Here is a 69,800-nt window from a genome sequence, read left to right as displayed (position 1 = left end):
ACACCCATGGCAGGGCTGGCAGGACCTGCCCAGCCTGCTTGTCCTCATGCTGCCTGGCCCTGTGGGATTAGGTCCCTGAACAGGGTCAGAGAAAGAGAAGGGTGGAGGGAGGGAGCAGAAGCGGGAGGAAAGAAAAAGTGCCTCAGGAGAGTGATGAGGGAGGGCATGGGAAAGGGAATTGAGGAATGGGATGGAGGATGGCTAACAAATTGAACAGCTGGAAGGGGAAAGAGCAGAGGGGAGGGGAGATGGGAGGAGGATGGGAGAGAGGGATGAGGGAGGGATGGAGTTAACAAAGTGAACAGCTGGAAGGGGGAGGGCAGAGGCGGATGGGGAAGAGGGAAGGGGAGATGGGAGGGGGCATGGGAGAGAGAGATGGGGGAGGGATGGAGGGTGGCTAACAAAGTGAACAGCTATAGGGGGGGCAGGAGCCTGGCACAGCACAGGGCTGGATCAGAGTTGAGGTGAGGATTTCGTGCTGCTCCGTGTGGCATCCATGAGATTCTCTGTCCCAGGGCAGGAGCCGTCTCTGGGGCATGGCCCAGGCACTTGTGCACATGCCAGGAAGGGTCCCTTAGACAGCGTCTGTGGGAGGGTCTGGCTGGGCCGTGCACAGCGTAGGTGGTAGGAGGGAAAGCGGGGGGGCCTGCAGGCAGCGCCAGGCTGCCATTGGCAGCTCGATCCCCACCCTGTCCTAGCACCTCTGGAGGCTCCGACCCAGAATGGATCTCTGCCCATTGAGCCTGGGCAGGGCTTGGCCAGAGCCCCCATAGTGCTCACTGTCTGAAGGGGGAGATGTAAAACCAGGCCCATCGCCTGCATCTCCCCTTCCCGGGGCAGTACCAGCCACACGCGCTGGCAGCTCACGGCCCCTTCTCCTCAGGCCCGTTCCCCACTGCAGGCAGGGGCTGCTCTGGCCAGGCTGGAGCTCCCCTGCTCCAGCCCCCACTGGTTAACCAGAACCACTAAGGGTGAGGCCTACCAGTTAACTAATTAACCATTCACATCCCTAACTGTAATATCATTAACAGCACACGTCCTGACCATAGGGAACACGTTGTGCATAGATGCTACTGAAAATAACAGGAACTTTGGCCAGCCTGTGGAAAACAAGGCACCCCAATGTTTCTACAGACAAGGAAAAAGAGGCCTGACACTTTCATGCACATGGAAAAAATCGGGGGACCCCAGGGAACCATCCCTCTCCTGATGTTCAGTGGGGGAGGAATCCATCACTCTAGGGATCTCTATAAGGCTGTGAGGGCAACTACTCTGATCACTTGGGCATGGGAATTCGCAGGGTTTCTATACACTTGGGTAATTGTAACCGTGCTTGACTCTAATAAAACGTATCATACAGACTAGACGTGGTACTTGTGAATGTCTGTGTCACTGTCCATGGTCTTCATGGGCTCCTAGGAGCTCTGCATCTAACACCACAGGAGAAGGTGACTGTTGCTTTTGTTCGGATTAAATATATCAGTTGTAAATCACCGTTAATCATTTCATAATGTTAATTGTTGTGGGTTTTATTTAGTATGATCCTGCCTTTGTGAAACCAAAATGGAGTCCAGACACAGACCGTGAGCTCCATATTGTTGTTACCTCAGCCACAAAGGGCCTTTGGGTCTGGCCTGGGCCTGCTGGAACCAGATCGATCCGGTTCTTCCCGCCAGAGACCGGCCTGAGGGTTCCATCTCCTCAGAGTTTTCCCGCCAAAAACTCTCTAAGGCTCTGCGCTGCAGCAGCAGCAACTGCCCAACTCAGGGCCAGCGTGTGGCAGGTCTGCACTCATGTACTGCCATTAGCCGCCCTCAGGCTGGGTCTGCAGGTGGCTCGGCTTATTGCTCAGGAGAACATCTCCTGTTCCATAGCGAAGGAGAAGAGAACACCCCTCACCATCAGTCCTGCCTCCTCGTGTAGAACATCATCCCAGAGGGCTTCGGTCCATGAGGACTGATGTCACTTGGCTCTCCCTGGTGTGCTCCACCCCCAAGGGCTTCCCATTAGCCCAAAGGTTGTAGTCAGGCATCACCCCACATACTCCCACTCTGTGCATACCAATGGAATGGGGCTTTTCCCTTAGGGGTCTTTTCGATCTCCTTGCTTTCCTTCTGGCCAAATGGGATAGTTTCATGCTCCATTGTGGTCTCACTGGTCCTGTTTTCACAAGGGATGTTTATAGTTTTGCTATATTGTGTTTATCTCCCTTTTACCAAACTGTGTAATCGAATCCCTTCAATACACTTATCTTGAATGCATCTGATTTCTTTGCGTGTCATCCTTCTTATCTGCACTGCACTGGGAGGGGTACACAGTGTGAGGTGGTTATTCCATGGACCACAAGATATGGGTAGAAGTGTCCTGCCATCTCTGAGACAGGAGTCACCTTTCCCTCAGTCCTAGGTCTATTTCCCTTCCTGACTTTTCCCCTGAGGTAACACTCTGTTCAGCTTGACATTGTAGCACCCACAGACAAACTCACAGTGATGTAGGATCCCACTATTACATTTATTTGGCATATAATAAAAGGCGACAAAGGGCAGAACCTGGCCGCAGGATCAGCTCTGCCGCTGCACTAAAATATTTGCTCTTATCGTCTCTCCAGGTTGCTCAAAGGTGTTTCTATCCTACTGTAACATAGCTTTGTCTTGCCCTAAGGAGTGCTAAATAAATAAAATCCTACTTTATACCTTCTGACAATTGTCACATTGGGGGCTAAATATATTGTGCTATAAAACATGCCGCTTTGTGCCAGAGCTAATCATGTTTGAAATAGTTTGATACTTCAAAGAGCAAACAAATTCCTCCACCATTCAACACAGCTACCTGGAACACAGTGAATGCAGCTAGAGCGCTGGCATATCATAACCAGTAGGTATTGCCAGCTCCAGGAAGCAGAGTTAAGGTTATGTGGGGACTTACCTGTACTCTGTATTTCCTGGTTTTCAGAGGTTTGAATTTTGCTGAAGATATCATTGTGGAAGGGAAGGAGAGACCACTGGGCAACTTGAACCCAATGTTAATTAATTTTGTTGCCATTTAATGTAATTCAACACTGAATATTCGTTAAACTGTCCCTGTTTTCTTTTTCCAGTTGCTAGCATAGCCAGGTGACTTTGATTTATTCTTTTACTCTATCATGATTGGTTTCAAGCGTCCTCCCAGGTAACTGATACCAGACTTCATTACTGTGGATTCGATGCAGATCTCATGGTTCTGAGTGCAAATTGTTGTGTGATTTATTGTAGCATTATTCAAATTGCAGTGAAGTTATCTCCCGATCTCACTGCTCCCATGCCATTGTGGCGGATCATCAGTATACAGGGATAGACGAGCTGTTGGAGCTATCCACATTCCAAATCAGGTGTAGTTTATCACTGGATGCCAAGAAGCCATTTGATTAAACTGAGAGAAATTATCTTTGATACATTTGCCTTTATGGGTGTCTCAGATGGTTTTCAAAGTTGGATATATTCCTGACTTGTTTTCCTTGGGCATCTATTTTATTTAAGAGCAATATCTCCACCTATTTTAAATTACAAAAAGGAATTCCCTCCCACACCCTTTTTTTCCACATTTAGTTTATTTTTTTCTCAGCACAAATCTGCTGAGCCTCACAACTCTAACCACTGCTCACCACTGCTTGCCAGGCCATAGGGGTGAGTTCAGTCCATGCTAGGTCTCTACTTGCTACTAGTTCCTAGTTTTAGATGTCAGTGCCCTGGGTTTAGTCCTTACTGATGGTCCACTGCGAGACACTGCACAGAAGACGAGGGGGAGACCAGTTCTGCTCTCCTGGGTGCATGGCTGCTTTCAGAGTCAACTGGTCACTTGTTCCTGCAGAATCAGACCCTAAAGTTACCAAGCTTCTTGTTTTATCTTTGTCTCCTGTCTGTATTAGTGCTGTTATGTGAAACAGCCCCAGATCCACCTGGATCTGGTGAAACTCAAAAACAACCTGGGGTTCCTGCTGCAGCAGAAACTTTCTGAAACGTGCATACAGATTTAGGAGGAAATTCAAATGGAAGCTAGTTATATAGGTAGGGAGATTTTATATGGAGATATACCCATCTCATAGAGCTGGAAGGGACCTTGAGAGGTCATCAAGTCCAGTCCCCTGCCCTCACAGCAGGCCCAAGTACCATCCTTGACAGATTTGCCCCAAACGGCCCCCTCAACGATTGAGCTCACAACGCTGGATTTAGTAGACCAATGCTCAACCTACTGAGCTAAACCTCCCCACAATGAAAGCTGAATTCTGAGCACCCACCCATCTGTGCCAGAAAAGAACTGGGAAAATTTTTGATGCATTCTCCCATAATATTCTTGACAAGAAGTTAAGGAAGTATGGATTGGATAAATGGACTGCAAGGTAGATTGTTGGGCCCAACGGTAGTGATCAACGGCTCGATGTCTGGTTGGCAGCCAGTTTTGCACACCATCTTCATTAATGATCTGGATGCAAGGATGTCTTGTACCCTCAACAAGTTTGTGGATGACACTAAGCTAGGGGGAGAGGTAGATACACTAGACGGCAAGGTCTAGAGTGACCTAGACAAATTGAGGATTGGGCCAAAAGAAATCTGATGAGGTTTAACAAGGACAAGTGCAGAGTCCTGCCCCTGGGACAGAAGAATCCCAAGCATTGTTACTGGCTGGGGACCGACTAGCTAAGTAGTAGTTCCGCAGAAAAGGACCTGGGGATTCCAGTGGATGAGAAGCTGGATATGAGTCAACAGTGCGCCCTTGTAGCCAAGAAGGCTAATGGCATATTAGGTTGCATTAGGAGGCGCATTGCCAGCAGATCTAGGGGGAAGTGATTATTCTCCTTTATTCAGCACTGGAAAGGGCACATCTGGAGTATTGTGTCCAATTCTGGGGCTCCCATTACAGAAAGGATGTTGATGCATTGGAGAGGGTCCAGCAGAGGGCAATGAAAAACCTGAGGGGGCTGGAACACATGACCTAAGAGGATAAGTTGGGGGATTTGGGCTTATTTAGTCTGCAGAAGAGAAGAGAGGGGGGATTTGATAGCAGCCTTCAGCTTCCTGAAGGGGAGGGGTTCCAAAGAGGCTGGAGAGAGGCTGTTCTCAGTGGTGACAGATGGCAGAACGAGGAGCAATGGTCTCAGGTTGCAGGGGGGTGGACTAGGTTGGATATTAGGGAAAAACTATTTCCCTAGGAGCGTGGTGAAGCGCTGGGAGGGGTTCCCTGGGGAAGTGGTGGAATCTCCATCCCTAGAGGTTTTGAAGTCCCAGCTTCACAAAGCCCTGGCTGGGATGATTGAGTTAGGGTTGGTCCTGCTTTGGGCAGGGGACTGAACTTGATGACTCCAGAGGTCTCTGTGACAGAACCCTTCCTTAACGTGTCTTCCCAGGACTGAATAAGCAACAAATTGTCTAGTAGAACCTTAAAGACTAACAAAACATGTAGATGGACTCATGAGCTTTCATGGGCACAACCCACTTCTTCAGATGACTAAAGTATTAGAAGTCCAGATCCAAGAATAAATAATGAAGGGGGGGGAGAAAAAAGAGAGAGAAAAGGAGGGGGAAAGGAGAGCAAGTAAAAAGAGACAGTGAGTAGATGGTTCCAATAGTTAGGACAGGCTGATAAGAACAACTAGCACCTCCATTGTTTGCTTGGCTGGTTAAGTCATTAGGATGTGGAAAGTAGGGTGAGAGCCAGACCATGTCCTTGTTCATACCATTTGCATAAGAATTAAACTTGTGACTGAAGTTAAGTTCCAACCCTTCTCTGTGTATTTGGCTTGTTGAATTGGCCCAAAACAAAATGGTGACTTGGAGATCCATTAATGTGTGTCCAGGCAGATTTAAGTGCTCTCCCTCAGGTTTTTATGTATTGCCTTTTTGTATATCTTTCCTATAGGGGACGTCTATACTACATTCCTATGTCAAAAGAGGAATGTAAACCAAGCAACCCAAAAGTGCAAATGAAGCGCAGATTTAAATATCTCATGCTTCATTTGCATATTCATGTCTGAGCACTTTTTCCTAATTTTTTCAGGAATATGGGTTCTTTCAAAAAAGGGTGGGGTTTTTTTTGAAAGATCCCTGTCTAGACTGCGGTTTGACTTCTGAAAACCCCTTTTTTTGAAAAAGCACTCGGACGCAAATATGCAAATGAAAGGTAAGCTATTTAAATCTGTGCTTCATTTGCACTTTCAATTTGCTTCATTTACATTCCACTTTCAACAGAGGAATGTAGTCTAGACGTGCCCACAGAGACTGTCCAGTATGACCAATATACCCGGCAGAGGGGCATTGCTGGCATTTGATGGCATAGATCATGTTAGTGTATGTGCAGTTAAATGAGCCTCTGATTTGGTGGCCAGTGCTGAAATCACTAGTGTAGATGTGTAGGCAGAGTTGACACCGGGGCTGAGTGCAGGGGTGGGTTCCTGGATGATTATGATGGAGGTGTGCTGCGTGGTTACTGGAAAGAATTGGTTTGAGGTCGGGGGTTGTCTGTAAGCGAGAACTGGCCTTTCCCCCAAGGCCTCTGAGGGAGAGAAGTCACTTTCCAGGATAGGTTGTAGATTGTTGTTAATGCATTGGAGGGGTTTAAGTTGTGGACTGTAGTTGATGACAAGTGGAATTTTGTTGTTTTCTCATTTTGTTCTGTCTTGTAGTAGTTCATGTTTGGGTATTTTTTTGGCTCTGTCAATCTGTTTTTTCACTTCTCCAGGTGGGCATTTCAGTTTTAGGAATATTCTATATAGATCCTGACGGTGATTGTCTCTGTCTGTGGGACTGGAGCAAATTCGGTTGTATCTTAGGGCTTGGCTGTATACAATAGATTGAGAAAAGTATCTGGGGTGGAAGCTAGAGACATGAAGGTAAGTGTAGAGGTCGATAGGTTTCTGGTATAGGGTGGTGGAAATTTGTCCATCATTTAATTGTATTGTAGTGTCAAGGAAGCAGATCTCTCGTATAGACAGATACAGGCTGAAATTGATGGCAGGGTGGAAGTTGTTGAAATCCCTATGAAATTCTTCCAGGGTCTCTTTTCCATGGGTCCATAGCATAAGTAGAGTAAAGGTGCTGGAGGCAAGAGCTGAGGAAACATTGTTCACGGTCAGCCATGAAGTCAGCCATGGCTGTGCTGCTGACTTGAAGATACAAATTGTCTCTGAATTGGAGGACAAAGTGGATGAGGACAAAGTTGCAGAGCACTGTAACCGGTTGTGAAGTGGTGTCATCGGGGATGGTGTTCCTGATGGCCTGTAATCCATCTTCATGTGGAATGTTGGTGTAAAGAGCTTCTACATCCATGGTGGCCAGAATGATGTTTTCAGGAAGATTACTAATGTTTTATACTTTCCTTAGGAAGTTGGTGATGTCTTGAAGACAGCTAGGAGTGCTAGTGGCATAGGGTCTGAGAAGAGAGAGTCAATATAGTCAGATGATCATGTAAGTGATCATGATGGGTCGTCTGGGATTTCCAAGTATGTGTATCTTGAGTAGCAGATAGAAAACTCCTCATTGGGAATTGGGGAAGGAGAGTGTTGTATAAATTTGGTCCTGAGCAGCATCAGGAGTTTCATGAGGAGTTGCTTTAGGGTTTTTGTTTTTTTGGTATTCTTTAGTGGGATCACAGGAGAGAGGGTTGTAGAATCTGGTAGGTCCCTTCTTCTGAAAGGACTGAATAGTTACAGGAGGCCCCCCACTTGCGACCACCCGAGTTCAACCGCCTGCACTTACAACCATTTTTGTAAATGCAGGAGGGGCTGAAAAGCCCCGACTTACGTCCTCAGCCCACATTTACGATGGCGCACTGTGTCGGTCATAAATGAGGGTTCGTGTTACGATGCCACGAACTTGCGACACTTCCCTTGGAATGGATCGCATCACAAGTTGAGGGCCTCCTATACTTGGCCGTGTCCAGACTCAGGGTTTTTTTTGGGAAAAGTAGCCTTTTCCCGAAAAAACTTCCCCTGCGTCCAGACTCAAGCCGCGTTCTTTCGAAATTATTTCGAAAGAACGCGGCTTTTCTTTCAATGGTGGTAAACCTCATTTCACGAGGAAGAACGCCTTCTTTCGAAAGTTCCTCTTTCGAAAGAAGGCATTCTTCAATGTAAAGAGGCCGTCTTCGAAAGAGAGCATCCAGACTCGCTGGGTGCTCTCTTTCGAAAAAGCGGATTTCTCTTTCGAAAGATCCGCCTGCAGTCTAGACGTGATCTTTCGAAAGAGGCTCTTTCGAAAGATGCTTTCGAAAGAGCATCTTTCGAAAGAAGCCTGCAGTCTAGACATAGCCCTTGTGAATGAAGGAAAAGAACTGGGAAGACTGTGTAACAGTGCCACCTGGTGACAGTTTCTATAACATTATTAACTCCAACTAATATTTTGAAAATGGAACTAGGTATGTAAAAAGAAAGGATACTCCGTGTTACCGTATGTCCAGTGGGAAACAGCGATGGTACGTGCACAGAGCCTGGTTTGGAATGTGAAAGCACAGGATACTCGTGTTGCTAGAAAGTTTAATAAAACGATAAGAAACCATGGAGGCTTAGGCATCTACTTCCCAATTTAGGCACCTACATTCCACATTTAGGTGGCGTTGGCATTCACTGAACCCCTGCTGCGTGATCATCCAACTCTGGAGGCACCCAGACTCCTCGGACACATATGTTTTCACCAGTATGTTTCCTTCTGGCTCTATATTTCTCCCCACTGCCCCCAGGAAGTACACAATTATTTCACACTGGGAAAAGGAATGCAATTGTCCATACAAGAGGCATACAACAGCTTCTATTAGTACAAACTTTTAATTCATTCATCATATTTTCTTTATAACACTATAATATAATCTATATTCTAATTACTCCTAAGAGCAACAGTGTGATCATACTGACTCACAAGGATCCTGCTGATCTCGTTCTCTCTTGACGTCAGATACAGACACAAGCAGTTGGCATGATGGATCTTTATTAAGGGCCTAGAAGATTGTTCTTCCCCACTCCCCAGAGAGGGGCAGCTGGCAGAGTTAAGAGCTGTTTAACATTCATTCTCAGACTACCCATTAAGCACATCACATAAAGCATTATAAAACTCTGTGGTCTACAGCAGTGGGCCCACCTTCTCCTGCTGTCTCCTGCAGCCTGAGTTAGTAAGTGACTTCAGAAAACAGACTTCTCTGTGTTCTCTCCCCCCATTCCTTAGACTCACCAACGCTGCCATTTCAGAGCTGTTTTCACCCAAATGTGTGAAATGCTCAACCACTTCTTCCCTATGTGTGAAAATCAAAGCTAGAATGGTCTCCCCTTCCTCATTTTCTCCAGGACGTTCCAATACCTTGTTGGATACTCTGTGCCCTGCTGGGTTATTTTCCCAACAGAAGCCTAAGTTGCTGAAATCCCCCATAGCCATCCAGTCCTGTGTTTGGATGATTTTGAAGGCTGTTGAAAATCCACCTCTTCTGCCTGGTTGGGTGGTCTATAGTAGACCCCTGCCCTCACATCCAGCTTGGATGTTTTACCCTTACTCCGAGACTTTCAACAAGTCTGTCCCTTCTTTCCAACTCAATCACAGTCCAAGCGCATACACCTTTGATATACAGGACAACGCTGCCTCCCTTTTCCTCTTGCCTGTCCTTTCTGAGCAAGCTGTACCCTTCTGTACCAATATTCCAGGCATGTGCATTATCCCAGCAAGTCTCTGTGATGCCAGCCATGTCACAGTTGTGTTTGTTAACTAGCAGTTCTAGTTCTTCTTGCTTATTTCCCATACTCCTCGCCATCCCACTGCCATCAGTGTAGCAGAGATGGAGATATATAATCAATGTCCTGAGGACCCCAGCTGAAGGCACCTCCTGCTTTTTGGATTTCACTAACATCTGACAAGAAACCACAATTCAATGGGAGCGGGGAAAGGGTAATGGACGTGGCATGCCGAAGGGACATTTGTTCGTTGAAATCAATGAGACTCCTCATAGTAGTGGCCCGTGGCTAATGTTTTTCTGGCATCATCTCAATATACGCGAGCTATCAAACATTAATAACTTGTGGAACACAGATCTAGGGTGGTCAATGGAATGACTGTCACATTACATTCAGTGTCACTCACACTGTATTTTTAGCACAAACACGCTCACAGAAAAATATGAAATAATATCACAGCTGATTTGTTGTCTCTATAGGTAAATCCATGTAAACTGTGTGGATTTCAGATAAGCTGGGGGCATTTATGGTTAAGTATGGCATTCCCTTACATTAGAGTCCATAGCCCATTGTAGAAGTGATGTAACTATTCAAGATAAATATTTCGTAATATATAATATTAATGAAGAAAAGTACTAGGGTTTGATTTTGTATACATGTGTGAGAGTGAAGTTGAGAACAGGATGCAAATTGCTAAATTTTATTATGAAGTGAAACTTCATTTTTTATGCTTAAAAACCAGTGTAACCCAGCCACCCACAATACCCCTTACCCTTCCCCCCCCCCCCCTCCCCACACACAGGAAAAACAGCAAATACTCACATCACCCTGTTATCCATATTGGCCTTACCAGTCTGAGACTCGGGCAAAGATGGGAGCAAATGCCTTTAGTATCTGATATATGAAAGTGTCTTCTTTCTGTCTGTCTCTCCTGACTCCCTGTTTTTGTTTTTCACACATGCTGGCTTCTGTCCTCAGACTTTTCAAAAACTCCTCTTCCAAATCTTTCTTCGCCTGTTCCGCCATTTCTCTCAGCTGCTTTAAAGCTTCATCTTTAGCCTTTGGATCTTTACCTTCTTCCTGTAACTTTTTTTCTTCTACCTGTAATTCTGCCTCAATTTGATCAAATTTCTCCCCAAAAGAATGTGTTAGATTTTCTCTCTTTTTCTTCAGCTCGCTTTCATATTTTTTCTTTAATTCTTTCATTTTTCGTTGTAGCAATGCCTCAGCAAAGACGTACATTTTATTAATGTAGCATCTCCCTTGATTACTTTTCACCATACAGTCTACCATTCCAATTAGCTCAGATACCTGAGCATCCTTTTCTTCATCCCCTGCTTTATTGTTGAAAGTGCAACATCGGTTTCCGCAATGTTCAATCAACTTCTTAAGATCAGGATCCAGTTCTTCTACATAATCACCTAGTGGTCTGCCCTCTAAATCTTCTTTCCTGGTGAACAAGAAGATCATGTAGTTCTTTGCTTTGCTGCCAAAAATATCTTGTATCCGGGCAACTGTTGCTTTCTCCTCCTTTGTGTAACGGGCCAGCTGTAGCACAATCACTATAGCATGAGGCCCTGGAGAGGTGACCACAACACAGCGACTAATCTCTTTGCATGTTTCTTCTTCACAAATATGGGTGTCAAAAAGGCCGGGTGTGTCGACCACGACAACCTCTCTCCCATGCCAGTTCCGCTTCCCTCGTTCACACTCTTTGGTTTGTGACTTTGATGAAATTTGGGAGGCAAATCTTGGAAAGCCAAGGATGGTGTTTCCTGTTGCGCTTTTCCCAACACCAGTTTTGCCAACAAGGACAATTCTTAGTTCTGATTTCCCAGTGTACAGTCCCTCATCGTTTTTGTCTGTTGAGAACAAAGGTCAATGTCATTACACAGCCAATAACTGAGACAGGGGATTTTGAAGAATGTTGGTTACTACCCTTATAAAGGCTGATAGTGGAGGAGCTGACAGAGGAGGTATCTGAGCCTTTAGCTATCATCTATGGAAAATCATGGAAGACGGGAGATTCCAGAAGACTGGAAAAGGGCAAACATAGTGCCTATCTATATAAAGGGAAATAAGAACAATTCAGGAAACTACAGACCAGTCAATTTAATTTCTGTGCGAGGAAAAATAATGGAGCAAGTAATTAAGGAATTCATCTGCAAACACCTGGAAGATAATAGGGTGAAAGATAACAGCCAGCATGGATTTATAAAGAAGAAATCATGTCAAACCAATCTGATAGCTTTCTTTGATAGGATAACAAATCTTGTGGCTAAGGGAGAAGCGGTAGATGTGGTATACCTAGACTTTAGTAAGGTGTTTGATATGGTCTCACATGATCTCCTTATCAATAAACTAGGCAAATACAACCTAGATGGGGCTACTATAAGATGGGTGCATAACTGTCTGGATAACCATTCTCTGAGGGTATGTCTACACTACCCCGCTAGTTCGAACTAGCGGGGTAATGTAGGCATACCGCACTTGCAAATGAAGCCCGGGATTTGAATTTCCCGGGCTTCATTTGCATAAGCGGGGAGCCGCCATTTTTAAAACCCCGCTGGTTCGAACCCCGTGCAGCGCGGCTACACGGGGCTCGAACTAGGTAGTTCGAACTAGGAAGCCTAGTTCGAACCAGCAGGGTTTTAAAAATAGCGGCTCCCCGCTTATGCAAATGAAGCCCGGGAAATTCAAATCCCGGGCTTCATTTGCAAGTGCGGTATGCCTACATTACCCCGCTATTTCAAAATAGCGGGGTAGTGTAGACATACCCAGAGAGTAGTTGTTAGTGGTTCACAGTCATGCTGGAAGGGCATAACAAGTGGGGTTTTGCAGGGGTCTGTTTTGGGACCTGTTCTGTTCAATATCTTCATCAACAATTTAGATATCGGCATACAGAGTACACTTCTTAAGTTTGCAGATGATACCAAGCTGAAAGGAATTGCAACTGCTTCGGAGGACAGGGTCATAATTCAAAATGATCTGGACAAACTGGAGAAATGGTCTGAGGTAAATAGGATGAAGATTAATAAAGACAAATGCAAAGTGCTCCACTTAGGAAGGAACAATCAGTTTCACACATACAGAATGGGAAGCAACTGCTTAGGAAGGAGTCCTGCAGAAAGGGATCTAGGGGTCAGAGTGGACCACAAGCTAAATATGAGTCAGTAGCGTGATGCTGTTGCTAAAAAAGCAAACATGATTCTGGGCTGCATTCACAGGAGTGTTGTGAGCAAGACACGTCCTTTGCAGCCAAAGGGAGCCATGGAGAGCGCTGGCCTGGCCCACACCACAGAACACTTTCAGAAACACTGCTCTAGATGGCGCTTGATCCAGCCGCTAGGGCAGAAGACTGGACTTGATGATCTCTTGAGGTCCCTTCCAGTTCTAGTGTTCTACGATTCTATGAAATCACATCTCATTTTTTTAAACTGTTATTATTTTTATTCCAATTATTTGCATGTATTGTGGAATAGCCAAGGAGGTCAAATCCGGGTGGGGGGGTCACATGGAGCTCTATGCATATGTGACAAGCTAGAGCCAGACATCCCATGGGGAGAACAGGGGACCTGAACCTCCAAAGAATAAGCAACTGAATCTATGCATTGTACACAATGTTATTGTATTATAAACAGGCCCATCAATGCAGGGGATTAGGGGGGAACCAGTTCCTGCAGGACCCCATGAGAAATACACCCACTCAGAATTGATTCCCTGTTTACAATTACACTCTGTGGTCTATCACATACCAGTTTTGAAATCCACTGAATGTGTGCCAAGTGAACCTGGCATTCTACTTTTTCACAAAGCACTGGGCGATACCAAGTGAAAAGCCCTCTGAAAATCGAAAGTCAATTACATCAGCTTTATTACCCTTATTCATCAAACCTGTGGTCTCATTAAAAAAGGGATCCCGTTAGTTTGACAGGATCTACTTTCCTTAAATCTGTGTTGATTGCCATTCATTATAGTACGCTCCTTTAATTCCTTATTAATGGAGTCCTATATCAGATATTCCATTATGTTGCTCAGGACTGATGTCAGACTGATCAGCCTATAGTTCTGTAGGTCAGCCCATTTCAAACATTGGCTTTACATTAGCACTCTTCTGGGATTTCCCATGTGTTCCAAGACTTCACATCACCAGTCCGGAAAGTTCATCAACTAGCTCTTTTAAAACTCTCTGCTTCAAATTATCTGGACCTGCTGGTTTTAAAATGCCTAACCTTAGTTACTCACTGCTTAATATCCTCCCATGTTACTATTGGACATAGAATGGATTTCATCATTATGATATGACTATGCCTTCTAAATACAGGACAGAATCTTCACTGACTATTTCTGCCTTTTCCACTTAATTATCGATAGTTTTACCAGTTTCACCTAGTAATGAATCAATATAATTGTTTGGAATCTTTTTGTTCTTAATGCATTTAGTACAGTCCCTCTTAGGGTACGTCTAGATTACAGAGTTTTTCCGGAATATCAGAGGTATCCCAGAAAAACTCTGTCACGTCCAACGAACGTGTTTGCTCTTCTGCTTTTTTTTTTTTTTAAAGAGTAAACACGCTCTTTCAAGGAGTCCTGTATACCTTGTTCTACAAGGAATAAGAGCTCCGCTGAAAGAGGAGGCTTTTCCTCCATTTGGCCCCATCTAGACTGGACCGAATAGTGAAAAAGCCTCTTCCGGAAAAGCTATCAGAAAAAGCTATGAAAATTGCGGAGCACAATTTGTGTAGCTTTTTCTGACAAAAGACTCATTGTTTTTAACTCTGCTGATCATAGATTTCTCTTTGTATCCTTTGACTTCCTTTATCAATTTTCTACATTCCTAGCTTCTGATTTATAATTATCAGCTTCCCCCTTGAGAGGTCATCAAGTCCAGTTCCCTGCCCTCATGAAAGGACCAAGCACTAACTGGATCATACCTGATAAATGTCTATCTAACCTGCTCTTAAATATCTCCAGTGATGGAGATTCCACAACCCTCCTAGGCAATTTATTCCAGTATTTAACCACCCTGACAGGTAGGAGGTTTTTCCTAATGACCAACCTAAACCTCCCTTGCTGCAATTTAAGCCCATTGCTTCTTGTCCTATCACAAGAGGCCAAGAACAATTTATCTCCCTCGTCCTTGTAATACCCTTTTAGGTACATGAAAACCGTTATCATGTCCACTCTTTTCCAAACTAGACAAGCCCAGTTATTTCAGTCTGTCCTCAAAAAAAATGGAGAGTCCACCACCTAGCTAGGTAACCCTAGAGCAGTGTTTCTCAAAGTTGTTCATGAAACCACTTTGAGAAACCTGTTTGAGAAACCACTTTGAGAAACCTGTTAACTGGCCACAACACTTTGTTTACTTACTGGTGCTGCATTCACGGGGTCTCGTGGCTCTTTTTGGATCTGTTTGGCTGTTTGCAGCCAAGGGAAGCCACAGGAAGCGGCGTGGATGTGGGCTGCTGCTTCCTGCGGTTCCTTGGCTGCAAACGGTAAAACAGAGCCAACAAGGGCTGCGAGGCTCCATGGCCATGGCTCTGGTAAGTAAACAAACCAGCACAGCCAGTCAACAGGTTTCTCAAAGTGGCTCAGCAGACCACTGTGAGAAACGTTGTCCTAGAGTTGCAAGAGGTGGGGAAGTAGCGATGGAGGGAAAGAAAACAGCAGGACACCAGTGGAATAGGAGTATTCCAGGCTTGCTTCATGCCTTAAGGGTCTCATTGGGGGCCTCCATGAGGGTTAGGAGGACCCTCTAAATGGAACCCAAGCCCACAATGACCCTGAAAACCGTAGGATGCTTTTGTGAGGACTTCTAACCCTTGGTAAGCCTCAGTAGGTTTGTTTCCTCTTCCACAGCCCTTAGCACCTCAGACAGCTCCATCTACCTTGACAGTCTCAGTAGCTCACGGAAGCCTTAAGCAGGATGACAAGAAGCACAACAATCTGGGCAGGGAGGCTCTGTGGCCAATGACCCAGTTTCAGGGCAATGGAGACCGACAAGCTGCCTTCAAGTCTGATGGAGAGAGAAGCTGATTGGTCACTGAAGAGCATCCTAAGGCTCTTGGGGAGGGAAGAGACACCAGCCTGGGAGGGAGGCATCTTACCTGAGCACTTCCCAGGTTTCTCACAGCTGTGTCTTGTTAACTATTTCCTGGGTCTCAGAGATCTGTGAATGTCCTGGGTCTGGCTAGGGGCAAGTTCTTAGAGGAACACGGCAGTACTGAGTGTCAGAAATGAGAGCAGCCATTGTCTTACCGTAGGTGTAGCATTCATCTTCCATATCGTCTCTGGGTATGTACCTTCCCTCTGGCTGAAACAAATGCAAAAACACCCCACTGTTTATGAAGCTACTCGCACCTAGAAATGTGGATTTCAGTGGAGAGATTCCACCAATTAGGAGGCTTCCAGTCTCAAGGGCACCAGACTAATCGAGACATTTGGAACCAGAGAAGAACCACTTGAGACTAGTTAAAAGGGCTCCCCTGCTGTTAGCTCAGCGTGTGAGCAAGGAGCTGGGGAGAAAAGGAGCTGTGGGGTGTCTGGGAGGAGAAAGCACAAGCGGGTACACGGAGGAAGAGCCTGCAGGGAGGGAGGTGCTGGGGAAGGCTGTGAGGAAGTGGCCCAGGGAATCGTAGCTGTCACGTGGCCGTGACAAGAGACATTACCGGCAGCTCCTATCTGAGGGCTCTTGGGCTGGAACCCAGTGTAGAAGGTGGGGCGGGTTCCCCTCACCACCAGCCCCCCATTTCAGCACCAGAAAAGAACTAACTTGGGTAAAGGCACAAACTGTGTGGCAGGTGTGCGCCAACGTGAGCCAGTAAGTGGAGTTCTGGTTTCACACCTTCAGGGTGATGACTCAGAAGGGAACGGTCTGCGTGAGCCTGGTCGTGTGGGGAGAATCTGCTCTCCTTTTCACAGCCTGCCCTGACCGTGGCATGTTAAGTGAGGGCTGCCCGAGGCACCCCAGGTCACACACACACCCCGTCTGCCTTACAATAGGATTCCCCCTTCACCTGCCCCGCACCAGAACCACAGCTGCCAACTTTCAGCTTTCCCCTAAGGCCCCTCCCCACCCTACTGCACCCCTTCCCTCAAGGTCTCAACTGTGATCATGTTGGTAGCAATGACTGCGCAGTCCAGTTCTCTCAGGGGCAATGTATTCAGAACAAAACTGTTACAGAGAAAACCTCATAAAAACCACCAACAGCTTACCAGGGACGGCCGTCCTCGACAAGGAGACCCCGGCAGGTTGCAAAGTTCAAGCTCTTTACACGGGCTCTGTTTGCCTTGGACACACTCTCATGTCAGTCAGCTCTGAGAGTGTGAATGACCCCTCCCCTATAACAGGGTGATCACTTAACACTATTTTCAGATCTTTGCTTGCCAGACTTCTTTAACCAGGTCAGATTAAATTTCATTTTGGGGTGAGGGTTCTCCAGAGATGCTACCTGCCTAAAGACTTGCATTAATTACCACCACCCTGCAATACCAGTAATTTTTAATTCCTGGAATTGTCCCATTGAGCCAACAATACAGGCACAGTCAATCTGCGGCATTCACAGTCAACCTGTGGAACTCCTTGCCAGAGGGTGTTGTGAAGACCAGAACTTTAACAGTGTTCAAAAAAAGAGCTAGATAAATTCATGGAGGTTAGGTCTATCAAAGGATATTAGCCAGGGATGGTGTCCCTAGTCCCTGTTTGTCAGAGGCTGGGAATGGGTGATGGGATGGATCATTTGATTTCCTGTTCTGTTCATTCTCTCTGGGGCATCTGGCATTGGCTACTGTTGGAAGACAGCATGTCGGGCTAGATCTTTGGTCTGACCCAGTCTGGCCACTCTTATGTTCTTATGCTAGCCCAAAAAGATACAGATACCATTTTATAAAGGGGATGCAAGTTTTTGAATATCCCATGTGTCTCTCCAATCTGTTGCACTGTCATGTGTTTGAAATGAGGAGTCAAGGGGTGGGAGAGATACATGGAGGCTACTCCAGAAGGCAGGGACTACACTAACAGATGGGAAGGTTCTCCCCCAGTAGTGATGAGTTTGTGTGGAGAACGTGAACGAGGTAGAGGGGAGTGGGTGTGGGAGAAGAAAGAGAGAGGACCGTGGGATAGGCAGTGATCAATTCATGGAAGATTTTAAAACTTGAGAGCAGTTTGAACAGGATCCTGAAATGAAGAGATGGGACTTGGTGCAGGGAGGTGAGTCAGACAGGAGAGGTGAAGGCCTAGGTGGGGATTTCGGAGTTGATGGCGCTGCAGTCTTGCACATGGGGCATGGAGCTGGGGATTTGCAAACATGAAAATGTGAGAAGAGTCAAATTCCGGGTGAAGGGTGATTGCCAAGGTTAGGGATGCTGGAAGCCAATGGAACGTATCCTGGTGACAAAGAGCAAACTTCTAGGGGAGATGTACCTATGTCTGAGAAGGCTTCTTTGGCTTTGCCCTTCAAGATGCTGAGCTAAGCAAAGACAAGATGAAGCCACAATACACGTCTCATCTCCCCAGCTACTGCAGATATGTCAGCACAAGCACATGTCAGTGAGCTGGACTCTGAAGTCAATGTGTCTGTTATGATACTCACGGAACTTGCGTTTGCTCCCATAATGGATTCAGCCTTCACCTAAAAATCAAAACACAAAATATCAGATGTTCCTGCGGGTATTTGTAAAATGTAGAGCACATTTCTACTCCTATGGACACTGGTGTAAACCAGGAGTTAACTCCATGGATGTCGGTGGAGCGATTCAAATGTAAAATCACATAAGGAGGAGAAACAGGATCAGAAGACACCAAATTGACGGAAAGGCAAATTCCACCAAGCTTCCTCCAGGCTGTCCCGTTTCAGCCACTGCTCCTTATTCGGCTCCCGTTTCCCCCCCAGTCAGTCTGTCTCTGCTGCTCAGGCGGCTGCCCACCCCGTCAGCGCCTGCTGCCTTCTGACCCCAGTGTCTGCCCCTCCCCTCGGCCCGGCTCCCGTGTCCTTCATCCCCCAGCTGGCAGGGCCCGGCCGAGCTGAGCCCAGGCACTTCCCAGCATTGTGGGGCTGGCAGGGCCCAGCAGGAGGAGCAGCTGGAGCATAGGACGAGGCAGCTGGCCCAGAACCGGCCCATCACACGACCCCTGCGCAGCCTCTGCAGCCCTGTTGCAAGGAAGAGAGGCCTGTGGACACTTGGCAGGCCTGCCCCCCTGCCGCCACCATTGTACCCCAGTGTGCCCCTTCCCCTCCCCCACACCAGCAGGGTCACACGCCCACACAGCCCTCTGTATCAGATGGGGGCCTCCTCTGGCAACACCTGCCCTAAGGGGGCGACCCGGGGGAGACCTCTCTCTGCTAGGGTGCCTGTCCCAGGATGGAGAAGGTGGTGGGGTGCGGACTGTCCCATGGATATGGCTCACAGAGGGCAGAGCCAGCCACTGGTAAGTCAGCCAGAGGAGGAAACCAGGGGGTGAGCCCAGCTCCTGGTGCCAGGTGAGGGAACAGCCTGGAGAAAAGAGGGGGTACCATGCAGCCCCTCGGCCCCCCAACATCCAGGCTGCACCCTGAACCCTGCTGCAGCTCAGAGAAGTGCCTAGACCCTCTTCTCACAGCCGGTGCACCGAGACTCTGGCAGGGTGCCCCAGGGATGTGGGTGCCCCAGCCTGTCACCCCCTCCTGTTCTGAAATGTGATTTGTCCTTTTCATATTTGTTCATTTTTTTAATTGTATCCTTTGGTATATATGGTTGTGACTATTTTCTTCCACTATTTGATCTAAGGAAGTGGGTCTGGCCCACGAAAGCTCATCATCTAATAAACCATCTTGTTAGTCTTTAAAGTGCTACATTGTCCTGCATTTTGCTTCTGTCACCCCCTGTTACTCATCTGTACCACATCAGCCTTGCCTTTCTCCCCTCATGCCCATACAACTCTGTGCTGCTTGTGCTGTTCCCAGCATGAATAGTCCAGCTTGGTGCCCAGTAAAACTAACAACCTGCCACTCAGAAGGCTCTGCCATGTGTCGTGAGTCACGGGTCAATTTAGGACAAATCTGTATTGTCAAATGATCAGCACAAGTGAAAAAAGAATACTAGAGGGAGAGAGAACCCTGTGTTGCTTCTTCAGCTTAGACTTTTCAGCTTGAAAACAATCATGCTTTGCCGCTGTGTTTCCTGCAGATCACTTCACATAAAACCAAGCTACAGAATTACAAGTGCCTTTCTTTACCAGACTATGTGATTTTGCCCTTGGCTGAGTCGATTCAAGCAGACTGCAAGGAAGTGTTTTTGGAGGAAATGTGCAAATCTAAATCTCAGGCAACATGAGCTTAAATGAGGAGACTAAAACTCCTCACCCAGACAGTACCTGCTCTAGGCTCCGGTGCTCTCCACCCAGGATGCTGGTGTACGAGAAGAACAGGAACAATTCCCCCGGGTGGGTAAATCCACGCTCCGGACAGAGGCGAAGTGCTGAGGTGGGGCAGGCAGGCAGAGGGCGAGCACTGTGCAGTTCCACGCCTGCTGGCTGAGTGCACGGAGCAGCAAACTGCCTTTGCCAAAACCCACAAACATTTCACAGGAACTGCCGTTAGCGTGATTGGCTGCTCGCAGCGAGAAGCCTCCCACAGCCCATGCACCCTGCAGCCAAAGATCCAGTGCTCCCGGCAGGAACCACACAGGCACCAGTGTCACCAGATGTGCCACTCCTAGGACAGAGGTGGGGAGACAAACGGTGTATCCTCCCCTCGCCCTTTTAACCGTCTTCCCCCAAAAAGTCTGTGACAAGTGTAGCTGCCTCTTGCCCTATTCCATGCAGCTGGCCATGGCCACTAGAGGGGATACTGAGGCTGAGGGAAGGAGGGTGGCCAAGACAGCAGGCTGCAAAGGGAGAATTTTCTTCCTCTAGGGAGCAGCTCACCACAGCCTTCTCCCCACCCTCATTGGCTGGTCTGCTCCTCCCCAGCACCTGCCGAGCTGGGGGGGCAAGGGAGTGGAGACAGAGCGAGGAGCCAAGCTGTGACAGTGGGGGGACAGAGGGAAGGAAAGCAAAGAGAACAGGGCGGGTGAACTCTCTCTGGTCTCTTTGCTTTCCTTCCCTCTGTCTCCCTCTGCCCCCGACTGTCACAGCTCGGCTCCTCTCTCTTACACAGTCGTGGATGAAGGGCAGGAGAGTAGCAACAGGACAGTTATTAAACACCAGGGCTACGTCTAGACTGGCATGATTTTCCAGAAATGCTTTTAATGGAAAAGTTTTCTGTTAAAAGCATTTACAGAACAGAGCATCTAGATTGGCACGGACGCTTTTCCACAAAAGCACTTTTTGCGGAAAAGCATCCGTAGCCAATCTAGACGCGCTTTTCCTCAAAAAAGCCCCAATCGTCATTTTCGCGATCAGGGCTTTTTTGCAGAAAACAAATCTGAGCTGTCTACACTGGCCCTTTTGCGCAAAAGTTTTGCGCAAAAGGGACTTTTGCCCGAACGGGAGCAGCATAGTATTTCCGCAAGAAGCTCTGATTTCATACAGTAGGAAGTCAGTGCTTTTGCAGAAATTCAAGCGGCCAGTGTAGACAGCTGACAAGTTTTTCCGGAAAAGCGGCTGATTTTCCGGAAAAACTGGCCAGTGTAGACACAGCCCAGGGCCGTGTCTCCACTGTGCAATGCTGCCACAGTCCATCTTCCAGGATTCATGGGGCCTGTAACAACCCGCTAACTCAGAGGGCGCCCGTCTGGGCATGGCGTATCTTACACTGGCCTTCCACTGGAGTGCAGAAAAGGCCTGCAAGACGCACCCGGTGTTGCTCAGGTCCTGGACTTGGTTAATGTTTGCTTTTGGGGAAATAAAATGAAAATGTGTCGGCTTCATTTCAGTCCTGCTCTGCAGGGGGCTAGGAGGAGGGGTAAGTAGGCAGGTGGCCCCGGGGAGAGAGGACTCCAGCCGCTCTCACCACAGCAGCTAGGTGAGACGCTTCATGGCTGCTGCACCTCTAGCGGGCACAGCCGAGGGAGGGGTGCATGACTCCTGAATGGGTTAGGTTCAGGCTCACTTGCTCCCTGCACTCCCCAGCCAAAGTGAGGAATGCTGCAAGCTGTGAGACGGAAAACAGCCACCAATGCCCCTGTATGAATTGGGAGGAGGAGAGAGGGGAGCTTCAGCCCCACCCACCCTCCCTAAAGGGTGCCCCAAGGGTGGGATGCTCAGGTCTGGGACAGTCCTGGATATGGGGGAGGGGTGCACCCCCAGCCAGCCCCTCTCACCTGCCTGGTGAGTCTGTCTCTGTTCTCTCTGGTTTCCTGAGACGCAGTCCCATTCTGGGCACATCCCACTGTCCTGGCCCAACCCAAACCTGCCCTTGCTGCCCCCTGCTGCCTCTCTGTGGTCATGACACAGCAGAACGGCCCCTGGTTTCCATCCCATAGCTCCTGCTGCCCTCGTGTGGTCATTATAGAGCAGAGCCCTCCCTTGTGGTTTCTGAGACGCAGTCCCATTCCGGGCACATCCCACTGTCCTGGCCCAGCCAAACCTTGACTTTCCTTTCTGTTGGAACAGAAGGAAGCTGTGTACCGAATTTGGTGGCCTAGCTCTTACTGTTTAGAAGGAGTTTTTGAATAGACAGACAGACAGACTCACACAAACACCCCGTCCCACCTCTTTCCGCCCTTGCTCCACCCAACACTACACCCTACCCCAAACCTCATCCCTGCCTCTCCACCCCACCTCTTCCCACCCCTGCTCCCCTCCCTCCACCCCCACTGCAGCCCTAAACCCCTCCCCCAAGCAATGCCACCAGGGGATTACGGGGGTGGGCTGGGGATGGCAGCAGGGTCACCCCCCTTCCCGGCGTTCACAGCAGCAGCAGGAAGGGGAGCTGAGCAGGCTGGGAGAGGGCAGAGCAAAGCAGGATTCTGGGTTGCTCCACTTCCCACGGCTCCCGCAGCCACTGGTGAGTGTGGAGGCAGGCTGGATTCCTCCTGAAAGCACCAGGCTGCCCTGAGCTGTACAGGGACCCCCAATCTCAGGGCCCCTGGTGGCCACCCCGAACCAGCCTTTAGACAGGATGGCTCTGCTTATAGCTGTTTCCATATCACACTGTCCTGACAGCTCGGATTCAGGGGGTACACACAGTCATAAACTGTGTCTCAATATCAATCCAGCACCGCAAGCTCTTAAGAACAGCTGCACTGGGTCAGACCAAAGGTCCATCTAGCACAGAGTCCTGTCTTCCAACAGTGGCCAGTGCCAGGTGCTCCAGTGACAGTGAACAGAAACAGGTATCATCGAGGGATCTCTCCACATCATTCATTTACAGCCTCTGACAAACAGGCTAAGGACACTATTCCTGCCCATCCTAGCGAATAAGTATTGATGGACCTAACCTCTGTGAATTTATCTAGTTCTTTTTTGAAGCCTGTTAAAGTCCTGGTCTTCACAACATCCTCTGGCAAGGAGTTCCACAGGTCAGCCGTGTGCTGAGTGAAGAAAAACTTCCTTTTGTTTGTTTTAAACCAGCTACCTATGAACTTCATTTGGTGACCCCTAGTTCTTATGTTATGGGAACAAGTAAATAACTTTTCCTTATTCACTTTCTCCACACCTGTCATGATTTTACAGATCTCTAGCATATCCCCCCTTAGGCGCCTCTTTTCTAAGCTGAAAGGTCCCAGCCTTATTAATCTCTTCTTATATGGCAGCTGTTCCAAACTGCTAATCATTTTTGTTGTCCTTTTCTGAACCCTTTCCAATTTTAAGATTTTTTTTTTAGATGAGGCAATCACATCTGTATGCAGTATTCAAGATCTGGGCGTAACATGGATTTATATAAAGGCAATAAGATATTTTCTGTCTTATTCTCCATCCCCTTTTAAATGATTCCCAACATTCTGTTTGCTTTTTGACTATTGCTGCACACTGAATGGATGTATTCAGAGAACTATCCACGATGACTTCAAGATCTCTCTCTTGAGTGGTTATAGCTAAATGAATCAACATTAAAATTCATTTGCCATTTTGTTACCCAATCACCTAGTTTTGAGCAGCTTCTAATTATTGCTGCTGGTTTACTTCAAAATCTCCTCTATTTACCCTCTGCCTGATTTCAGTGTATTAAATGTTTTCTCCCTGGAAGCCAAGATCATTTCCAATAACAATGATCAGTAGCACAGACTTTCCTTTTAAACATTGCAGCCACATTTTAAAACACACAAAAATAACTGAAATCCCTTTGGGCAGACATTTTAGGGCAGAGTGCAAGTGAGTTTGTGCTTCCTTCACTCAGGGTCAGATTAAGACATGCTGAGGCCCTACTCTAAGTCAAGTTTAAGAGGTCCCACAGCACGGCCAAATACGTGTTTTAGCTTAACAGAAAAGACAAAGAAAATGGAAAGAATAAAGTTTTATATTTGCATCTCTATCATATATAGGTAAGGATGCAACTAAAAACTGGTAGAGGTTGAACCTCTCTAGTGCAGTACTCTCTGGTCTGGCAACATCTGTGGTCCAGGACGATGTTAGTTAACTGGATGTCCGTTTTTATGGGTGTGGCCAAGTTTCCCGTGGTCCCATAACATTTGTTCACAGCCACCTATCCTCGCTCTCAGTATTACGTGCTGTTATTTAGCTCTAATTTTCTCATAAATGTCCTCTAACAGCCCAGTAACATTACCAGTGGAAGTGCTGGTAATGCTGCGAGACAATATTGCCCTGCTGTAAAATTCTCTTATTCAGAACCAGTCAGGTCCCAAGGGTGCCAGAGTAGTGAGGTTCAACCTGTAATTTTTGTATATAGGAGAGGCCACAAGCTGTAGCTTGCCTAGCTTGTGCATAAATCCAGCAAAGCTTTCAGTGTCTCCATGACTCTGAGTTCAACATGGCCTCTAGAGGCAGCTAATATCTGAGGTAAACAGCTCTGGTTTCCGTCTATACAATCATTTGGATGGAGCGCTATGTCAAGTTCTCACGGCACGAGAAATGAAACAAAATTCTTCAGATGGGTGGGAAGAAGGGGGGAGGAAAGGGAAATGGGATGGAGCAGCAAAGAACACAGAGATGCCAGAAAAGCAAATGCTCCTCAGAAAGTTTTACAGGAACTGGGTTTGTGCCAGCCACACAGGAAAGAATTTGAACTCAAGTTGTTTTCCCCAGAACTGAAGTGACTAATAAGGGAGCAGGACAAGGAGCTCTCTCAAGGCTATTCCCCACTCTGGCACTCCAAGTGCCGAAGGAGAGGGGTGCAAAAACTTTAAATATCCCCTGACACTACAGGCCCTGGTTACAAAAACATCCCCCAGAATCACAGTACACAGATTTGGGCAGGTCACTGCCACCACAGAGAAATTTTTATCCCTAAGGCCGGGAGCAAACACTTGAACCCACCCCCAGGGTACCCCAAACTCTTCTGCCACAAGGGAGCTTGAGAAAAGAAGAGAGACAAAAACAAGCAGCAGTCCCTGGTCGCTGACCTCTCAGACTGAGGCCTGCAGACAGACTGACCTACTCTACCTTCCAGGACACAAGAATCAAATCATCACCTAAAGAAAAGTGATTTTTATTACAAAACAAAAGATATACTTGAGAAAGCAGACTTGGTCGCTAGGTGTTACAGAGCAACTAAGGAAAACAAAATAAAAACACAGAGAAAATCTCTGGGAACAATGCTTACATGGTGTGACGGCGCGTTGGGGTTTTCCCGTCTCCTGCACCCCCATAGTGGCACGGACAGACTCCACCAGCCAGTAGAATAAAGGGGGTTTATTGCTTCTCCAGGATACAGCACAGCACAGATGCAATCTGGTTACAGGGCAGGCCTAGGCTGCCTCAGCCCCCCTTGAGATGGGGGAGCCTGGGCCCCTAAATCCCAGCCCGTTGCCTAGGCTGCTTCCTCCATGAAACCAGCCAGAAACCTAACTAACTCACTTCCAGCCCTGTCCCCAGCCAGGGCTCCACTCCCCTTCTTCCCATTGTTCCGCTCCCTGGGAAATACTGGTTGGACAGGTTCGGAAGCCCCCTTGCATAATGACTCATCCCCTGCCCCGCTGGGCCGTGCTGCAGACAGCAGCCAGTGGAGGTCACTCACAACCCACCGCCCAGCACAGCAACCAGCAAGGTACCCCCACTACGTCACACATGGTAAATGGGGAGCGGAGGCATAGACTCACAGAGCAGTTCAAACCAAATCACCAAATAAAGAAAATCCCCCAATCGTGATTAGATTCACTTTTTTTCCCTTTACTTACTTCCAATCTTCTCTTGGTTCAGTCCACTTCCATGCCCCGAATTCCTTGGAGGCCTAGTAGTCCTGCCTGGGTTTAAATCATTCTGTCTTTCTCAACTCCTGGTTTAGCTCTCCCACACAAAGCAAGCAGGCAAGGAATCTATATCCAATTCAAATTTCAACCCTATAACTCAATTGGTTCTCCTGGCCCCCTGGCCAACACACTTGCCAGCTGCCTGAGTTTAACCCTTTAGGGTACATCTACACTAGCTCGTTAGTTCGAGCTAGCTAGGGTAATGAGGGCAAGCAGAGTTGCAAATGAAGCCCGGGATTTAAATATCCCAAGCTTCATTTGCATGTTCCTGGGTGCCACCATTTTTAAATCCCCCTTAGTCCGAACTCCGCACCTGTGGCTACATGCAGCACGGAGTAGGTAGTTCGAATTAAAGATCCTAATTCGAACTACCGTTACTCCTCATTCCACAAGTTAGTGTAGACGAGCTAGTGTAGACGTACCCTTAGTCACTGGTTGCTGGTCAGCTCTTCTCCCATCCATTACAAGCTCTGATAAGGGAGTGTTCCGTGATTTCCAACCATTTTTTCCTCTTAAAATTCTTTGCACTGGGTGCCTCTCAACCAGGCCCACATTCCAGTTCTCTGGCTTCCAATCAGCAACTGTGTCCTTAGAGTCATAGAAACATGGGATTGGAGGAGACCTCAGGAGTCCTTGAGTCCAGCCCCCTGCCCAAAGCAGGACCAACCCCAACTAAATCATCCCCGCCAGGGCTTGATCAAGCTGGGACTTAAACACCTCTAGGGATGGAGATTCCACTTTCTCCCTAGGGAACCCATCCCAGTGCTTCCCCATCCTCCTAGGGAAATAGTTTTCTGCAAATCTGAACATTTTGGGGGGAAGGCATGAAATTTGCCTTTCAAAATATCAAAAGAGACTGCAGCAACTGGGCCAGACCAATTCTTCCTGTAAGGTTGTCACGTTGCTGAATTGGAGGGAAGCAGCCAGATCGCTGCTGCACCCCTAGGTGGGGGTGTTGGCCCCAGAAATTGGTATGGGGGGGAGCCATGTGGGGTATTGAATGGGAACTTATTGTTTGTTAATCGTATGTACACTATTTATGTGAGTGTATAATGTCTATGTGTGTAGGTAGGAAACTGTAATCTGTGTGGAAGCTGAATATTTCTGTGAATGTGGCTAAGCATGGCTATGGACAGGCTGAGTAGCAAAGCCCTGTGGAACAATGGCTCTCAATAGGCTATGGACACACCCAAAGAATGGGATTTGTCACCTAAGGGCAGCCAGCAGGAAACATAGAGATTGGCCTATGACCAGGTGACTTGCTGCATGCAAGAAGAGGCCAGGACTGAGTATAAAGAGGCCATGTGGTCGATGCCATTTTGTTCTCAGCTCAGCACTTCATCCCAGAGGCAGCACTGCAGGGATTGAAGAGCCCGGAAGACCTGTGAACCCATCCTGATTGCAGGATGTGCAATAAGAACTTTTAAACCAGCAGCTGCAACATCTCTGCTAGAGCCTGCATCGAGGACTGGGAGATTCGGTGCATGTAACGTACTGTACTTTAATAACCTTACTCTCATGCTTTTCTTTCTTGTAATAATAAACCTTTAGATATAGATTCTAAAGGATTGGCCCAGCGTGATTTGTGGTAAGGTCCAGAGGGTAAATTGACCAGGGATCTGTGGCTGGTTTCTTGGAACCGGACAGAACTTGTTCGGGGTAGGTGGGATTGGGTGCTAGGACCCCCCACCTGTGTATAGGCCCGGGGCCATCTGGGGCACGGATATTGCTGGGGTGTCGGAGGGGTTTTGCTCGGGAGGCTTCAGGCAGGCTGCTGAAGCGCTCTGTGGGACTGGTTTGTGGCCTGTTTGGAGAGGTCGCCAGTCAGGGGGACTGTAAAGAGCCCCGGATTTGAGCAATTCGCCCTGAGCGGACGCCCTAAGCTGTGCCCAGACACGGCCTGGTCCGTCACAGTGGCGTAGTCGGCAGGATCCACAGATCTTGGTCAATTGAGCTTTGGGATCAGGACCCCACGCTGTCTAAATTTGATTTTTGGTGTTGAGAGTTTGGTTGATTAAAGAGCCGCTGCGATGAACCCGGAATTATATGAGAGTCTGAGCAAAAGTGCTCTGAAGGATTTGTGCTTGGGGAGAGGCATTGCCTTTAGGAAAAGGGCCTCTAAACTAGATCTGGTAGTGCTGTTATTAACCAGAGATGTGGATGAAAAGGAGCAGAAGCAAGCCAAGGAGGCTGCTGAAAGAAGGCGGAAGGCAGATGAAGAAATTGCTAAGAGAAAGCAGGAGATGGATCGGGAACTTGAGATGAGAAAAGCAGAACATGCAGAGAGAATGGCAGAGTATGCAGAGAGAAGGGCAGAGCATGCAAAGAAGATGGCCCTAGCCAGGGAGGAAAATGCTAGACTTGACCTCCAGCTTAAGAGACTAAAAGAACAAGAGAGACTGTATCCTCCTGAGGGTTCGATGTGTAACTCTGTGGGTATGCGGTGTGCTTATGATATGGCAGACGTATTTTACCCAGCTGATGTGAAAACCCAACCCCAAAGCATGTGTAAATGCAAACCTTTTGTGTTACCTGTAGCTAGCAGGGAGGTTTGGGAAGGGGGTGCATGTGGGTATGAAAAGTTTCCTGGAGCTGGTCAGTCTCCCTGTAACCAAGGGGAAAGTGTCTCTACATGTGTGCCTGTGGCAGATGCCTGTGTGTCTGTGCAGGGGGGCAGTGAGCCTGTGGGTGAGGGCCCGTCTGATGCCTCAGAGGTGAGGCTGGAATCAGAACCAGGGCAGGAAGAGCCCAGAAGTCAGGGAAATGTTTCTCTGGGGCAGCCTGGAGTGGCTGGCCAGAGTGAAGTTTTAGTTGAGGAGTTGGTGGCTGGTGAGGTTTGTGGAATTGAACCTGCACAAGCTGAAAGTGATTTGTGTGAAGAAGCACAGTGTGTGCAAGCTGGCAATTTGGCTGGTGGAAGTAGCAGTGGGGCAGTAAAGGAAGCTGTCCCAGTGGCTAGCTATATGCCTGAGATTAGCCAGGGGTGTTGGGACAAGGGAGAAGCTGTCTCTGGTTGTCTGGCTGTGTGTGGGGAAGAGTTTCTTCCTGTGTCTGAGGAAGGTGCCCCACAGCCTGTGAAGGCTGAGAGCAGTGTGGTTGTCCCAGAGTTGGGTCTGGATATGGCTAAGGCCCAGGAAGGGGGTGACCCAAGGTTTGTGTCTGCTGGGGAGAGGGATGAGGTGACTCAGGTAGAGTCAGTCAGTGTTTTACCAGAACCCCAGAGACCAGACAGTGGTGACCCTGATATTGTGCCTGATGCTGCTGTGTTGCTGGCAGAGGGGGGAGCTACTCGGTGGGAGCAGGGAGACCCCTTAGCCCGGGCACAAGGAGAGAATGAGGGTGTGTTAACTCTGGTGCCTAATGATGGTGTGGACGTTTACAGCCATCTAGAGAGCTGCACAGGGAGTGAAGATGCCTCTGACCCTGTCTCTTGTGGGTCTGTCTATGTGCCTGAGAGGGGATTGTCTGTGAATCCACCTGAGGGGCCAGAGATAACTCAGGGAGTTAGGGAAGTGCAGGAGGAATTGGTTGGGGCTCAGCAGGGCAATGCTACTGCAGAGCCAGGGAAGGGTGAACTGCTGCTTAAGGAAGCTCATAGGGAGGAGAGTCCTGGCAGTGCTTGTAGCAAGCAGTTTGCAGTAACTGAGAGAGGTGACGATGCCTGGCTTGGAGAAGGCATTCAGGAGAAAGCTCTGCCTGTGAAAGGCAGCAGCTTCTTGTGTGAGGCACTTGTTTTGGTGCCTGACAGACAGAATTTGTCTGTTAGCAGTGACTCCAATGACTTGGGTTTAGGGAAACCCAGTGTGGATGGTGTTGGAGAGGTCTCAGAGGGACTGAGGGTTGTTCCAGATGAGGCAGGAACAGCCAGAGAACTGGAGCAGGCTGCTAACCCAGTGACTGTGGGTGACCAGCTTGCTGGGAAGTCAGTGTGTGTGGGACAGGATTGTTCCCAGGTGAATGAGGAGAGTGGGAAGTTAGTGTCTCAGATTCAGGAGAAGGGCTGGGTAGCCAAGTATGCAGAGCAGAACAGCTGTGTGGTCACTCTCCCTAGGATGCAGGAGATGGCAGTTATGCTCCCATCTCTGGATACTGTGGACACTCATACTCAATCAGGGAAGTTGATATCTGGTTCCAGGTGGAAACAGAGGTTAGAGAGGGACAGAGGAGAGACTTGGGAGTCTACAGCTTACTGCTGTTACCCCACTGAGTGGGGGAAGGGGGAGAATTCCAGGGCCATTGTGAGCCAGGGAGTCACGCCCAGCCAGCCCTTTGTCTTGGTCAGGCCAGAGGTTTCAGGCCTGGAGCCCAGAGGACAAGGGGGAGGGGCAGGACTTGCTTTGGCCAAGAAGATTTGCAGTTTAACCCTGAAGGGCCAAAATTGCAATGGTGTGGGGCCAGAGAAGGGGCCTGACGGAGAATTTCAGTATACACCTGAGATAGGATTGTTCTTGTTACTGATGTTAATTCTTGTAACCAATGGATTATTGTTGCAGAGAATTGTAACGGTATACAATGTGCATGAGCTTATGAAAATACCATGTAATCTGTCTGGAGATGTACCAAATGACAGACGGTATGTAAGGGGACATTGTAATGTTGCTATTTCGTGGTTAACACTTGTAACTGGTCTTGGAACTTCTTACAGGACAAAAAGGGTTCCAGCCAGAAGGTCCAGTGTAAGAAGGGAAACTGAGGCACACCACCATTTTGTTGGGGGAGGCCTGTGATGCCCTCAGTGATGTTACTGGCATCACTTCCTGCATCAATTTTGCGTTGGGGGTGTCACGTTGCTGAATTGGAAGGAAGCAGCCAGATCGCTGCTGCACCCCTAGGTGGGGGTGTTGGCCCCAGAAATTGGTATGGGGGGGAGCCATGTGGGGTATTGAATGGGAACTTATTGTTTGTTAATCGTATGTACACTATTTATGTGAGTGTATAATGTCTATGTGTGTAGGTAGGAAACTGTAATCTGTGTGGAAGCTGAATATTTCTGTGAATGTGGCTAAGCATGGCTATGGACAGGCTGAGTAGCAAAGCCCTGTGGAACAATGGCTCTCAATAGGCTATGGACACACCCAAAGAATGGGATTTGTCACCTGAGGGCAGCCAGCAGGAAACATAGAGATTGGCCTATGACCAGGTGACTTGCTGCATGCAAGAAGAGGCCAGGACTGAGTATAAAGAGGCCATGTGGTCGATGCCATTTTGTTCTCAGCTCAGCACTTCATCCCAGAGGCAGCACTGCAGGGATTGAAGAGCCCGGAAGACCTGTGAACCCATCCTGATTGCAGGATGTGCAATAAGAACTTTTAAACCAGCAGCTGCAACATCTCTGCTAGAGCCTGCATCGAGGACTGGGAGATTCGGTGCATGTAACGTACTGTACTTTAATAACCTTACTCTCATGCTTTTCTTTCTTGTAATAATAAACCTTTAGATATAGATTCTAAAGGATTGGCCCAGCGTGATTTGTGGTAAGGTCCAGAGGGTAAATTGACCAGGGATCTGTGGCTGGTTTCTTGGAACCGGACAGAACTTGTTCGGGGTAGGTGGGATTGGGTGCTAGGACCCCCCACCTGTGTATAGGCCCGGGGCCATCTGGGGCACGGATATTGCTGGGGTGTCGGAGGGGTTTTGCTCGGGAGGCTTCAGGCAGGCTGCTGAAGCGCTCTGTGGGACTGGTTTGTGGCCTGTTTGGAGAGGTCGCCAGTCAGGGGGACTGTAAAGAGCCCCGGATTTGAGCAATTCGCCCTGAGCGGACGCCCTAAGCTGTGCCCAGACACGGCCTGGTCCGTCACAAAGGTCAATAGAGTTTCACCCACTTACACCTGCTCTGAACTTTGCCCTGTAAATGTCTGAGATTTCATTAGCAGTAAAAACACTGCCATATTTGATGTTCCAGTCTGAGCCACTCTACGTTTACACAAGATCTGGATAGAGCTTTTGGCTCCAGACAAAGGAACAAAGTCTTCTCTCAGGTACCAGGCTGTAAACCCAGAGTATTCCCTGAAACTAACGGAGACACTCCATTACAAACGCAGGCTAAGAGCATTTGCACAACTGTACACCCATACTACCGCGCTTAATGGCACTCTAAATCTGTTAGCCATTCTAAATCCAAGGTAACTGTGTAGAAACTGGTTCTGTGTAATTACATGATTCTAACAGATATTGCTAATTAAGTTTTACAAATGTTGTGAAAGTCAACACTCCTGTGATGGTTACCCAGGCAAACAGACATTTGATACAGAGTTAGGCACAAGTTCCAACTAGAGTTTTACTCGTGTCCTTAATGATGGTGTTACGGCCTGATGGCTGCCTTGATCATCAGAAGACGGACAGCTTCTGCTGCTGTTTTCCCACAGTTATGGTGTATGTTGGAAAAATATAACTATTGGGTACGTGGTAAGAAAAACTGTTCTGACTGTTCCTTTTTCACAGTATTACCCAGTGGTAATACTTAACCCCTTGGTTAAGTTGACATAATACAGGTTTCAGCCGCTACGCCTTGTCTTCCAGTCCTTGCTTAGATACCCAATGCATACGCGTCCCTTTGACAGATTCACCAACCTTAGCAGTATACAGTGAAGTCTATTTAGCATACAATGGTTATATAGGACAGAGCACGTGAGCTAACTATGACCTCACACAGCAGAGTCTAAGTGAATGATAAAATGAAGTCACTGGAAATGAAGCCACACTTTGGTCTGAGTGTGATACACTAGTAGAAATGTGTCCGGTGGGGGAAGCAGTCAGGTCAGGCTGCAACGAGACGATTAATGGTCGTTATTGATTGTAGGGTAAACTGAGGCAGCCCTAAATGTGCTAGCCGGCCTCCTCTAAACAGCATGACTCCATCCTAGGATTAGGCCTGAGAACACCACAGTCAGGATAAGAGCTGCAGGCAGTAAAAAGACCCTGGGCACCAGAGCAACCACATTCTAACCACTCGGACAGGACTCCAGTTAGTAACGTAACACATTTTGCGTAAGATAACATTTCATAAAATTTGCTTAACTGTCTTGCTTCACTCCTAGATAATGAGCCTGAGAACCAAGCGCTGCACCAACTCAAGGCCATACCCGCCTGCTATAGAAACATCATCTATGCAGACTAAAATGTTATTACTGTTTTGCTGACATGTTTAGGCATTTGAACAGTAACTACCTGTATATTAATTAATGAGCTGTTACTTTGCAATGGGCGGAGATATTATGTAATCTTGAGTAGTTCTATTGGCTTCTGTGCTCATTTTGTCTTGCTGCTAGACCTACCAAATCATTTTTCCTCCGTCCACCTGCTGACTATATAACCTATTGTATTGTGTTAATTAACCAGTGTTCACCAGGGTAACCCCTGCATGTCACTCCATCAGCTGGTGTATAATAAATCCTCCACTTGTTTTCACCTGCATCCAGAGTGTCCTGGATTATTTCTAACAGTGATCAAGGTAAATCAGGAGAGGTACAACAGTAACAACAACCACCGCAGCGATCCCAAAGCCCCAAATCACGTTCCTATACTTGGTACAAGCAGCTTTCACAGTCCTCAGCCTGGTTCTCTTATTGAATCCTATGTAATCTCTCACTTTCTGCTCAGTTAAATGGGGCTCCAGGTACATCTCATTGGTGTAATATCGGCCCCCGTTCTCCTGCACCATTCTCTGGATCACTTCCACCAGCTCCGAAACCTGCTCCGTCTGCTCTGCCCCGGTTGCTCTGTTGTTGAAAGCGCAGTAGCGGTTCCCACACTGTTGAATCAACCCCTTAAGATCTTTGTTATCTGAGTGTCTCATGTAGTCATGCAGGGAGTTGACTGCTAAATCTTCTTTCCGGGTGAACAGGACAATCGTGTGCCTCATGGCTCCATCTCCAAAAATCTCCCAGACTTTCTTCACAGCTTCCTTGTCTTCTGCAGTGTAACGGCCCAGCTGGGTCACCAGCAGCAGCACGTGGGGGCCTGGGGTGGAGAGCCTGACACAATGAACAATCTCTCGACAAGTTATGTCGAGAGCCTCCTGGTCAAAGATGGCAGGTGTGTCAATCACCACGAGTTCCCTCCCCTTCCAGCTCCTTCGCCCCTTTTCACAAGTCAGAGTTAGTGTGTTTGCCCTGAGTTTGGACTCAAACGTTCTTTCTCCGAGGATGGTGTTTCCCGTGGCACTTTTCCCAGCTCCGGTTTTGCCAACGAGGATGATTCTGAGCTCGGATCTCCTGCTGTCGTCTGCGGCTGCTGGCAGACAGGTTGGACAGTCAGAGCGTCATTGCACAGATAAAAGAGACAAGTCCTACACATGTACTATTTATACAACTGCTAATTAACGTGCACAGCGTGCCCTGGGGCCGAGAGGCCCAGAGTAACTAATGTCCCTCCTGCCCCACATCTCTGCTTGTCTCTGTCCCCGTGGATGTCCTCTCATTCTAGACTGAACGTGACCAAACCTGAGCCCCTTCTCCTCTCTCCTGCACGTCTCTTATTCCTTCTTCTGATACTTTTCTCAGCCCCCCCCACCCCCATTCCCACCACCCCTCAGCCCTGCAATCTGGGGGCAGTTGTTGAGCCCTCTCTCACCTTCATCCTGCGCACGTCGGCCACATCCAAATCCACTGTGTTCTTCCCCCTCAGCCCCTCCAGAAGTTTCCTTCCCTCTCCAGCCCAACCTCCAAGTTCCTTCCCAGAGCCCATGTGTTCTGCCTGGATTATGCAGCGTTCTCCTCTCTGGCCTCCCCTACACGCCCCAGGGCCTCTGTCCATTCACAACACGGGCCCTGAATGTGTCTCCCTTCCCCGTTGGGCTGAGCCTGCAACTTCTCTCTCTCTAATCAGCCCCTGGCCAACAGGGCCGGTTCTTACACCGCACCCCTCACTGTCCAACCACAGCACCTGTCTCTGGCGGGACACAGATAAGCCCTGGTCCTGGAGCTGACGCTCGTTGACCTGGATCCAAGAGTCAGACGTGAACACGAGATGCGTCCAAAGAAACCCTGGTGTTCTGCTCAGGCCACGTCCTCCTCCGGACGGAGCTCGGGCCTCTCAGACCTCTGAGCAGTTCCCTAGGGCGTTTAAGCGTCTCGGCTCTACCTTCACATTTCAATAGAACGCTGCCCATCCCCTCTCGTCAGTCTTTGCCCCGCCCCCGCCACTCCGTTCCACTAATGCTCCTAACATCACCCTCCTGCTTTTCAGGTTCTTGCACAGCCGCCTTTGTGCCTTCCTCCCTGTGCAGGCTGGGACCTCGCCGCGACATCACAACGGTGTCCACCTCAAAGTCCCCCTAAAAACCTCACTTCCGCTGTGCTGCGTGCAGTGAATCTGGTTGACTTGCCTATAAATGACCACCCGCTCTTCCCTAGCTCTATCTAGCTTTGGGCTATTCAACACGCTGCCTGCGGCCTCTTTGTTTGCAGCCCACAGCGCGGTCTGGGTTTACGCAGGGCTCAATACAGCCCGTAGGTGGGAGCCAAAAAAGTTGTCAATAGAATGGTCTTCTATTGGTATGCGTTTTAGTAGTTAAATTCCTGCACTGTCATTGCTCATTCAAAGTGCTGTGCTATAGGCAGAAATCGGGTCACTATTGCATTTTATTACGATCAGCAGATCTGACTTAAATGGGGCCTGTGTGTTGTGTAGTCTTGCCTTAATCTTTGTATTCATGCCAATCGGTGGGAAAGAAGCTATTTGCATATATATTTCCCTGCATACGCAACCACAATTAAGTTGCGGTCCTTGGCATGTGCTGTATCATCCCCGGGGCTCCCAAAGTTGAGAGCCCTGATCTAGTTGGCCATGCGGGATAAAACAGTCCATACACAGAACAGAGCCTTTTGTGTAATTGTCTTACCCGAGAAGGTTGCACCGTCTCCTCTCTGCTTCCTCTCATCCATCCCGCTCTGAAATATTTGCAATAAAAAGTGTGATTTGCAAACATACTTTAACCATGGAGCTCAGAATACAGAAAAATACACCTAGAAAAACCCAGCCATACAAATAATAAATGGTAGCAATAATAATAATCACTGCTATGAAGTTTGATTATGGTCAGAAAAGGGAGTTTCTGAACATAGCACCTTGATAGTTCACGTTTAATCTCTGTGAGTTGTAGATCACATCTGCTTAGCTTTAAGCACGTGGGTAATCCAGGTGACATCGAGAGTTACTTAAGCCCTACTTTCTAACATGCCAGTCATCTGAAGAAGTGAGTTGTGCCCCCAAAAGTTCTTGATCCCATCGACATGTTTTGTTAGTCTTTGAGGTGCTACTAGACAGTTGTTTTTTTACATTTTTCCTATTACAGACTAACTTGGGGTATGTCTACACTACAAAGTTAGTTCGAACTAACGGATGTTAGTTCGAACTAACTTTAATAGGTGCTACACTAGCGCTCCGTTAGTTCGAATTTGAATCGAACTAGCGGAGCACTTAGTTCGAACTAGGTAAACCTCATTTTACGAGGACTAACGCCTAGTTCGAACTAGCTAGTTCGAACTAAGGGCTGTGTAGCCCTTTAGTTCGAACTAGTGGGAGGCTAGCCCTCCCCAGGTTTCCCTGGTGGCCACTCTGGCCAACACCAGGGAAACTCTATGCCCCCCTCCCGGCCCCGGACCCCTTAAAGGGGCACGGGCTGGCTACGGTGCCCGTGCCAGGTGCAAGCCTGCCAGCACCCAGCTAGCAGACCCTGCACCTGGCACGGCACAGAGCCACCCACCCGATGCCCCCCAGCCCACCCCCTCTTGCCGGGACCAGGCTGGCGGCTCCCGGGAGTTTGCCCTGGACCGCAAGAGGCGGGCACCTTCCTGGGCTAGTGCGGACATCGTGGACCTCGTCCACGATCTCCGCACTAGGCACAGGAAAGTGGCCATCTAGGGCAGGAGAGCTGCCAGCCTGGCCACCCAGGACCAGGTGTGCATGAAAATCAAGGGGGTCCACTGAGACCCCCGACCCTGAGCCCTGAGCTTACAATGGCCGTACTGGGTCAGACCAAAGGTCCATCTAGCCCAGTAGCCTGTCTGCCAACAGCGGCCAACCCTAGGGACCCTGGAGGGGATGGACCGAAGACAATGACCAAGCCATTTGTCTCGTGCCATCCCTCTCCAGCCTTCCACAAACTTTGGGCAGGGACACCACTCCTACCCTCTGGCTAATAGGACTCCATGGACCCAACCTCCATGACTTGATCTCACTTCCCTTTAAACTCTGTTCTAGTTGTAGCCTTCACAGCCTCCTGCAGCAAGGAGTTCCACAGGTTAACTATTTGCTTTGTCAAGAACAACAACTTTCTCTTACTAGTTTGAAGCCTGCTACCCATTCCTTTCCTTTGGTGTCCTCTAGTCCTTCTTTATGGGAACTATAAAAGAACTTTTCTGAATGCACCCTCTCCACCCAACCCCTGCTTTTAGAGACCTCTATCCTGTCCCCCCTCCGTCTCCTCTTTTCTAAGCTGAACAGTCCCAGTCTCTGTAGCCTCTCTTCATCTGGGACCTGTTCCCAACCCCTGATCATGTTAGTTGCCCTCCCCTCTCCCAGCCTTTCTCTTCCCCTCTCCCACCTCCTTTTCCCAGTCTCCCCCAGTTTTTTTTCAATAAAGACAAAGTCAATGTTGGAAGAAACGTTATCTTTATTTTGTATATCAGTAAGAAGGGGGGCTAAGGAAGGGTAAGTGGAAGGAGGTGAGGGAGGAATGGGGTACGAGCCCCCGATGGGGAGGACTGGGCTGGCTCTGCGGGCTTCTGGGGGTGGAAGTTCTCCTGCAGCCCCCCAATTACTCCCTCTCCCCAGATGGCAGCCTGCGGCAAGTGCAGCTGGGCTGATGGCTGAGTGGTGTGATGTGCCCAGTGTGGGCACTCAGGGCACTCCAAGCCAGAACCTCTTTGCAAGCGGGGCACCCCTTAGAACTGTGTGTCCGGGGTGGGGGTCGGGACCCTTTAAGCGCAGCCCTCGGCTAGCCTGAGACAGCATCTCCATGCTCTAAGTCCTCCTTTTATGCCCTGCCGGCACTGCTTCCGGCCATCCTTAAGCCCTATTCAGAGTCCACTCAATGTGGACTTGCTAGTTCGAACTAGCAAAACGCTAGTTCGAACTAGTTTTTAGTTCTAGACGCGTTAGTTCGAACTAGCTTAGTTCGAATTAACTAATTCGAACTAAGTTAGTTCGAACTAGCGCTGTAGTGTAGACGTACCCTTGGCTATCCCCCTGAAGCTTTTAAGTCCTTAAGCACGTGTGTGTTAGCCGGCGTGAGGCCGGAACAGCTGCCCTAACGCCCAATACGCTCAAACTGAGTCTCGTCAAAGCAGTCCTGTTTTTGCAGCCTCGCACGTGCAAACGTTTTCCCCAGCAACAGAGACTCTGGAACCAGAATGGAGTGTGTTGCGGCAGAGAGAACGTGACTTGTACTTTGCCCAGACACTGCCATTGCAGTATGCCCTTGTGCAAGACAGGTAAAAACAGGCCCCTGAGAGAAGTCCTCTATCCTACTATATCAGCAATGAGCTCAAAGGGGCGCAGGGGTGGGGGGCCTGGGATGAGCAGCCATGGCTGCAGGACCTGTGGAAATGGAAGGCCTCTTTCCTGGAATAAGACCAAACACACACAATACAACCTCAGAAGGGCCTGGTCTCATGGGCTTACAAGTCTGGTTTCTCTGTTGAACTGGTTCTTCTCCATAGCAGATTTGTCCATGGCTGGTACTTACCCACACAGTTGTTCGGACTCATTGATAGTCTGACATTTCTCCCCTGACACAGGGATCTTAAACTGCTTCTTCCTGAAAATCAGTGGAAGTGATTCCTACACGACAGCCAAATCTCAACTGGTTTGTGTCCCACTGTTCGGGGCAGACCGAAGGGTGGTGTGTTTCTGAATTACTTGATGTAGACGGTGTCATGAATGTGCATGACACACTGCAGATGACGAGAGGCCATGGGGGAGAAGAAATTGCAGCACACGTCCATGGGAGCTAGGCCCTCCCTGACAGGTGGGCCTCTTCCCCCAGGTCCCTACATACCAGTTCCTGCACCATCCTTTCCTGTGGCATGGACAAGTGCTGGGCTTGCCTGGCGCATCTCCATTCCAAGTGCTGCTGCGCCGACTGTTTTCCACGCCCCCCCTTCGACCAGCTCACCCCTCTCTGAGTGGCTTCTCTGGCTGCCCGTTCTCTATCACCCCAAGCTCTGAGTCTGTGTTCAAAGCCCCTCCTCCTTAACCCTCTGTCCTCTCTCATTCGCTATCGGGCTGTCCATGCTTGCTTCCGATTGGCCCGTGACGCCAACCTCCCTCACCGACCTCTTAACTTTTCTAACAAGCACCTTCCTGCTTTCTCCTGTGCTGCCGCTCCTAAGCGGGAGGCGCTCCCGGAACATGCAACACACACACCTGCTGGGCGTGGGGCACCCCCCGTCGAGTGGCACGGAGACCACGTACAGAGAGACAATGAGTTTGCTCTACAGCCTGAGCTGAGCACCAGCTGACTTTGCGCTCACTTCTCTCAGCCTCTCAAGCCTCGTGTCCCTTTTAGCTCCTGTAGGAGAGGCTCATGCACTAAGCTCCAGAGGTTCCAGGTGAGAAGGGGGTGGACTGGAAGCGGGAGAGGGGGAGAAGTGAGGTGTGGGGGGGGAGGAGGAGGTGGGACCCTCTTCTAGGTTAGGGGTGATCCAGGGAGGAGTCACCTAGGGGGTGGACACGTAACCAGTGCCCCCTTTGTGTCCCTCCCCAGCCGTCTCCGCTGCTGGGTTCCTGAACAACTGAGCTAAGTTCTGGAGGATACATCTATGGGTGGCTATTAGCCAAGGTAGCCAGGGATGCACCCCTGCTTCGGGTGTCTGCGTCCCGAGCTTCCGACTGCCCAATGACAGGGTCACTGTTCCGGGCACCTGGCACCAGCCACTGCTGGAAGACAGGACACTGGGCTAAGTGGCTCCAACGAGGTGTGGCCTTCTCAGGTTCACCAAAGACGTTTGCCTTTGAGAGTGGTGAACGTGAAGGAATTCCTGCCCTTTGGGGACCGGGCTCTACCACACAAGCGGTCGCATGCAGGGCTGGACTGGGAGGCCAAAGATCAGAGGGTGGATAAAGAAAAGTTATTTATTAGTTCCCATAATAGAAGGACTAGAGGACACCAAATGAAATTAATGGGGAGCAGGTTTAAAATTAATAAAAGAAAGTTCTTCTTCACACAGCGTGTAGTCAACCTGTGGAACTCCTTGCCAGAGGAGGCTGTGAAGACTAGGACTATAATAGAGTTTAAAGAGAAGCTAGATAATTTCATGGAGGTTAGGTCCATAACAGGCTATTAGCCAGGGGATAAAATGGTGTCCTTGGCCTCTGTTTGTCAGAGGCTGGAGAGAGATGGCAGGAGACAAATCGCTTGATCATTGTCTTCGGTCCACCCTCTCTGGGGCACCTGGTGCTGGCCACTGTCGGCAGACAGGATACTGGGCTAGATGGGCCTTTGGTCTGACCCAGTACGGCCGTTCTTATGTTCTTATCAGTTAAGAAGGGGAACCCCATTGACGAATCAAATGAAATGACCAAGTTTTGACAGCTGGTCGGAGAATCAGGCTGGAAGCGGTAGGATCCCACAGCGTAAACTTGTGCTCAAAAACAAAAATGGGGAGGGATAAAATTCCACATTGAAACTGCCAAAAAAAAAATTCGGCTAGAGGCAGATAGCGCTCAAACGACTGGTGACTCCTCTCTACATATTTGCAATGGCTATTTGCTCGGGTACTATCAATCCGACGCACAACGGCAGCCCTGTGCACCGCGCCGCAGGGTAAATGCTGCAGAGCTAAGAGTAGGGGGAGTGAGACGATGCCAAGGAGGGGAAGCTGGGTTACAAGAAGGGGGGGGGGAAGTCAGAGGATCAGCAGCAGCTGAGACATTTGTGAACTGCAGGCGCTTTTAGGCAGCCCCAGTAGGTAAGTGGTAGCCACTCACAGTGCAGGACTCATGGTTTTGGGGGTCTGTGGAAAATATGTCACTGAATCAAATCTCCCATAGCACCTAGGTCTGGGGTGGGGAACGTAAGGCCTGGGGGGCTGAATGCAGCCCCCAGCTTGCCTGGATCTGGCCCCTGAGGCTCAGAGCCCCCCCCCCAGTAATGGGGAGCCTGTGGGGCTGATGCACACGACATCTACTCACCTGGGCCCCCCAAGCACTGGCGTGTGGGGAATGTGGGGAGTGTCTCCCCCCTTCTCAGTCAGGGGCTTCCCCCTTTGCGTCTCACTTCTGTGCGCCCCCCCCCCCACTGATTTTTCTGTGGGTCAGTGGCCCCCCACCCAAAAAGAGATTCTGTGCCCCTGACCTAGGGTAAACCTCCTTCCTCCCCTCCCTGAGATTGCCCCTCCTTCCCTGTCTCCACCTGTCTGCCCCACACCCTGCAGGAGACTCCGGGGGCAGGCCCTGGGATGCCCCTGGCCTGAGGCCCTGGGGAGGCGGGTGCAGTGGGCACTGCCCCAGGAGAGGGGCAAGGGAAAGGTCCCTGCCCCACATCCTGCAGGGGGCTCGTCCTGGAGTGGGAGGGGTAACTCTCGCCTGTGCCCCGAGTTTCCCTTTGCTGCCCCCGGGCAGCGCCGCACCCTGGCAGGCGGTTACACATGGGGGGGCAACCGGTGGGATCCCCCCCAGCCCCAAAACTCCTCCACACCTGCAAGGAGACCACGCCCCCTGCAAAAGCTGCCCCATTTGCCAACCAGCCCCCCTGCTCCCCCTGCCCTGGGTTCATGCCCCCCCCGCCAGCCAATTCCCACCCCCCCGCCCCGCTGTGCCCCCCACCCCGGGTTCGCGCCGCAGCCTCTCCTACCTCGACTCGCTGCTGCCGGGCGCGGGGCCCGATCCCGATCCTGCGCCGCCCGCTCGCCCCGCCCCGGCCCGCGGACCAGCTGGAGGCCGAGCCCGGCGGGGGAAGCAGCGGAGCCCGCAGGTACCGGCAGCCCGGGGGGGGGATCCTGACTCTCTCGGGGCGGGAGGGGTCGGCTGTGCCCCGCTCAGGCTGGACCTTGGGTTGTGGGGGGGGCTCGCACCCCCCCCCCCTTGTGCACGGGCAGCCCGGGGCCCTGGGCCCTTCCCTGGCCCCCAAAGGGCAGCACCGAGCCCTCGGGACTGTGGGGCCCCGCTCACCCTGCACGGGGGCTGTCCTTCAAATACCCCCCCCCCCCCCCCCGCTCTTCTTGCGGGACAATGCGAATTCCGAAACAGGTCGAAAGGAGGCTCCCGGGCCACTATTTCGAAATAACGACTCCCCAGAGCTCCCCAGTGCTTCCTGGGGCTCTGTGTGCAGGTGTGTGTGTGTGTGTTCAGTGCAGTCATGTGTGTTCAGCTGTCCTGTATTTGTCCGTGCTCAGTGCAATCAAGTGTGTTCAGCGCTGTCGTGTGTGCATGTGTGTTCAGTGCTGTTGTGTATTTGTCCGTGCTCAGTGCAATCAAGTGTGTTCAGTGCTGTTGTGTATTTGTCCGTGCTCAGTGCAATCAAGTGTGTTCAGCTGTCCTGTATTTGTCCGTGCTCAGTGCAATCAAGTGTGTTCAGTGCTGTTGTGTATTTGTCCATGCTCAGTGCAATCATGTGTGTTCAGTGCTGTCATGTGTGCATGTGTGTTCAGCGCTGTTGTGTATTTGTCCATGCTCAGTGCAATCATGTGTGTTCAGTGCTGTTGTGTGTGTGCATGTGTTCAGTGCTATTGTGTAATCGTGAGTGTTCAGTGTTGTTGAGTGTGTTCAGTGCTGTCGTGTGTGTGCACATTTGTTCAGTGCAATCATGTGTGTTCAGTGCGGCTGTGTGTGTGCGTGTGTTCAGTGCTGTTGTGTATTTGTGTCTGTTCGGTGTAATCATGTGTGTTCAGTGTTGCTGTGTGTGTTCAGTGCTGTCGTGTGTGTGCACATTTGTTCAATGCGATCATGTGTGTTCAGGGCTGTCTTGTGCTCAGTGTTGCTGTGTGTGTTCAGTGCTGTCCTGTGTGAACATTTGTTCAGTGCAATCGTGTGTTCAGGGCTGTCTTGTGTTGAGTGCAATCGTGTGTGTTCAGTGCAGCTGTGTGTGTGTTCAGTGCTGTTGTGTATTTGTGTCTGTTCAGTGCAATTGTGTGTGTTCAGACGTGTGCCTGCAGGCATCGAAGCTCCTACCACTGGGGTGCCGCTGGGACTGCCCAGCCTCCCAGGATCTGCTGGGAAAATGCAACGTGACCTTTCGACACCGAGCCGACAGGAAATCGAATTTCCAAAATGCCCAGTCCTACAGGGCAGGTGCCTGCGTGCCTGGGTGGGTGCCGGGCAGCGCAGTTGAATCCCTGAGCAGAGCAGTCAGGATGGGTGTTGCGGGACACCCCCTGGGGGCTGTTAACAGTGACAAAATCAAACGGGGCATCTAGACTGACAGAACTCTGCAGCCAGAAGCTCTGCGGTGGTTTTATTCTGCCTCCAACACAGGGCGCTTCCCTTTGCCCCGCTTAGCAGCCCTCTCTGTCTTTAGTGATCGAGATGTAGCCGTGTTAGTCTGGTGTAGCTGAAAAACAGGACTATGTAGCACTTTAGAGACTAACAAGATGGCTTCTGAGGAAGTGGGTCTGGCCCACGAAAGCTCATCACCTAATAAACCATCTTGTTAGTCTCTAAAGTGCTACATAGTCCTGTTTTTTTCTCTCTGTCTTTGTGTCTTCTCCTCACTGTGAAGCGGAGGCCAATGACTGTTCCGAGGGAGAACCCCCGTTCAGGGGCCCGCCTCCATTCATGATCCCCTCTCTGGGTGAGATCCCCGCAACCTGTGCTTGTAGGTCAGAGTTAAGGTGAACGGGCAGAGCTGTATGGGACTCCCATAGTAGAATGTTCAGGGGGGCTGCAGGATTGGACAGAGCCCAGGATTAGAAGGGAAGAACGGGAATTACAGGGACACTGCAGAGCAGGACTGAGGTCCATTGGTCCAGCAGGTAGGATAATGCCTTTCATCATTAAATCAGTGCAGTGCAGATGGACCTCCCCAATCCGGGACCCAGAGTTTGTCAGGCCAGGAGAGGTTGCTGCCAGCCCCAGCCACCAGGCTCCATTCCCGGCCCAGCTGCCCTCCTGGCCACCAGCCCCTCTCCTATCAGACTCCCAGCTACCGAGGCTCTGTGGTCCAACAACATCCATGGTCCTGCCCAACCATGGATGTTGCCAGACCTGAAAGTCCTGGACCAAAGATGTTCACGTGTATTGTGAAGCTGAAGTTTTTCTTTGGATGTAGATTAGCTTCTTAAATTAGTTGCGTGAACTGTCTCCCCACCCCATCCCCCAGCAGTTCTTCGGAAATGGCAGGAGGCATTTTCGTGGACAGCAGTTTCTGACATGCAGCTGGGGGAGAGTCAGGAAAGGGTTTCATTTCTGCCATGACCAATCCAATAGTGGCGTGGAAGTGGTCATACAAGAGACATTAGTTGTTGATCGCATGGCTGTCAGCTCCGTCCTGAGCCTCCCTAATAAACTGCTTGTAACGGGGTCTGTGTCTTTTCCACAGATGGCTCGGCTAGCTAGAGAAGACAATAATCTGTCAGAAGAACGTCTCCATGGTAAGAAACTGACATCAACTTCCTTGTTCTGCCTCCTTTACTGCCTTTATGCTCGACTCAACTTTCCCTGTTGTGGAAATGAAAGTTCCACGAAGTGAGGAATTCAACGTACATTGTAGAAATATCGGTACCCACCTGAACGGCTGCAGGGACTCTGGAACAGAGGATCCAGATTTCAAATGTTCTGCACTTCTGACCAAACGTCAGGTACAAAAAAAGTGAGGGTTTTATTTGGGATGACTCTGGAATTACGAGTGGTCGGAAAAGGAAGAGATAGGGATGTAAAGGGGTAGCTGGGTAATCGGTTACCTGGTAAGTATCACCAGGTAAAGGTGATGCTTGCCAGGTAACCAGTTAACTGACGGTCTGTCTGGTCTGGAGCAGCCCCTCACCCACATCACACCTCAGGTGGGGGGCTGCTCCGTGGTTGACTGGTTCAACATAGTGTTTAACTGGTTAACTTTTTAAACAACAGTTTTTATCCCTAGTAAGAGACTGAGAATGGAGCTGCGTAGAGCCCGGTATATGGTGGAACATTGTGCAAGTTTTGTTGCTGGACCAATGGACCTCAGTCCTGCTCTGCAGTGTCCCTAGTAATTCCCGTTCTTCCCTTCTATTCCTGGGCTCTGCCCAATCCTGCAGCCCCCCTGAACATTCTACTATGGGAGTCCCATACAACTCTGCCCGTTCACCTTAACTCTGACCTACAAGCACAGGTTGCGGGGATCTCACCCAGAGAGGGGATCATAGTCATCAGAAATGATCAGGGTGTGGACAGGAGCACTGGCAATGTAGTGATAGCACCACGGAGACTTTGTGAAGCAAGAAATGACAAAGTATACAGGGAGCAGATGAGTGTGAATCTAAAAAGGGAGGTGGCAGTCAAAGAGCAACCCAAGCGCACGATAAAAAGTTTCAAGTGCCTGGGTTTGAATAACAGGAGTTGTTGGAGAAAGATCTGGAGCTTTCTATTGGCCACATCGCATTTCAGCTGGTAGCTGGACACCCACAAGGAGACGTCAGAAGGACACATTGGGATATGTGGGCTGATCTATTGAGGCTATATTAATTCTATTGATTACGTAAGAATCCCCACTTAACACTGTGAGGTCATGCAGATTCCAGTCCCAAAATCAGGCCCAGCTACTAGAATTATTGTTAATTTGGCCTCCCCCATGTACTTAGTGGCAACACTGACACTTAGGGGAGCAGATGTTGGCTGAGGGAGGGGCCTGCAACTGGGGGGCCTATTTCCACTCCTGTATCTGTTCATGCATCTGGGCAGAGTTCCCCTGGGCGGCATCCGCTGGCTCTCTCAAGGACTTCGAGGGGCAGTGGGCATTGTCCAGGGTTCTCTGCTTGGTGTCTCTGTCCAGCTCCCTCCTTTTAGCTCTTTGACTTCAACACCCGTCCCGGTTTTCTCTTTATTTGTCTCCTGTAATCATTTGGTGGCTTGGGTTGCGCGGATCCCATAGACTGGGGGGAGGCCCTTTAGAGGTGGGCAGGCTCATGCCTGCTCACCTCCCGCACTCCAGCTGGAACACTGACACCTCGGAAAGCCCTTTGTGGATATGTCAGAGTTTTATTAACAAGGGCAGCAAAGGCAGATAATACAGAATGAGCATCTGGGCATCCCTGCATCACCCCGAGAGTGTCAGCCATTGTCCTCCTCCTCGAACTATCTACTCGGTGCCACGTGTAGCCGCAGGCACGGAGTCCGAACTACCGGGGATTTAAAAATGGCAGCGCCCGGCAAGATGCAAATGAATCCCGGGATATTTAAATCCCGGGCTTCATTTGCAACTTCGATTGACTACATTAACCACCTTAGTTCGAACTAGAGTGATAGTGTAGACATACCCTAAGGTACCACAGGACTCCTCGTCAGTGTGCTGTATCATTCTTCAGCTGTGCGAAGCCAGGGTAATTTCCATGCATGGGTGAGTCTGTGTTAAGCAATTCCTGAGTGTTTGTGTAGTCCCAGAAAACAGTTCTCCTCCAAGACCAAACAGATGTCATGGATTAAAGCAGTGTATTTGGTCATATGGGGTAGTCCCAGGGAGAGATGCACGCAGACAAGCTCTTCAGACATGTCTTGGTGATGGGAATGGGAAGAATCGCATTTCCGTTGCTTTCTGCAAGTGATGGTCACACAGATTTCACTGTGACAAGCTGTTGATTTTAACTTTCATCCTTTCCTTTTCCTGTGACGCAATGTAAGAAAACTCTTCGCTGAGGCCTTCTCCGCATGGGAAAGACACAAGGCAAAGTATGAATTTAAACTAGTATCAATATGACTCAGTAACGAAACCTTTTTTGGTTGGTTTCTTTTATCGAACTTCTTTTAATAGAATCCTAGAACACTAGAACTGGAAGGGACCTCGAGAGGTCATCAAATCCAGTCCCCTGCCCTCACGGCAGGACCAAGCACCATCTAGATCACCTCTCATAGGTGTCTGTCTAACCCATTCTTAAATATCGCTAGTGATGGGGATTCCCCAACCTCCCTGGGCAATTTATTCCAGTGTTTGACTACCCCGACAGGTAGGAACTTTTTCCTAATGTCCAACCTCAACCTCCCTTGCTGCAGTTTAAGCCCATTGCTTCTTGTTCTATCCTCACAGGCCAAGGAGAACAATTTTTTTTCCTCCTTGTGCCACTGTTTTAGATACCTGAAAACAGTCATCATGTCCCCTCTGTCCTCTCCTTTCTAAACTAAACAAGCCGAATTCTTTCATTCTTCCTTCATAGGTCGTGTTCTTTAGTCCTTTAATCATTCTTGTTGCTCTTCTCTGGTCCCTCTCCAATTTCTCCACATCTTTCTTGAAATACGGTGCCCAGAACTGGACACAATACTCCAATTGAGGCCTGATCAGTGAGGAGTAGAGCGGAAGAATGACATCTCGTGCCTTGCTCACAACACTCCTGTTAATGCAGCCCAGAATCATGTTTGCTTTTTTTTTTCCTTTGAAAAAGCTTTAAACTAAACTCAGAAAGGCCACTTTTATTGTGCAACATAAGTGTCCACACAGAAAGTGCTAGAAGTGTAACTGTTTAGCTATGCCTACACAGCTTCCCTCTTCTGCAAAAGCCTATGCAAATAAAGCATGGATCAGCATATTGCCACGCTTCATTTGCATGATTAATTAGAGGCTGTTTTTGCATGCGAGGTTTTTGCGCAAAACCCCCCTCTTGCACAAGAGTTGTTCTTCCTGAAAAAATCCTCTGGCAAGGAGTTCCACAGGTTGACTGTGCGCTGAGTGAAGAAAAACTTCCTTTGGTTTGTTTTAAACCTGCTGCCTATTAATTTCATTTGGTGACCCCTAGTTCTTATATTGCGGGAATAAGTAAATAACTGTTCCTTATTCATTTTTTCCACATCACTCATGATTTTATAAACCTCTATCAGCCTCCTCTTTTCTAAGATGAAAAGTCCCAAGTCCTTTTAATCTCTCTTCATATGGGACTCATTAATCATGTTTTATGCCAAACCTTTTCCAATGGCAATATACGATTTTTTTAGACAAGGCAATCACATCTATCCGCAGTATTCAAGATGTGGGCGTACCATGGTTTTATAGAGAGCCAATATGATATACTCTGTCTTATTTTCTATCCCTCTTTTAAAGATTCCTAACATTCTATTTACTTTTTTGACTGCTCCTGCACACGGAGTGGATGTTTTCAGAGAACTATCCACAGTTACTCCAAGATCTCTCTCTTGAGTAGTTGTAGCCAAATTAGTCCCCATCATATTGTACATATAGCTGCGATTATTTTTTCCAACGTACAATACTTTACATTTATCAACATTAAATTTCATTTGCCATTTTCTTGCCCAATCACTTAGTTTGGTGAGATCTTTTTGAAGCTCTTCACAGTCTGCTTTGGTCTTAACTATCTTGAGCAGTTTAGTATCATCTGCAAATTTTGCCACCTCACTGTTTACCCCTTTCTCCAGATCATATATAAATAAGTTGAATAGGATGGGTCCCAGGACTGACCCTTGGGGAACACCACTGGTTACCTCTTTCCACTCTGAAAACTGACCATTTATTCCTACCCTTTGTTTCCTGTCTTTTAACCTGTTATCAGTCCATGAAAGGACCTTCCCTCTTATCCCCTGACAACTTACTTTACTTAAGAGCCTTTGTGAGGGACCTTGTCAAAGTCTTTCTGGAAATCGAAGTACACTATACCTACCGGATCCCCCTTGTCCACATGTTTGTTGACCCCTTCAAAGAGCTCTAGTAGATCAGTAAGACGTGATTTTCCCTTTACAGAAACCATGTTGACTTACTTTTCCCCCAACAAATTATGCTCATCATGTGTCTGACAATTTTATTTACTATAGTTTCAACTAATTTGCCCGGTACTGATGTTAGACTTACTGGTCTGTAATTGCCAGGATCATCTTAAGAGCCCCTTTTAAAGTAATAAGCCCAGTGTTATTTAGAGGCAGGATCCAGGGACTAATTCTGAATGGAAGTGAGAGAAAACCCATCCGGTTGCTCACAGTTCACTGGCAGACACAGAGGCAGGAGAGTTAGTGGGCGTGTCCAGCACCAGTTCTCCTCCCAGCTCCGGTCTCTCCATCACCACCTTCTGACCTGGGCACTGATGTGATGAGTCTCACTTGTTCCCCACAGATTCCCATGCGGGCGGCCAAGGGCCCAGAGGACCTGACCTGAGAATCATCCTCGTTGGTAAAATGGGAGCTGGGAAAAGTGCGACAGGAAACACCCTCCTCGGCGAGAGCAGGTTTGAGTCCAAGTTCAGCGCAAAGCCAGTAACACAGACGTGTGCCGTGGGGAGGGCGACATGGAATGGGAGGGAGGTTCTGGTTATCGACACTCCTGATATTCTGGGCACAAAGGGCCCCGTGGAAGCCTCCGCCCAAGAGATCGCTCGCTGCATCGCGCTGTCCTGCCCCGGCCCCCACGCGCTGCTGCTGGTCACACAGCTGGGCTGCTACACTGCCGAGGACCAGGCAGCCGCCGGGCGGGTCCGAGAGATCTTTGGAGAGGAGGCCATGAGGTATCTGATCGTGCTGTTCACCTGGAGAGAGGACTTGGATGGTGGCTCGCTGAGCGACTATGTAACTGGCTGTGATACCCCAGCTCTTTGGGGGCTGGTGGCAGCCTGTGGGAACCGCTGCTGTGCTCTCAACAACAGAGCGACGGGCTCGGAGCGCGAGGAGCAGATCCGTGAGCTGAGGGAGGTGGTGGAGGGGATGGTGCAGGCCAACGGAGGCCGATGTCTCACCAGTGAGATTTATAGACATGCCATGGAGAAGAGGCAACAGCAGGCCAAGGCCCTGGAGGAGAAGTACAGGAAGCTGGAGGAAGCAAAGGTGAAGGACATAATCCGTTGCTTCAAGGAGAAACATGGTGCTCTGAAGCAGGACTTACACTCCAGGCCAGAGGCAGTACAGGAAATCCATCTCGCACTGGGCCAGGATGTGTATCGAACTTTAGAAACGCTGTCAGAAGCGCAGAAAGCCACGGAGGCAGAAGTGGAAGAAAATCTCCTGAGAGAAATACAGGAATACTACATGGGAAAGCCAAACCCAGTCGGGGAGGAAGCCAGCAATGATGACAGGGTAATGGAATTAGCTCTGCATTTGCATATTTAACGACGCTTACACCTGTGCAATTGGGACCTGGTTTTCTATGCTGTTTGGGGAAGACCCAGGGAATCCATATTGAGATTGTGAAGAGTCAGGGATCTAAGGGGGCAATTTAGGGGGAATCGGAAGCTGAGAGGACGAGTGTGGAGGGGCTGGCAGGTCAGGACGTGAACGACAATGAGAACGATCATCTTTGTAGAGTGATTTGCAATCAACGAATGGAAAATTCGCTTTGTGGGGGAGGGAGGAGGAGCAGTATCCTCATTAAGCCCAACCTGTCATTGACTCCACAAGTATTTCAGGAACACGGGGCCGGCCATATTGGATCCGAGTGTGGAGCCCCCTAGCTCAGGGGCTCGGTGACTATCAGAATGCAATGAAGTCTGCAGGAGGCAGTTATGGGATAACCGGCCCGCCGGAAAGCCTGCTCCTAACTCCCAGGACAGGTCGGCTTGTGCCCTGAACGGGAGAGCTTACAGCCCTCCTCACGCTCGCTAAGCTCTCTCATTGTGGGGATTGCAAACAACGACTTGGGTCATTCTGGATGCATATCAATGCCTGTGTTTTCGGAACCCTGCCGGTAGAGCTCCTGGTCTCCCTGGTGCCTTGTGGCAGGAAGACGTGCAGGCTAATTGCATGTTTGTGGAAAAGGATTTCCCTTTGTTCTTCAAGTTCCTGCCTTTTATTTTCAGTGAATTCCCCTTTGTCCTTGTATCACACGCAATTGTAACTGCTAGGTGCCTGGCAGTTACAATTGCGTGTGATACAAGGACGAAGGGGAATTCACTGAAAATAAAAGGCAACCTTCAAGAATCCTAGGGCTGGAAGAGACCTCAGGAGTCATCAAGTCCAACTCCCTGCCCAAAGCAGGACCAACCCCAACTCAATCAACCCAGCCAGGGCTTGGTCAAGCTGAGACTTAAACACCTCTAGGAATGGAGATTCCACCCCCTCCCTAGGGAACCCAGCCCAGCACTTCCCCACCCGCCTAGGGAAATAGTTTTTCCTAATATCCAACCTAGATCTCCCCCACTGTAACTTGAGCCCATTTGCTCCTTGTTCTGCCATCAGCCCCCACTGAGAACAGCCTCTCTCCATCCTCTTTGGAACCCCCCTTCAGGAAGTTGAAGTCTGCTCTCAAATCCCCCCTCACTCTTCTCTTCTGCAGACTAAACAGACCCAAATCCCTCAGCCTCTCCTCGCAGGTCATGTGCTCCAGCCCCCTCATCATTTTGGTCGCCCTCCGCTGGACCCTCTCCAATGCGTCCACATCCTTTCTGTAATAGGGGGCCCAGAACTGGAAGCAAAACTCCAGATGTGGCCTCCCCAGTGCCGAATAAAGGGGAATAATCACTTCTCTAGATCTGCTGGCAATGCTCCTCCTAATGCGCCCTAATATGCCATTAGCCTTCTTGGCTACAAGGACACCCTGTTGTCTCAGATCCAGCTTCTCGTCTACTGTAATCCATATCCATACTGTTGACCTTCTCTAAGCCATTTTCTATTACTTTTTCCTGTATCATTTTCCCATCTTCTTCATCTCTTTATTAACCCCCCACCACCACTACCACCAACCTGTGACAATTTTTCTGGGCTTGTTGTCATTCTTGCTTCCCAGCACTGAACCCCTGCCTTTCTGTGTGCTCTCAGAGAGGGACTATCTAGCACTAGGAATAGCTTTCCGGGTGAGGATTTCAATAATGCAGAATTAGGGTTGCCTGGTGCTGCCTTATGACTTATGAGGATGTACACACACAACCCCTTTCCCGTACCCTTAACTCTGCCCAGGGGAGCTGGCCATAGCCACTGGGAAAAATTGTTCAGCCTCATTGCCCCATAAGAAGCAGACATGAGGAACAACTAATAAACTGTTCCATGTTCTGTAAGGTGGCATGTCTCAGCGATTGCTGGTCAGTGCAATAGGCTGTCTGCTGGAAGGGGAACAGCTAGAGAGGAGGGCACACTTTCTGCAAACATCAGAGACTTGTGGAATCAAAACTCTCATGGCTGCTGGACAGAAGCAGATCTAGAGAGTGGGGATCCCTGGGAGTTTTATTGCAGATACTCGTCCGCCTCGCTCTCCCCAACCTTGGGATCTGAGTGAGCAATAAATTAACCCCAGTTACACCTTTTTATCTTAGTTAGTGTGTAAATATATGTGTCAATTCCACCTTAAGCCCTACATCAGTGATGGGAACACCCCTCTAATGCATAATCATAACTAGGGGATGAATCCCCACCCCGTTTGCATTTTACAGCTTTTTAATTGATGTCGGCAGTTCTCACATCACAAAACTCTTTGAATCAGCAGCTTGCGAGAGGAAGGAGATGTGACCCTGAACGTGTATTTTGGAGCGAATGGGAGCGGATAGGGGAATAGGAGGATAGCATTGTTAACACAGAGGGCATTTACTGAAAGTTACATCCTTGTGTTACGTACTTATCTATCCCAAGCAAGCAGGAAAGAAGGAAAACAAGAGGGAAAGTGCCTGCCCATGCTGTACCCCCATCTCCATGGTAGCAAGTACCCAGACACCTTATTTAACCCTTACACACACCCCCAAACACAAAGGCTGTGTCTACACTGAGCCACTTATAACGGAAAATCAGCTGCTTTTCCGGAATAAGCTGCAAGCTGTCTACACTGGCCCTTGAATTTCCGGAAAAGCAACGATGCTCTACTGTACAAAATCAGCCGCTATTCCGGAAAAACTATTCTGCTCCCACTCGGGCATAAGTCCTTATTCCGGAACACTGTTCCGGAAAAGGGCAAGTGTAGACAGCCCAGTTGTCTTTTCCGGAAAAGCGCGTCTACATTGGCCACAGACGCTTTTCCGGAAAAAGGGCTTTTCCGGAAAAGCAGCCTGCCAATGTAGACGCTCCTTTTCCAGAAAAACTGAAATTCAGTTCCGGAAATTCATGCCAGTGTAGACACAGCCAGAAAGAAGTTCTGTTTATGGTGTTTGCTTCTTTAAAAACCTAAGAAATCACACACACACACACACACACACACACACACACACACACACACACACACACACACACACACACACACACACACACAACACTAAAAGGTGAATCTTGCAGTCCAGAATTCAAGTTTCCCGTGCTACCTTAGCTTAACTCTCTTCTGCATGTACACGAGGACAGTCTTTAATGACATGATCATATCTTCTTTTTCCACAAGGCCCCTGCCTCCTTGCATACACAGGAGGGCGAGTGCTTGAGCTATCCTCTAAATTGAATGCATTAAAAGTGGCCGACTCTCTTCTAGAGCCAAGTTACTTCTGTTTCCCCAGATAATCTCTTTGGCTTTCATTCTTATTCAGCTCAACCTCTATGCAGTCAAAGTTGCTTTTTTTTTTCTTTTGGATAGTTTCTGATCCTGATCCCATCTCAAATTTTGGGATCTGTCGGAGGTGCCAGAAGAACTTTTAACGGGCAACTGCTTCTAAGGAGCAGTAAGATCTTGGCTCCAGAGAAGAGGCACAGAATTACTGCAGTGAACTGAGTGAGAGGCTGAACAAGCACATGGGAAAAGGACCCTCGAGGTGGCAAGAGGATGTGTTGCAGCTTGTCTAGGTTTCTCTTTGCCCTGTGTAACAGATTGTTTTTTGCAAATCTTTCAGCTAAAACAGAAAGAGAGAGAAAATGAAGAACCCACCCAGGGTAAGTGACACTCAGAAATCTGCTCCCCTTCCCTGCTCATGTAGGCGCGGAGGCTGCAGTGACTCACATACATACCCAGTGTCAGACAGGGGACAGAACTCAGAGAGCCAGGTTTTAAGGCCAGAAGGGGCCATTACATCATCTAGTCTGTGCTCCTGGACAGCTGGGGACAAAGAATTTCATCCAGTTACTCCAGTGATGAGATCAGTAAGGTGTGTTGGACTAAAGCCCCTGTTCCCGGAAGGCCCCCAGTCTCGCTTTGAAGGGTGCAATAGATCAATTCAGTTCAGAAACCAGGCCCGCCCTCGACAGCGTGTGGAGTTAACCATTGGCACACGCTGCCCATGGAAGTGGCGGATGCCTCGTGTCTTGATATTTTCCGATCTAGCCTGGCTCCCTTTCTGGAACATGCTGGGAGTAAACAAGTCACTGGGCTCAGGACAGAGGTACCTGGGAGAAACCCTGTTGCTTCTGGCCATGACAGCCCGCCGTGCTACACGGCTGCTAGTGAGCTGCGACACACGTGCCAATACAGCCACGAGGGCAAAGGCTGCACGGCCACGTCACTGCGCTGCACCTTTCTGGCTCCGGGGTGTGAAAAAACACCCCCCGCCCTGAGCACAGCCTGGTCCGGCGCTGCAACGTGCCAGGGTAAACGGCACAGTGCTGGGAGCTGCACCCCCAGAGCTGTCAGCTACCCCCTTGTGGAGGTGGTTTCCCTGGCGCGCTGAGAGAGCTCTCTGCCAGCTCCCCGGCCGTGGCCACACTGCCACAGTGAGGGGCTGCCACCGTGGGAGGAGGGTGAAGGTAGGCCGGGGGGAGGCAAGCCCCCAGCCCCACTCCTTCTGTCCAGGCCCCGCCCCCATGGGAACCAAGCACCCCAGGGTGGGAGGGAGGTGCGTGGCCCCAGCCCCTCCCCCGGTAGCACTCCTCACGCACCGCGCCCTCCGCTGCTCCTGCTCCGGCTCTCCGAAGAGGCTGCCGTATTCTGTCTCAGACGGGTCTGTGATGAAGTCAAAAGCCAGCTCGCGGCTAAGCGCCGAGACCGTGGTGGTGGAATTGCCCTTTTCCCTGGAGACCTAAAATCCATTGGTTCCCAAGGGCTTGGCACTCAGGCAGTCGGTTTTAATGCCAGTTTATAACCCTGTACATACTTTTAGTTGAGAGAACGCCTAAACTCACCACCTCTTCTTTATACCCGTGCAATGCCGTACTAAATCCGTTGCAATTCCTCCCAACAGGAGTGCGAGGGGGCAGCCAGGACACATGGAAATTCATCCTTGTGGGTAAGGCAGGAGCTGGGAAAAGTGCAACCGGAAACACCCTCCTTGGCAAGAAGGAGTTTGAGTCCAAGCTGGGAGCAAAGCCAGTGACTCAGGCGTGCGCGGCAGGGAGCATGCGCTGGAGCGGGAGGGAGGTTGTGGTGATCGACACGCCTGACGTTTTCTGCCCAGCGGCCCGTGATGCGGAAGCCTGTCGAGAGCTCAGTCGCTGTATCGTGCTCTCCGCCCCGGGCCCCCACGCGCTGCTGCTGGTGACCCAGCTGGGCCGTTACACTGCACAGGACAGGGAGGCCGTGAGCCGAGTACGAGAGGTTTTCGGAGCGGGGGCCATGAGGCACATGATCGTCTTGTTCACCCGGAAAGATGATTTAGAGGGTAGCTCGCTGCCTGACTACGTGACACACACGGATAACAGGGACCTGCGGGGGCTGATTGCAGCCTGCAGGGACCGCTACTGCGCTTTCGACAACAGAGCCACGGGGGCGGAGCGGGACCGGCAGGTTACAGAGCTGATGCGAATAGCTGAGGGGATGGTGCGGGAGCATGGGGGCCGATGTTACACCAACGAGCTGTACGCCGAGGCGGGCGATGACACGGAAGAAACGTGTCTAAAGGTTGCAGAGAGACTGAAGCAGCTGATGGCAAAGCCACAGAGAACCCAGGGAGGGAGCAAGTGGAATAGACTCCAAAGGATGTGTACTGTCTCCTGGTAGCGAGAGCCGTGACCCAGGCCCAGAGCTCCTGCTTCCCCCAGGCAGTGGCGGGAGGGCCCGTACCATTGGGACGGCATCCAGTGCACAAAGTTTACACCATTGGAAGCAACTCTGGCCATCACCCACCAGCAGCCAGGGTAGAATCATAGAATCAGAGAATACTGGGACTGGAATGGACCTCGACAGGTCATCGAGTCCAATTCCCTGTCCCATGGCAGGACCAAATACTGTCTAGACCATCCCTGATAGACATTTATCTAACCTGCTCTTAAATATCTCCAGAGATGGGGATTCCACAACCTCCCTGGGCAATTTATTCCAGTGTTAAACCACCCTGACAGTTAGAAACTTTTTCCTAATGTCCAACCTGAACCTCCCTTGCTGCAGTTTAAGCCCATTGCTGCTTGTTCTGTCCTCAGAGGCCAAGATGAACAAGTTTTCTCCCTCTTCATAACACCCTTTTAGAGACCTGAAAACTGCTATCATGTCCCCCCTCAATCTTCTCTTTTCTAAACTAAACAAACCCAATTCCTTCAGCCTTCCCTCATAGGTCATGTTCTCTAGACCTTTCATCATTCTTGTTGCTCTTCTCTGTACCGTTTCCAATTTCTCTACATCTTTCTTGAAATGTGGCGCCCAGAACTGGACACAGTACTCCAGCTGAGGCCTAACTAGTGCAGAGTAGAGCGGCAGAATGACTTCTCGTGTCTTGCTCACAACACACCTGTTAATGCTGCCCAGAATCATGTTTGCTTTTTTTGCAACAGCATCACACTGCTGACTCATATTTATCTTGTGGTCCACTATAACCCCTCGATCCCTTTCTGCCGTACTCCTTCCTAGACAGTCACTTCCCATTCTGTATGTGTGAAACTGATTGTTCCTCCCTAAGTGGAGCACTTTGCATTTGTCTTTATTAAACTTCAACCTGTTTACCTCAGACCATTTCTCCAATTTGTCCAGATCATTTTGAATTATGACCCTGTCCTCCAGAACCGACCCAACCTGCCACGGTACCGGAACCTGCCACCCACTGCCTGGCAACATCATGGCCTCCCAACATGGCCTCTCCCCCCTTTCCTACCTTGTTCCCTTACAGGCCCCTCGCCCCCCATAAAGTTCATTTATTGGCTGCAGCTGTCATTTGGAAACACCAAACTACAGGCCCATGAGTCCCCAGGCCTGCTCTTGCGTATTGGTCTGTGTATTTCATCAGCGCCTTAGGGCACCAATCAAGCAACAGGGCCCTGCTGTGTGGGCTGCTTTGTGATCATGGGTAAGCAGGCGTCCCTGCCTAAGAGCCAAAGGTGTCATTTTAGCTGGGAATATACAAGAGTTCCTGGGGATTATCCGCAGCTAGATGGGAGATGGGCGTACAGTGTGAGATGGCTTTGTGCAGAGAAAGGGGAAGGGGAATGAAAATTTAGCAGCTGTGCTGTTCTGTCTGTGGAGTAAGCACAGTGTAAGGGTCGGTGTAGATAGCACCTGTTCGCAGGGCAGAGTTAAGGCTACATGGGCCTTAAGCTCTATTTCCTGGATTCCACCAGTCTGGGTTTCACTGAGCTCCATGTTCTGGAAGGGCCCCACATCCCACTGGAGTCATGACAGGCTGTGTCGGTGCATTGCCGAGGGCATGCTTTAACAGAGAGCAAAATGCTGTTGGCAGGAGGTGGGTTGTTTAGGCAGCTGTCGTTGTCACGTGGCCGTGCAGCTGAGCTGGCAATGATAATACCCAGCTGTTTTCCTCACTCTCAGAGAGGGCAGCATTGCTGCGCCCATGGTACAGAGGGGAAACCTGAGGCTCAGAGAGGTGCTGGCCAATCCCCCCCACCCTACCCCACCTCACAGGCCAGCCAATCTAGGGCCCAGGATTAGGGTCACAGTCCCCTCCCTGTGGTTCATGGTTGCTGTGTGATTCCTCCTGGTGCACTTTGTACAGCCCGCGATCGTGCAGTGCAGCTCCTGGCTCTGCTGGGAAACGGGAGGTGTTCATCGCCCCAATAGACAAACACAAATAACGGATCATTGACAGTTTAGAAAGACGTCATTTGGACAAATATTTGCTCTTTTATTTTTATTTTTTTTTAAGTTTTCAGCAAACTGAATGGTTGAAAAAACCGTGAGTCAAAGACAACCCAGAACGCCAACCCGAGGTGCCTGGAACGCTTTGGAGCTTGGGGGCAGAAGCCCAGGGGAGACTCACAGCTGGAGGCCGCCTCACTCCCATGCTTGGCACAGCTGTCGTGCCACTCGTGTGAACGTGGGAAACCCCCGCTCTTCTGCCGGAGGAGGAGCAGGGATCTGAACTCGGGTCTCCCCCATTGCACGAGAATTCTCTGGCCACTGGGCACTGGGATCACAGCCAGCCCTCCAGACAAGGGCGCCCTGGTGGGTGAACTTGAATTTGGTCCCCAAACCCTCCTGAACCCCTCTGCCTCCTCCCCCACCATTGTCCTGACCTTCCTTCAGTGACCTTGCACCCCAAGCCTGCCCTGCTGCTTGCCCCTTCACCAAAGCAACCCCTGACCCCAGTGCCCAACCGGTAAGGCCAGCCCTGTGCCCCACGGCTGTCCTTGCTAGGCCAGGGCATTCGCGAGCATTGCAGGCAACACTTCCTCCCGGGCCCCTGCCGGCCATGCTGGACAGGGACAGAGCTCACCCCCTGTGGGCAGGCAGGAGGAGCAACCCGGACAGGGTGTCGGGGAAGAGCCTGTTGGCTCACAGGGAGCAGGCTCGGGTTGCCGACTTTCCAATTACACAAATACAAAGACTTTTGCATCACCCCATCCCCCCTTTCTCCAAAGCTTTATAAAGACATGCAAATGGCCACGCTGGGTCAGGCCAAAGGTCCATCCAACCCAGTGTCCTGTTGCCCACAGCAGCCAATGCCTGGTGCCCCAGAGGGAATGAACAAAACAGGGAATCTTCTCTGTTGTCCGTTCCCAGCTTCTGACACCAGCTGGGTCACCATTCCGCCCCATCCTGCCTCATAGCCAGTGACGGACCTAACCTCCATGAATGTATCGAGCTCTTTTTTGAACCCTGATAAAGTCCTGGGCTTCACAACATCCTCTGGCGAGGAGTTCTGTAGATGGACTATGTGTGGGGTGAAGAAGTTCTCTCTCACCCTCGGTGGAGAAAGAACAGGTTAGGAACTATTTAGAGAAGCTAAACGTACACGAATCCAAGGGTCCGGATTTAATGCATCCGAGGGTACTGAGGGAGTTGGCAAATGTCATTGCAGAGCCTTTACCCATTATTTTTGAAACTCGTGGAGATCAGGAGAGGTCCCAGGTGATTGGAAAAAGTCCAATGTAGTGCCCATCTTTAAAAAAGGGAAGAAGGACGATCCAGGGAACTACAGACCAGTCAGTCTTACCTCAGTCCCTGGAAAAATCATGGAGAGGACCATCAAGGAATCCATTCTGGAGGACGTAGAAGAGAGGAATGTGATCAGCAGGTCTGACACGAGCCCACCCTACTGCCGCAGGAGAGCTTCCACAAAGCAGACACGAGGTCCAAGTGCCCAGGCCGAACAGACGCAAGCAACACAAGGATGGAGGGATGCAATTAGAACGCTCACGGCACAAAAGAGGATTCAACCAGAGCGCGCGAGTGCTCCGTGCCCCCTCCCAGCCCTGGCCCACCTTGTCCCGTGACCCCTCTGCAGCTGCGCCCATTCCGGGTGGTTCTGAGGGTGAAGACGGATAACAACAGCCACACAACCAGAATGCCCTGTGGGGGAGGGGACATCCCCCCCCCCCCCCCACCTCCTATGGTGGCTGGCTGAAAGCCTGAGCATTGGAAACAGCAAACACCCACAGCAAGAAACCATCAGGGCTGCTGGGCCCTGCTTCCCCCCATCACAAAGCAACCCCACCGGACAATCCCACCCATTGCCCCTATGGCAATGCCCCTATGGCAGAACCAAGCACCATCTAAACCATCCCTGACAGGTGTCTGTCTAATCTGCTCTTCAATATCTCCAGTGATGGAGATGCCACAACCTCCCTGGGCAACTTATTCGAGCGTTTCACCACCCGGACAGGCAGGAAGATTTTCTTGCTGTCCAACCTAAACCTCCCTTGCTGCAGTTTAAGCCCCTTGCTTCTTGTCCTGTCCTCAGAGGCCAAGGAGCGCAATTTTTCTCCCTCTTTGTAACACCCTTGTAAGTATTGACAAAGCCTCCCAGCTTTGTATTATCAGCAAATCTCATTCGCACATGCTTACTTTTGTACCACGTTCATTAATAAACCTGCTAACTGATTTGTCCCAAGACCACTCCTTGGGGAACCCCACTCATAAGCTCCCTCCAGTCCAACAGTTCGCCTTTCAGCACGGCCGCTTGACTTCTCCCCTGTCTTGCCATTTCTTACCCGCCAACACCCATCAATCTCTTGGCTGAGCCGTCCGTTGTTTTGCCGTTGACCAGGATCGTGATGCTCAGCCACCTGGCTGTAGGGACAGCTCCAGGAGGGATTGTTTCTTCAGTGCCCTTGGAGGCAGGGGCGAGCACACACACTGCCCCGTGTCTTTGGATACTGACACCTGCCATCCCCTGCAGCCCCGGTTAGTCACGAGGGCTGGGGAAGAAGTGTGAGGAGCTAGGCCCTCCCTTCTCTCTGCTCATTGGATAGCGACCAGGCAGCTCCAGAAAGAAGAGTCCGAGGTTCCCACATAAAGGGGCTGCAGTTTGCTGGGGCCTTGCAGAGCAGATGTGGGGGGAACAGAGCTCCTGGCACCACCTCTCTCCATGGTGACCACCCGGCACTGGTCTCTGGAGACAGTTTTCACATCAGCAACCCCAGACATGAGTTTAATAACAGCAACAATTTTATTGGTATCGGCAAAGCATCAGAACCCATCGCCAGCCCTGTTTGCATCCACAGCCCCGGCACGTCAGTGTATCACTAGAAGCTGATTGTGCCCACGACCGAATGCGCGTGCGGCTTCACGTTGCAATAACGGGAAGCAGTAAACACGTATTTCGTAAGTACAGCCACGTGCTTTCTAGGAGGTACATTGACTGGCAAAGGACAAACCGCAGGTAACAATAAAAATAAATCACAAGCAAAACTTTCTCCACTTTCGGCCCAGTACATCTGTTATTCACAAACCTTACTGCAAGACCTTCATGGAATGCTCAAAGCGTTAAGCTAACCCAGCCATGGCCAACACACGCCTCGTGAAACGGCACCTGCCTCCCAGCTCCCTATGCTCATCAGGGCAGGGGAGCCTTCTGGTGCAGCCATTCAAAATGGCATTTTCAAGATAGTGGTGGCCAATGGTAAACTAAAGTGGCCAGAAAGCTTGTAACCACGTTTCTTAAAGGGGCAGTCTGGGAGCTCTTTTTTTTTTTTCTTGACAACTTTCCCCCCGGCTCTCTGAGCTATATCCACAAATAGTTTGGCTCTTTGCCTGTAACGGGTTGGCCACGCCTGAGTTAACCAAACCATCTGCACTCCTGGTCAGCCCAGTTTGAATAGCAAGTAATACAGTTTGAACCTCTCTAGTCCAGAACCCTTGGAACCTGGCTAGTTCCAAACCAGAGAATTTGCCAGACTATGGGAGGTCAGTATTATCTAGCAGCATTACCAGCACTTTCACTGCTTGCTGGGCTGTTAGAGGACACTTAGGGGTACATTAGAGCTAAATAACAGCACAGAACACTGTGAGCCAGGCCTGGTGGCTGTAAATAAACTTTACGGGGCCACAGGAAACTTGGCCGCACCCATGAAAAGTGGACTTCTGGCTCACTAACATTATTCCACACGATGGATATTTCCAGACCAGAGAGTTCTGGACTAGAGAGGTTCAACTGTACAACAAACCCGGACAAAGGGTGGGCTGGAGCAGGATTGCTTTTGGGGTTGTTTACTGGCACATATTCTAAAGAGTAAGGTGATCCTCTCACACACATCACAGTCATGCTGCAGTTCGGAGGCAGGCTGCAAGTGCGGGTAGATTACTTTTGATTTCGCTGGCCAGACATCAGCTTCCTGGAGACTCCACCATGATGGTCCTTGGGAGATCCCTTCAGATCTGCAGGAGGCTTTACTTCCTCTGGGCCGGTCCCAGGCTTCTGCTGTGATGTTACATTTTGTCCGAGAGAGAGAGATTTTCCAGCTGCTTCTCAGTTAATTTATCTGCTTGCAGGGGCTTTGTCGGCCTTCAAAGGTCATGGATTCTAAACTGCCTTTTTGGTTGGGTGTTTCTCATTCACACTCACACACATTCCACGGGTCACATACATATTCATAAGCAATATGGTTTCTAAGCCAAGCGGGGCCTCATGGCCTTGAGTAAAGAAATTGCATTGTACTAAAGGTAACATACCAATGGCACGATAAAAAGCTTCACAAATGATAACTAAGAAAGCCAAGGTCAGGGAAGGAGGGAAAAGCAGAGGAATGTGTCTGGTCAGCTAGACACCAGTGAACAGGGGGCAGGGGGTGATGTCCAACTGGTTACAGTTTCTCCTTTAAAAAACTAAGTATTTCTATGTAAATACATTCTCCAAACTGCAATCAACTGCTAAATATAACAACAGTGAGGGAAACCCACGAGTCTGGGACACTGGTGTCTAAAGGGCTGTATCTGAGTAGAGGTCTGTCCTTTCCCTCTGGCCCAGCACTGGAGAGGGAGTCTTGGGTTCTGGCGGTGTAACACCAACAGGCAGGACTGAACCTGGGACCTCTGGGCATGAGCCTCCACAGCTTGTGCTAAAAGCCAGCTGGCTCCCAGCTAAGGCTGTAGAGCAAACTCCTCCTCTCTCTCTCTAAATGGTCTCAGTACCACTCGGTGGGGCAGGGAACCGCACTTAGTAGATCTGGGTTACAGCTAAACTTAGGGGGCGATTCCCTGACTGCACAGGCAACGTTCGTCAATCTGCCGTGCTAAAAATAGGAGCGTAGCCAGGAGCAGCAGTGGCACCGTTTGGACACCCCGAATACATAACCCTCAGGGAGGCTGGCCTCTGCCGCTGCCGCTGCTGGCCGTGTTCTCACGATGGCACGGCGATGTTTAGCGCCATCTCGAGGTCTGGTCTCAGCACACAAGTCGTGGCTCCCCTCGGAACAGCGGTTACTGGATGTGGATTGTTCTTCCCAGGCTGAATTCTCTTCCTTGGAAGCTCGGGAAGGTTCTCACCAAGGTCTCGGTGTCTGCTCCCTTCTGATTGAAATGCCTCTTCCTCGTTCTCCCTCGTGATTGGAAACTCACGCACAAAACCCCGTGGGATTGTCGCCTTCCACGCTGTTCTTTACCTGCATCGTTCTAAGATTGAGTCTCCCGTTTCTACGTCTCCCGTTTTCTGTCGCTCTACCAAAGAATCTACAAGTCATGTTTCTGTGTTTGCTTCCTCCTCCGGATGCACTGATGAGTGTAAACCAGGAGCGGGCAATAATTTTTTTGCGGGGGGGCTCTTCATGAACTTTGGTTCATGGTCTCAGGCCAACTTCGCCTCTCCCCGCTGGAAGGGATGGGCCTTGGGTGGTTCCCACACGCTCCTGACAGGGGCAGGAGACTTCCTGTGGTCCCCCGCCCCCAGGCCAGTTAGGACCTGGGGGTGGAGGAGTGTGCAAAGTCATTTGCTGTTCAAAATAGCTGGTGACTTCCTCTCGGTGCCACCCACCCCTGGCGGGGGAGGGAGCTACCAGCTGCTTTGAACAGTGAATGACTTTGCGCACTGCCCCACTGCCTGGTCTTAGATTGGCTTAGGGCAGGGTGGGCCACAGGCTGGATCAATTGGTTTGATGGGCTGGATTCGGCCCACAGGTGTAAACTGAGTCAGGTTGTTCATATGGAGTCATCCCTCCCACGGAGACTATTCCTGTGGCTTGTGGCCTCTATCTCGTGATTTCAGTCACAGCTTCCTGATGCCGGAGCACAGAGAGGCACAGCAGCAGAGCAGGTACATACATGGCGACATGCATGCCTTTGCCATGTATGCGTGGGGCTTGTGGTTGCACACGTTTAATTCAGGCATGTTACCGGTGATGGCAATTGGCTCTGGGAACAAACCACCAAAGCAAGGGATAGATTTTGTCGCAGAAGGGGGAAGGTATCTTAGCAACGCAGGGCTCGTTTCATGCTGCTGGCATCCGTGTTGCAACACCGGGGATTCATCTGGCCCTTGGAGGCAGACGGTTGTAACAAGCCCCTTGTTGACTCTCACAGATGCCGAATAAGAGGGCTCAAGAATTTAAAAGTTGCCCAAGATTCTCCTCGAACCATGTCTTAACTTCTGCGAAAATCTTTTCAAATACCTCCAAAATAATTTGCATTATCGCATTTTCAGCTTCTTCCCTGAGTCCTGCAAGCTTTTCAGCATAAACTTCCTCCATTTGTTCTAGACATCTCACTTTCGTTTCTTTCAAAACCTCTTTCATGTCCCCGATGGCTTTCTCTCCCTTTGGGCGCTCCTTTTCCCCCGAGCAGAGCTGTTCCTCAAACTCGCGTTTTATTTTCTCTTTCTCTCTTGCCAGCTGCTCCGCGTAGCCTTTCTGCAGCTCCGCCGTTTTCTCCTGAAGCTTCTTCTCGGTGTATTGATACATCTCGTTTGTGTAGCACGTGCCTCCGTTCTCCTTCACCATCCCCTCCACCATCCGCAGCAGCTCGTCCACCTGGGCGTCCCGCTCCTCCCCCGTGGCTCTGTTGTTGAACGCGCAGTATCGGTCCCCAAACTTCCCTACCAGCTCCCCAATGCCTTGGGAATCCGCCTCTTTTAAGAAATCTTCTAGTTTGTGGCCATCCAAATCATCCTTCCGAGTGAATAACAGGATCATGTACCTCATGGCCTCGGCTCCAAAAATGCCTTGGATGCGTGTGACTGCTTTTTTTTCCTCGTCGGTGTAACGGGTCAAGGGCACCACTAGCACGATGGCGTGGGGCCCTGGGGAGGAGAGGGCAATACAGCGACTGATCTCCCGACACGTGTCTTCCACCGGGACACATGTGTCAAAAATGCCAGGCGTGTCAATCACCACCACCTTCCTCCCTTTCCAGGGGCTTGCCCTCTTCCTGCATTTCGCAGTGACGGACTTGGCTGAGAGGCGGGACTCAAACACTTTCTCGCCGAGGAGGGTGTTTCCTGTCGCGCTTTTCCCCGCTCCCGTTTTACCTACAAGGATGAGTCTCAGTTGGGCTTCCTCATCCTCTGGGGCTGTTGGGAACAGGAGCGAGAAATGGTCACATTACAAAGGGAACCAGGTAGAGCTGTAGCACCGGCACTCCAGGTGACAGATACTTCCTCCCTCTGTTATAAATCGGGAGGGTTCCCCCTTCTCTCTCCACTCTGCTCATCTGAGGAAGTGGGTTTTGCCCATTAAACGATTTGTTATCTCTGTGGTGCGACAGGACCATTTGTTTGTAACGTTACAGATTAACCCGGCTCCTCCACTGAGATGCAGAGTGGGGGGCAGGTTTGCGGGTTTCTGCTTACGTCACTAGAGATAGCGAGATTTTTAAGACTCGGCTTGACAAAGCCCTGGCCGGGTTGATTGAGTTGGGATTGGTCCTGCCTAGAGCAGGGGGCTGGACTTGATGACTCCTGAGGTCTCTTCCAGCTCTATGGTTCTATGATCACTTTGAAACTGGACAGGACAATGATTTAGAGCCCAGTCCCCCTCCCATTCAGCTCACTGCACTTTGGGAATCTTTCCGCCAATGTGGCTAGGAGTTGGGTTGGATCTCGGTGCACTGACTCCTCCCCTCTGAGAACGTGGCTTCAGGACACGTGACCCTTGGTTTACTGGCCTCATCAGAGTCACCGGTGGACACTGGTCCACGTTGCAAAGGACCAAGCATTCGGGGCCATCGCTGCACTGGGGAGACACAGGATCGGAACAGGGGTGCCTGGCCGGCCAGGAATGCAGCACACGGACAGTCGGGTGAGCCCGGAGTATCCTTCACAGTGGCTGCATGCATGGTCCTTGGCTCTGGACTCATGGGCAGCAATGACCATAAAACATCCCCAGCTATAAAAACCCATTTTAAAGCCTCTTCTGTGGCAAGAGTCCGTGCTCTCTGCGACCTCGTTCCTAGGGGGCTCTTAGGACACTGACGCCCGGGGCAGGATGTGAATCTCAAAGGGGAGGCGCTCACCTGCAGACAATACATCTTTATGAATTTATGTTTCTATTCAGTAAAAGGGAAACTTTGAGAGGTAGAGGCCTGATTCTTATTTCCTTACCATTCATTTGTTCTGCCTGTCTCCCGCTTTCCATCTTCGGTTGCAATATCTGTTGAAAAACAATTGTATTGAAAATCTGGAAGAAGAACATACCCCAGGAATTCGGATATCGGACACACCTCGGTAGCCATGTGTGAACACCCTTGTGAAGCCGCTTTTCTGCCTCGAACCTGGAAAGGCTGTGGTGGAACAATACGTGCAAAAGAAGAGAGGTGTGAACGATGTTGGAGGGTGTAAAACGATAGGGGTCTGGAAGGGTCTTTTGGCAGTGGTGGTTAAGGATTCAGCTACAGCAGGCATTATCCTTGGCCATGTCCTTTCCCTTTGAGGAGAGCTGAGAGAGAGGGGGGAGGCAGTAGGACGAGGAGAGAGAGAGAGAGAGATGGAGCAAGAGACTGGAGGCTCAGGAGAGAAGACCGATGTGGAGGAGAAACCTGAAAATCCCGTCTTATGATGGGCTAAATTGGCTAGTTACTAAATAAGGCTTTAGGGAAAGTCGTGATAGAAGTGTGAATTAACATACTAAAATAGATAAAAGGGTGTGATTAACACCAGGGTGTTGCCACTCTGACTGTGTTGAACGTCCGAGGTAAACATGCGTAGACAATAAAGCTGTCGTCTCTACCTCATCCGCTCCTGGGCCGCCTGTTTCCTCTCTAACAAACGACACACTTTGAAGACACTTCACTAAATATTCTGAAGAAAACGTGGACTCCGTTTTGAATACTAGCCTCTAATTTTACACTTTAAACATTATCAACACACTTAAGTGAGGGTAGAAATGGCTGAAAAATGGAATTTCCATCCCATGTGCAAATTCCAGACTTGGAAATTTGTTTTTGTCTTCATTCAGGACAAAAGTTTTCAGTTTTCAAAAAAAAAAAAGTGAAATAAAATATATAAGTTGACCCTTTCTAGGCTGTCACTGTCGGGACCTGACTAGTTCCGAACCAGAGAATTTTCCAGGCCACTGGAGATCAATATTGTCTACCAATACTTCCACTGCTGTTAGACAACCCTTAAGGTACATTAGAGCTAAAGAACAGCACGGGACCCTGAGAGCCAAGGACTGGTAGCTGTAAACAACCTTTCTAGGACCACAGGAAACTGGGCCACTCCCATGAAAAGTGGGCATCCAGCTAACTAAAATCATGCTGGACCATGGAAGTTTTCTGGACCCAAGAGTTCTGAACTAGAGAGGTTCAACCTGTATTATTTCAATATTTCTTAAATGAAATAGGTGAAATCTTTCATTTCAAAAACATTGAAATAGTGAATTAAAGAAGATAAAATCATTAGTATTATAATGTAATTGAATTGTAAAATGAAAGTTGGAAGGACCTTAATGCAATGTACGTGCCTAAGCAGCCTTAACTCTGCCCCCTCAAAATGACAGTAGCAGCTAGGAATGATCCACATGCAGGGCAGCTGAAGGTGTAGCTGTACTGAATGGTGAAGTCATTAGATGGAGCCTCTTAGTCGAGGGGTCAGTTTGATACAAGGGCCTCTGGGAATTGTCTGAGAAGTGTCAGAGAGCAGCGACTGTGATATGAGATCAGGTCTGAGATTCCCAGATGTGTGATCAAAGGAAAGAGGTGTATGTGTTCCTCAGGATGTGAGTATGTAGGATGATGGGCCACTGCTCAGAAAGGGCAGAGTTAAGGTTGTTTGGGTGTGTACCTTAACTCGGTATTTTCTGGATTTCAGAATCTTGTGATTTGCTACATCTGACGTTCTGGAAGGACGTGAGACACTTAAGAACACTAGAAATTCATTGACGACAAGTTTTTAAAAAGAAGAGAAATGTTAGGAGCTAGTTCTTATTCACGCAGTTGTAGTTCTCACCTCAGTTTGTCACTGATGTATGACTGGGGCAGCGGGTTATAACAAAACACCTCATTTTTATACACTACATTTCATCAGTCAATCTCAATAAATCATTATCCCTATTTTAAAGGGGGGAAACTGAGGCACGCAGCGGTGACGTGATTTGTCCAAGAGAACTCAGCAGCCTAGAAGAAAAGTTGGGAATAGTCCCACTCCAGAGTCCCACTTACTAGGCCACATGGTTGTTCTGTGATTCCTCAATGTCCCTCCCTTCCCCCATACATTTTCTGTTAGGGGGAGGAGGAGAAGGGTTGTACGATTAAATGTTTGGCACGTGCCAATGTTAATAGGCCTTGGGGGACAGGCCAGTCCTCACCTATAGACAACCCCCTAATCTCAAACAAGTTCTTCCCAGTAACCCCACAGCACACCTCCATCATAATCATCCAGGAACACCCCCGCAAACAGCCCTGGTGCCAACTCTGCCTACACGTCTACACCAGCGATTTCCTCACTGGACCCTGGGGCGGATATAGGGCAGGGCGAGCGGGGTGGCCGCCCAGGGCCCCACGCTTCAAGAAGCCCCGCCCATGTGCCGTGGCAAAGGGGGCCCTGCGAAATTGTGCTGCCCTGGGCCCCGCAAAATGGTCGTCTGCCCCTGCTGGACCCAACCACTTCAGCCACCAAATCAGAGTCTCATTGAACTGCACATCCACTAACGTGATCTATGCCATCAAATGCCAACAATGCCCCTCTGCCCTGTATATTGGCCAAACTGGACAGTCTCCATGAGAAAAAATTAATGGACAGAAATCAGATATCCGAAAAGGCGACATACAGAAACCTACTGGAGAACACTTTAACCTGCCTGGGCACTCATTAATGGATCTCCAAGTCACCGTGTTATTTCAGGCCAATTCCACAAGCCAAATACACAGGGAAGAGTTGGAACTTAACTTCATTCACAAGTTTGATTCATATCAGAGAGGAATGAATAAAGGTATCAGCTGGCTGGCACACTGCCTTCCACATCCTAATGACTTAACCAGCCAACCAATGGGTACTTACTTGTACAGGTGCAAATTGTTCTTATCAGCCTCTTGGAACTTGAACATCTAATTCGCTACTTTTTTTCCTCTTTTTTCTCAACCCCCCGTCTTCTCCCCCCCACACACACACACACTCACACTTCCCTTATTTATTCTTGGATCTGGATTTTTAATACTCCAGTCATCTGAAGAAGTGGGCTGTGCCCACGAAAGCTCAGGATCCCATCTCCATGTGGTGTTAATCTTTAAAGTGCTACTACACTATTCGTTGTTTTTTAAGTTTTTCTAACAACCCGCCTGTGACCTGGGCTTTCTCCCTGGGACTCCAGCCCTTTTTCTTTTAAACAAACCAGGAGTTTTAAACAAACTCGCCCTCTCCCCTTACACACACACTCACACACTCACCTCGGTGCTGCTTTCTCAGGACCGGCCTGGGGCTCTTCCTGAAAACCTCCCCCACGTCTCTGCCCTTGTGCCAAGCTGCAGCTGCTGCCGGTTTGCCAGAGCAGAGAAGTTTCTCAGTCCGAGGGGACGATCCTTTTCACTCTGAGCATGGTGCCGGGAGGGGGCAGAGGGAGCGAGGGGAGGCGGGGTGAGCAACCAGCCAGTGGCTGTCCAGAATAGTGTCCCACACACTCAGCAGCAGCTCCCCATCAGCTTCCAGCAGATGATCTCACTGAACCCTCAGGCCCAGGGCCAGAACCGAATCTGGTCTGGAAAGGATTTTGAAACCTGCCAGATGTAAGCGGGGGAATGGTCCCACTATTGTGGGGAACTTTCCTGAGCTCTGTACCACCCCAGTGAAATGGGCCAGCGAAAGGATCTGAGTCCCCGCTCCCACTTCCTTTACCCCACGGCCTCCCTGACCCTGAGGCTCCCCCTCCACTCTCCTGAGTAGCAGAGCCCTCAAAACCCCAACAAGGCTGGGCCCAGGTTTCC

General features: G+C 49.7%; 4 protein-coding genes across 5 annotated transcripts in view; 2 read left to right on the top strand and 2 right to left on the bottom strand.

The window, feature by feature from the left end:
• LOC102456925 (stonustoxin subunit alpha-like) overlaps positions 1-126 on the top strand; it is a 14,091-nt gene extending 13,965 nt beyond the window's left edge. The window contains exon 3 of the mRNA XM_089775953.1: positions 1-126. This exon is cut by the window's left edge and continues 580 nt beyond it. The gene's annotated coding sequence lies outside the window, so the exon portion shown is untranslated.
• Positions 127-10,460: 10,334 nt separating this feature from the next.
• LOC102456683 (GTPase IMAP family member 7-like) lies at positions 10,461-20,373 on the bottom strand. Its single transcript, XM_025178472.3, has 4 exons — positions 20,034-20,373; positions 18,274-18,312; positions 15,941-15,995; positions 10,461-11,544 (listed from the first exon to the last, which is right to left on the bottom strand). The coding sequence occupies exons 2-4, from the start codon at positions 18,292-18,294 to the stop codon at positions 10,529-10,531; spliced, it is 1,092 nt and encodes a 363-aa protein (XP_025034257.3). The 5' UTR covers positions 18,295-18,312; positions 20,034-20,373; the 3' UTR covers positions 10,461-10,528.
• Positions 20,374-31,774: 11,401 nt separating this feature from the next.
• LOC112543714 (GTPase IMAP family member 8-like) lies at positions 31,775-69,554 on the bottom strand. Its single transcript, XM_089776025.1, has 7 exons — positions 69,267-69,554; positions 65,986-66,034; positions 63,995-64,956; positions 54,737-54,876; positions 41,766-42,099; positions 35,811-35,859; positions 31,775-34,201 (listed from the first exon to the last, which is right to left on the bottom strand). The coding sequence occupies exons 2-7, from the start codon at positions 66,017-66,019 to the stop codon at positions 33,405-33,407; spliced, it is 2,316 nt and encodes a 771-aa protein (XP_089632151.1). The 5' UTR covers positions 66,020-66,034; positions 69,267-69,554; the 3' UTR covers positions 31,775-33,404.
• Positions 41,801-56,903, top strand: LOC112543716 (GTPase IMAP family member 8-like). 2 transcript variants are annotated; one of them, XM_089776853.1, is made up of 5 exons: positions 41,801-41,885; positions 44,448-44,706; positions 49,149-50,101; positions 53,758-53,797; positions 55,039-56,903. In XM_089776853.1, the coding sequence occupies exons 2-5, from the start codon at positions 44,679-44,681 to the stop codon at positions 55,791-55,793; spliced, it is 1,776 nt and encodes a 591-aa protein (XP_089632979.1). In that variant the 5' UTR covers positions 41,801-41,885; positions 44,448-44,678; the 3' UTR covers positions 55,794-56,903. The 2 variants fall into 2 exon arrangements, with proteins under 2 accessions (XP_089632979.1, XP_089632978.1); XM_089776852.1 differs by having other exon boundaries at positions 41,836-41,885; positions 44,448-44,499.
• Positions 69,555-69,800: the final 246 nt, after the last annotated feature.

This window comes from Pelodiscus sinensis, chromosome 2, assembly GCF_052426305.1.
Source record: "Pelodiscus sinensis isolate ZL-2025 chromosome 2, ASM5242630v1, whole genome shotgun sequence".
Taxonomy (NCBI): Eukaryota; Metazoa; Chordata; order Testudines; family Trionychidae; genus Pelodiscus; species Pelodiscus sinensis.
The sequence above is the reverse complement of the archived record's forward strand: the minus strand, read 5'-3'. Positions and strand labels throughout refer to the sequence as shown.

Coding starts and splice junctions, on each gene's coding strand:
- LOC102456683 (XM_025178472.3), bottom strand. CDS start 18,294: ATGGGAGCAAACGCAAGTTCC. Junction 15,996..18,273: donor TGGGAGCAAACGCAAGTTCC/GTGAGTATCATA, acceptor CATTTGTTTCAG/CCAGAGGGAAGGTACATACC. Junction 11,545..15,940: donor AGATGAATGCTACACCTACG/GTAAGACAATGG, acceptor TGTTCTCAACAG/ACAAAAACGATGAGGGACTG.
- LOC112543716 (XM_089776852.1), top strand. CDS start 44,448: ATGGCTCGGCTAGCTAGAGAAGACAATAATCTGTCAGAAGAACGTCTC. Junction 44,500..49,148: donor GTCAGAAGAACGTCTCCATG/GTAAGAAACTGA, acceptor TGTTCCCCACAG/ATTCCCATGCGGGCGGCCAA. Junction 53,798..55,038: donor AAATGAAGAACCCACCCAGG/GTAAGTGACACT, acceptor TCCTCCCAACAG/GAGTGCGAGGGGGCAGCCAG.
- LOC112543714 (XM_089776025.1), bottom strand. CDS start 66,019: ATGGAAAGCGGGAGACAGGCAGAACAAATGAATG. Junction 64,957..65,985: donor ACAGGCAGAACAAATGAATG/GTAAGGAAATAA, acceptor TGTTCCCAACAG/CCCCAGAGGATGAGGAAGCC. Junction 35,860..41,765: donor CCCGGCAGCAGCGAGTCGAG/GTAGGAGAGGCT, acceptor CAAATATTTCAG/AGCGGGATGGATGAGAGGAA.